General features: G+C 34.8%; 3 protein-coding genes, 1 long non-coding RNA gene and 1 pseudogene across 7 annotated transcripts; 2 read left to right on the top strand and 3 right to left on the bottom strand.

The window, feature by feature from the left end:
• Positions 1 to 5,813: 5,813 nt before the first annotated feature.
• Positions 5,814 to 7,755, bottom strand: LOC122291042 (annotated as a pseudogene).
• An 11,312-nt stretch (positions 7,756 to 19,067) lies between these two features.
• Positions 19,068 to 19,870, bottom strand: LOC122291465. Its single transcript, XM_043099189.1, has 2 exons — positions 19,763 to 19,870; positions 19,068 to 19,629 (listed from the first exon to the last, which is right to left on the bottom strand). The coding sequence occupies exons 1-2, from the start codon at positions 19,838 to 19,840 to the stop codon at positions 19,279 to 19,281; spliced, it is 429 nt and encodes a 142-aa protein (XP_042955123.1). The 5' UTR covers positions 19,841 to 19,870; the 3' UTR covers positions 19,068 to 19,278.
• A 23,471-nt stretch (positions 19,871 to 43,341) lies between these two features.
• Positions 43,342 to 45,462, top strand: LOC122291214 (probable xyloglucan endotransglucosylase/hydrolase protein 32). Its single transcript, XM_043098858.1, has 4 exons — positions 43,342 to 43,684; positions 43,793 to 43,893; positions 43,996 to 44,213; positions 44,834 to 45,462. The coding sequence occupies exons 1-4, from the start codon at positions 43,462 to 43,464 to the stop codon at positions 45,192 to 45,194; spliced, it is 903 nt and encodes a 300-aa protein (XP_042954792.1). The 5' UTR covers positions 43,342 to 43,461; the 3' UTR covers positions 45,195 to 45,462.
• A 6,013-nt stretch (positions 45,463 to 51,475) lies between these two features.
• On the top strand, positions 51,476 to 52,522 carry LOC122292946. The gene is made up of 2 exons (XR_006237066.1): positions 51,476 to 51,632; positions 52,353 to 52,522. It is a non-coding gene; the product is annotated as an uncharacterized LOC122292946 (long non-coding RNA).
• Positions 52,523 to 65,486: 12,964 nt separating this feature from the next.
• On the bottom strand, positions 65,487 to 68,018 carry LOC122292226 (probable glucuronoxylan glucuronosyltransferase IRX7). 4 transcript variants are annotated; one of them, XM_043100464.1, is made up of 4 exons: positions 67,334 to 68,018; positions 66,870 to 67,234; positions 66,497 to 66,747; positions 65,487 to 66,373 (listed from the first exon to the last, which is right to left on the bottom strand). In XM_043100464.1, exons 1-4 carry the CDS (start codon positions 67,623 to 67,625, stop codon positions 65,890 to 65,892), a joined length of 1,392 nt encoding a protein of 463 aa, XP_042956398.1. In that variant the 5' UTR covers positions 67,626 to 68,018; the 3' UTR covers positions 65,487 to 65,889. The 4 variants fall into 4 exon arrangements, with proteins under 4 accessions (XP_042956398.1, XP_042956396.1, XP_042956399.1 ...); XM_043100462.1 differs by having other exon boundaries at positions 67,325 to 68,017; XM_043100465.1 differs by having other exon boundaries at positions 66,870 to 67,231; positions 67,334 to 68,017.
• Between the last annotated feature and the right edge of the window lie 4,071 nt (positions 68,019 to 72,089).

The following is a 72,089-nucleotide window of genomic DNA, read 5'->3' as shown; positions in this document are numbered from 1 at the left end:
ATTGAGTTCTTTGGTTCCGTGGAGTTTATGAAATGGTCTATAGCGTAGTAGGTTGTAAGTTCAACAAATTTCGATGTTAGATTTTATGAAATTTTAGCAAAGTTTTAAAGTTTAGTGCCTTATAGATTTTAGGAAAATAAGTTTATGGTAATTAAGGTGTTAGGTTCGACAAGCTTTGGGGGGGAATAATTAAATTTCGAGTTTTAGATTTCGTGATTCTGATGAATAATTTGGTGGCAATTGGGGCTTTAGATTTTACAAGCTTTTAAGGTGAATGTTTTGGATTAAAGCCACCAATCTTGAGAATTTCAGAAAATGATTTATTATCTAGTAATGTTTTAGAATTTGAAAGATTTGGGAATCGATTTTTCTTTTATGGGATGTAAGTTCCTTGATCTTAGAAGTTCCGGAAGATGACTCTTATTTGATTTAAGGTTTTAGAATTATAGAGTTGAATGACTGATTTATAATAAGAATTGAGTTCTTAGTTTTACAGACTTAGTGTTGTAGCTTAATCTACTCTAGTGAGTGATTAGTTTGTAACCATTAAAATGGGGTTGATTGGAGTTGAGTTATTGATATGAGAATTTTTCTAGAGTAGATTTCTTTGAGGATTGAAGATATCGAGCTAGTTTAGAAAATAATTATTGTTAACCGAAGGTTGTAGTGGCAGATTTTGGGAAATGATTCTATCGACTCGAAAGATATAGGTCCATCAGGGTGTTGGAAATAGTAGATTTTGTGTTGGTATTGAATACGATTGAATTTGAGGCTATATGATCCGTAGACTTTTGGGAATGGATTCTTAGCAGGTTTAAGGTCATTCTCGGTACCAAATTTTAAGCAATGGCTAGTTGCTGATTTAAGGATGTAAGTTGAGTAGATTCAGGAATGATTCTTGTCAAGTTGAGGATAGAAGTCCAGGTGATGGAGATGTGATAATGGATCACTAGTACGTTTGAATGATTTTTGGTTTTGGCTAAGTGTGCATGAGATCGATGAGTAGTAATGGTAAGTGCGTATGGATTTTGGGGAGTGCTGGTCCTAGTCTCATCTATTTTTGGCTTGGTAGGAGTTGAAGAGGAATTTGTGTGGTAATATTAAATTCAAGAGATTTTGGCTTTGAGTTGTTTGGTAATTTGAACGGAATGTGCAGTCGAAGCGGGTTACCCATTAGGATAATAGTTTGAAACGACTGTTGTGTTCATCTTGAGAATTAATTGCGACTTGAAGTCATAGGAATTTAAATTTGTGAGACTATACTTTTCTTTGGAGATCAAGTATCCAGTTGGGAGAATTAGGGATATTGTTAATTTACTTGAAAAGGAGATCGTTAGGTCACCATGTGTGGTGTATGAAGTAATAAATCTTGGAAGTTGAAACTTGTGCATCAACGGTGGGTAGCATAATCATATGTATGAAGTAATAAAGCAGTAAGATCCATGAGTGTTGTTTAATAGTTTTGATGGATTGAAGATTTAAACAGTATGGCCTGTCTTGAGATTTATTTGTGAAGTGCTATTGAAGGAATTAGTTGTACTAAAACTAAAGTTTTTGAGAGTACAAGTAGGTGGGTGAGTTACCAAGAGCGTTTTTATTATGTCTAGGTGAAGTCAATGGTAGTTTATAGTGAGTTAGTTATTGCAAGATTAGGTGTTATTCAAAATATAGGTAATGAGCTTGAAGTGTGGGATATCGGATAGAAGTTATAGGTGCTCTCGTTGGTTGGCCGGGAAGGACTTGGGCCTTTTGGAGATGTTCCTTATCTTTAGAAGAGACAGGTGTATTTTGGGATGATGTTATGTGTTTTCAAATTGGGGCTTGGAGGTTGATTAGTACTGGTTTCTGTCATCAATCAATGGATGTATTTTTGCGAAATGTTGGTTTTCGTTTAGGGCAGCGATGGCCAACTGAGGAATGAGTGGAGATTTGTGGTTTTTGGAAGTATATGATTCTCTATGGAAATGTGGTAAAGGTTTTCTTGTGATTAGGTGTGGATTGAGCTTGTACTTCATGATATTAATTTTTGAGGATATATCCTTTATGTATTTTGGTGAGTTATCAGAGTGCACGCGAAAGTATGATTTTTGGAGATTCTTAGAAGTTCAAATTTTGTGTTGATTTTGAAGAATTAGTAGTGATTCGAAGTTTTAATGGGAAATTAATCATTTGGTCGTACAATTTAGTTTATGGATGGTTAACTTTAGAAGTGGCTATTAGGTTTCAAAATTGGAATGGAATGAAAGTTTGCAAGGTAAAACAAAGACATTGTTGATATTAGTAATTTATGGTGTGAAGATAATAACCATTGGACTTGTTGGGAGTTGTCAATGATATGTATCTCTCAGTTATGTTTAGAGTTGTATTCTATATCTTTTTGGCGCTGGTATTTGATCTTGCAAATTTTGATGACGAAATTTATTTTTACAGAGGGAAGATGTGATGACCCGCTTTTACGTGTATTTTCACTGAAGGGTTGTTTTTAATTTAATTAATATATTGATTTATTTATTTTAAATTATTGTATTTTAAATTGGTTTTAATTTATTTGATATGGTGTTTAATTTATTTTAATCGTTTTACGGTTTTTAATATCGTTTTCGGCGGATTGGTTTTTGGTTTCCGGAGTGAAGATTGGACCTCATTTCTTTTCTTTTCTCTTTTACTTTCTCCCTTTTTCCTTTTTCCTTTTTTCCTTTTCTTTCATTCTTCTTCTTTCTATTCCTCTTCTTCTTTTCCTCTCTTCTCTCCCGCGCAGCTCTCTTTTCTCTCCTTCCCGTCGCCGCCTATTTGACAGCCCAGTACGTCGCCGTCCGGCCGCCGTGTAGTGCACCACCCCTACCAAAATTTTTCCCTCCCTCCAGAGATCATCCCCACCAATTTTCAGGGTCATCTGACCAGCCATTAGCAGCCACGCACGGCTGGAAGTCACGGCACCAGCCCTGTTTTTCCTCTCTATCGCCAGTTGCTTTCTCAGCCCAGAACTGCTGCTCGCCGGTGGCGTGGCCTACACCACCCACCCAGTTTTCTTCCCCTTCCACCGATGAATATCTCCACCAAGTTTCACCTCCATCCGAGCCACCGTTAGCCGCCATGAGCTCCTCCAAGCCACACGATTTTTGAGCTTTTCCGTCGTCGTCGCTCCACCTCCGGCCACCACCTCTTCACAGCTTCTTCCCCTACCTCTTGCCGACCTAACCCACCCATTTCCGGCCTCGATCCGTTGCCGGAGCAGCTCCCACGAGCTCAACTCCATTCAACCCCTTTAAGCTCTTCCACCGCCATTTCCACCACCACCCAAGGCTAAAACTCACTTCCTTTAGCTTCATAAACATCTCAAAACTATTCCCTATCAATTTCATGCCTTGGTTTGTTGCCGTTCGAAAGTGGGTAATTTATTACCCACGGCCACAATGTAAATTACACTGTTACGTTACTTTTCCTCCGCTGTTTGCAACGCCGAGAGTTTTCAAAAAATATCGTATAGCGCTATAAGTATTTTTCAAACCCTACTTTTAGATTTAAATATATTTTAATCTTACAATAAATATTTATCTGCTAGTTGGTTGATTCCGGACTGAGTCCGAGGAGTTCGGGAGTCGGATGGATTGAGGACGGAGTTACTTGATGTGTTGATTGGGATTGGTTGGTTGTTTTATGCCTTGAGGTTGCATTTATATATTGCATTCATGCGCATTTTATTTAAATTGAGAAAATCATGTTTTGTTGGCGTAAATGGAATTTCAGGTGCGTGTGTCTCACGAGCCTAAGCCGGGATGAGTTATTATCTCGGTGGAGCTCCTCTGGTCACTCGGGAGTGGATAATACTGAGTGACATCCCTTGGGTTGTCGCAGGGCGACGACCGGATCGCACGATACGATAACGCTATCGTGTCGACTCCGTGGTCCCTAGAGTGGCGGGGACTAGAGGATGGCCTGGCCAGGGACACGCAGGGTGTGAGTCTGGGCATCACTCGTTTAGGTGTCACACGCGTAGTCGTTACCTACGGTGTGGCACAAAGCCAGAGTGTACGGATGATCCCTAGGGGAGATCATGGTGCATGCATAATTTGATCCTTTTTATGGTTTTGGTTCTGGGCCATTTTCTAGGAAAATGGCGAGGTTTGGTTTGAGGCTTTGTGATCCATTTCCTGGGAAAATGGTGGTTTGAGCCATTATATGGGATAATGGTGAGGCTTGGTTTTAAACGTTATGTTTTTGGGCCAAATGGGTTTTTGGCGTGCGTGGAAAAATATGGCTTTACGGGTCATGTGCATTGGCTTTTCTTTCATGCATGTTGTTTGAGTTAATATGTTTTTATCTAGTGGTGTTTGGATTTTACTTACCTGCGGTACCATTTTTGGCACCGTAGATTTTGGTGCAGAGATCGAAGAGGAGGAGGAGGCTGAGCCCGAGATTGCGGCTCCGCCGGAGTTCTGAGTGGAAGTTAATGTCTTGTTGTTGGATTTGAATAATATTTGTGTTTGTAATATTTTATTATGTATGTTTTAAACAGTTTTGTATTAAACTAAGAAAAATTCTGGTACTTAGTTATATGGCTTCGTTATCCGCTGCATGTTTCTTTTGCACATTTGTTGCTTTTACATACACTTGGCACTCGTCGTTAGGGTGGTGACCCGTGATGTTATCATCCGAAAATCTCAATTTCCCCGTGTCCGTACGTGGGGATTTGTGGGTGTCACAAGCACCGACCTAGTTGGAGTCGAAATCTCCTTAAGTCTGACTTCGATTCTAACTTTGTCGAAGTTCGAATCCAAACTACGACTTTGACTACGACCTGTATAAACTTCAATTCAACTCCAACTCCGACTTGTTGAAGTGGAGTCGAATTTGAGATTTTTTGGGCTCTTTCCTTAACTTCATATGTAGCATATTTTTAAACAAGAATTTTTTGTGAGCTTTTAAATTTCAAGTTTACTAAAATTATAACAAAAAATTCTATGAACAATATCAACAAGATGTCCCTCTTAATGGTCATTCCATGTCAGTATTTATAGTAAATATTTATTTATAAAAAGTAGTAATAGTAAATATAATAAGAGCCAGCAATGAAATAAAAAAACAAAAAATCACAAGTTTAAAACTTAGCTACTGCCATGCATGCCATGTCAGTTGCTAGTGTCTAAATAACTTATTTTTATACTGGATTTATTTCTAACTTCTAATTGCATGTTATTAAACTTTAGTAAATTAGTATTATGTATTATTAACATACTATACTGGACTTGTTTCAATACTAGTATCTAACTTATTTCTATACTTGATTGTGTATGATAGTAATACCATGATGTTTATATATACTAAACTATTATAAGCCTATTTATATTATAGTATAAGTCTATTATTTTATAATAATTATATTATTGAATTTAATTATATAAGTTCCAGTTATATAACTATATATAACTATACTAGTATATAAGATCAATATATAAATAAAAATATATTTTTATAATATATATGTACAATATCAGAATTGGAGTTGATAGGCACAGTCAGAGTCGAAGTTGGAGCAAAAAGTCGGATCGGATCAGAGTCAATTCGGAGACAACTCTGACTTCAACTCTAACTAAGAAACTAAAAAGAAAAAATTAGACTCTAATTCTATTTTATTGCAAACGAAGCGGAATGGATTCAGAGTCGAATTTTCAAATTTTTTATCAATCCTAGTATAAAGAAATTAGCATGGAGCAACAAATGAGTATTTTCGAAGTAATAATTCACATATTACACAGTAATAACTTAGCCACAACTTCATATGTTAAACTTATAAATATATATATACACATTTATCAAACTTCATCTTGGGTCCAGTTGTTCTTCATGTTGGGACCCGTAGGACCCTCCTCACCTAAGACTTCATTCGGTAGGCCTTTCACAAATCGATTGAAAGCCGATTTGAATGGCCCAGGCAAAGCTCTTTCCACCTTTCTAATCTCATTCGCAATGTCATAGCTAATTTTTGGACCCCATTTCCTACAATACTTGGGCCAAGCTGACTCAATAATAGCTGACCCCAAATATTCAGCTGCCACTACCGAGTAGCTCCCACCAATATCCATCATCATCTTGCTCTTCCTCGTATCATTCCTTATCCCTATTCCCCCACTTCCTTGCAAAACAAGTCCTGCCTTCGGATACAAAGCATGCCCGTGCAAAGATGCATAGGCCACAGTTTTATTACCATTTTGAAACTCAAGCTCATAAGCTTCTAGCCATGTCCCTCCATTGTGTTCTGAGAAGTATACCCTTTGTAGCTCCCCATTGAAATTGCTTACTCTTAGGGTCACATGCTCCCAATCACCAACATGTTCACCTATCTTCCCCAATGACACATTGACGATTCCAACCTTAGCCTTAGAAGGCCCATTAAATGGATAGAACATCCATATAGCTAAGTCAGTGAAACATGCACCTAGCATGGGTTTTACATGTACATAAACCTGGGAGTTCCCTAGATCTCCTTTCTTGACTCTCTCTTTGGCCCCTGCATCCACAGGCAAGTCCAACTAGTAGGCACCATCATTTGAACCACCTTGGGGAAGGTTCAAGCCATTGGGTTCAATTGGAACAGGCTTTGACTCTTCCCCCTTACTATATAACAATGCCCCATTCACAAAAAACCATCTCATTGAAGAAGGAAGGAACTCTTCATCTGGATGGAAATACACCCATGGAGAGTAGGCTCGCATTAATGCATCAATCTGCATTAGATTAGGCATAGAAGAAAGATTGGATTTGGCATTCTTCAAACAAGTTATAGACAATGGAGAGGCAATCCCACCAAGTTGGGCCACAAAAGTACCCACAGAGACACCGAGAGCATTGACCCCCCTAATGCTAGGTCTTACATTGTACACACTGAACCCATTGGCATAGCTGGCCTTCCCTGGACCCCAAATCCACGAGTCAGCCTCGCACTGGTCGGTGAGGTCAGCTCGAACGCATCTGATTTTATCTAGGAATGGCTTTTGAGGAGAGTTTGTGACCACGTGGCCTATGGCCTTGTAACCCTCGGCGGGAATTGGCAGCCACACATAGCCATTGCCATCTCTCTTGATCTCAGAAGACTCACTGCTCCAAATAAGAGTATAATCAAGTGGCTTCCTTAAAGCTCCACTTGAGCCATCATCTTTCCCTACAAGAACCCATCCAAAGAAGGGCTTGTTATTGGGTTGACTGTAGCAACCTAGCATAGAGAAACCATCTGGTATTCGCGATGGTTCAAAGAACGTAGCCCCGAGGTTGTCTGGACCACCTTCATTGGTTGCCCAAACTTTGTCCAAGGTTGATAGTTGACACATGTGTAGTCCTCCTCCCAGATCCATAATTCCAGTTGCAAATCCTTGCCCTATAGCAAGCTAAAAATTTAACCAATATTAAAACAGTATCACCATGACAAATTAACAATCAATATATAGCAGAAGGAAGTTAGTATATTTGTAAATGAAAAAGACTTCTCGATAGACCCTCACACTCGTATAAGCTAGTATAAAGTCCTATTTAATTAATATTATTCTCCATAAGAATATTTGAAGTAGTACTTGAAAACATAAGAGTAGATCATGTTCCTAACAATTATCATGTTGATAGTTGAGAGTATTACATACCCTTTGGCCAAACTAGTAGTGGAGAAGGAAGCCTGAACATGGTTTCAATGTGCAGAGCCTCTGATCTCTTCTTGGATAGATTATTTGCAATCGAAGAAGGGAGGATATGAGTACGATTCCCCATTGCAGAGTTATTCAAATAAAGATCGAGTACAAATCAGACCACATATTTATACACTATGGGATGGATGAGTAATAATTTTTCCACCTACTAATATATATGAACGTTCACATAATATGGGTGCAAACAGTCAGAATAATGTGGATGGGGGAAAAAGCATATCCTGCTTATGAAATGGTTGAAAATTATGTGTGGACACCAGCAGGAGTATAAAAAGTTTGAAAAGTGTTATAATCACAAAAAGATTCTAGAGACTAACATATTTTTATATGATATGTTAGATCTGGTTTATAATAAAATAGCTTTACAATCTAACATACTATATCAAAACGCGTCAGTTTATACATTTATTTTTGTAGGATCTATTTGAGTCAAAAATACTTTTCTAAAACATTTCTTTAAGATGCATTTTGTATCGTGCAAGGAAATCAGTTTTGGTTGGATATAAATGCTTCCAAGACTTGCTCAACGTCACTTTTACACCAAGTTGCTTCTTTTCGAATCATTTCATCCATTAGATTACCCTAAAAGACTAGTCTTCCTATCCACACTACTCGGTCTCCCTCAATCTCAAGATCAAACATGATTTGAGCTAGCTTTCTCAACCAACATCCTCAGTACAAATGTGTCAAACACCTTCTAAGCATTACAAGTTAACGGGGGATCATCTCTCTCGAATATCTTGTTGAGTTGAATCAAGATGAGCTCAGTGATACAAACTCAAGCATGCGAGCCCCGCCAACCCATGAAAGGACTTATGTCAAACCTTCTTTAACTACGATCATGCGTAGAGGAGTAAGAGGCCGTTTGGATTAACGAGTAACACTCTCATGATCTTATTTCATTATTATAATTTTTTTAAATTTTCACATAAAATATAATAAACAATTCAACCTTTTTAAATGTCAAAATAATAATAATATTAAAAAATAATATCATAATAATATTTTATTTAACTTTTAACTTTCATCCAAAACTATCTCATCTTACTATCCAAAGTGAGTAGTGTGTGACCAAACTTTTCTTTGAATACAAATCCCGCTTTAAGTTTTTCATGGAGTTAAATTATATGTTCAGTAACAATTCATTTAATATTCGAGTGAGTTCGAATTTATTCACGAGCTGCTATATTTTGATAAAAATATATTATTTTTATTGTGTTTTAGGAATGTTTAAAACAGGTCTTGGCAAACTCATTTTGACATTCTGCCAATTAGTATCTTTATAAAGTTTATATATACATATATCAATGATTATATTCATAAAGATTCAAGTAACTTGATCTTTAGCATTAGGAACATGATCTTCACTAATCACTTTAAATATTAAAAACATTCTCATTATAAATTTAGGGATAATACTATTAAAAATAAGAGTTAAATATTAAAGTAGTCCCTAATTTGGTCGTGTCTATTTGTTTGCTTCGGTTTTGATAATGTAGAAGTCTAGGTTGGAGTCAGCTTGAAAATGGTCTTGGAGCCTTTGTCGGGGCAATATTTTTTTAGATCTTTTTGTTATAAGTCTTTGGATCCATATAAAAATAAACAACTGAACAACTTTTTTGGGTCTATTTTTGTATTAGCACAGTTTGTAATTTGGATAGAGTGGTTTGTACTTGTATTTGAATGACCTTTAGGCATTAATAAATCTTAGGAGAGATTTGTTTTTAAATAGAGGATGCACCAGTTTCTTCACTGAAACAACAATTGGTGAGTAAACCAGGAAAAAAAATTTGGATTTGTTCCCATTCCCATCCTATGTAACAAAAGTCTTCCATTTTCCTTCTGGTTCGATTTAATAAACCAAATAGATCTAGACATTACGTGTCTAACTGCTGAAAAATTATATGGATAAAATATAGCAATTTGGATTAATCTATCCTTGTCAAAAGCAGCAAAAAGGATTAGTTGGGGTCAAATTCCTGGTTGTAACAAGCACTGCATGCATGTTGTAGTACTTTTGTTGGGAGATGTGCATGGCCGTGCAGGAAATCTACCTTTGTGTGCTGCTCCTTGATCCATGCCCACTTGCCACCTTAAACATTGAACGTAATGGGTAGGAAGTCGATTGTTGGGTAACATTAAGCTTTCAACGAAAGAAATTTATAACTTGATCAGTTAATTAATTAATGACATCATTAAGGCCCAGCTAGCACATGATTGTAAGGCTAGCTCTTGGGTATTTTCCTATGGAACCTCGTCACAGTCATGTATATATATGCTACTCAAGTTGAATGGACTAGGAGGCTGAGAGTAGTATTGAATTTGAAAGCAAATTAAGTACAATGGGGCTTTCAGCAGTTTGTTCTGTTGCTTGTGTTTTTCAAGTTCTGTATTGTTACAGTATGCTAGTTTTGCTGCACATTGAGACATTTTGTAAGTTTTAAAGTGAAAAAATACATAAAATTTAATCACATAAAACTGATGCGATGATGGTTCTTATATGAATTCCATTGTTTGAAGTGCTGATGAAATTGTTCTATTTCCTTTGTGTTTGTGGTGGGAATGACAGGAATGCTGCCTTTGCCTAGCCAACTACAAGGACAAAGGAAGAATCGAGGTCGTTACCATGTTCGGTGTTCCCATATGTTCCACCTCAAGTGTGTAGATCGATGGCTCCAAGCCTCCAAACTATATCTTGCTGCCCTCTTCGTGAATTGTACTAGAACTCAGATTGGCCCTGCTTTTTTTTTTTTTTTTTTGAAACAATAGATCACATTCTATTCATAAAAGAGGACATACAAATTTGACTTAACAACAAGCTAATTACAAATGTTAATAGCTTCTCAACACACTACTGCGATTGACATGGTCTAGTCCAAATGGCAGATCTCTAAAGACCTAAGCCTAAGAGATAGCACAATTTTGTCCATGACAGAGTTACCAAATCCCCATAGCCCAACTAAGCGAGGGTACGGAGCACCAACCCCACCATAAGCACTGCCAAGCGAAGGGGGGGACCACTCTATTCTGACTAAGGTTCGAATGTACTATTTTTTCGATTTTTATTTTTTGAAAAGTAAAGACAATACACGAAATAAACTACAATGAAAACACTGTACATAGAAAACCAGTGCACCTAGCGGCTACTGTAGCACGTGCAGAACATGCGCCACACTAGGAGGAAACCGACGGTTGATCTTGGAAGTCTCTGATTCACATGATGTAGAATCGCCACTCATGGCCTTGGCATAGGGCTTTCTGGTGACGCGTGAGAGCCATGTGCCGAAACTCCAAGAACTTTCAACCTGCACATGCTGGCCATTCGCCGCTCTATTTGGCACCATATTCAGTGGTCTTGAAGATCGGTGGTTGGGCAATACCATGGAGTGGCGCGTGCTAGTCTGTGGTAGCCAGAGTCTTTCAGATCTGCGATTCTCCCTTATTTGGCCTGAAAAATAAAAAATACAGAAAAAACACAACTCAGAGGAGGGGAGAGGGGGAGGGAGGTTGGGAGATGGAGGGAAGGGGAAGGGAGCCGAAGCTCCCACCCATTCTAGTCAAAACTGTGGAGAGTTTTTAGAGAGAATGGATGGTTTTAATTCCTAGAGAGAGAAGCGAGCCACCAATCGGATTTGTGAATCGGATTGGCCCTACTTTGTGGCATTGTAATGAATAATCATTGTAGATGGTGAAGCATCCCAACGGTCATCACCTTATCCCTTTCACTTTTCTTTTGTTAATTTTTAGTTTTTGGAACCAAAGCATTTTTCTTTGAGCAAATACAAAGCATGCAGCCAGCAAAAGAAGATGTAGCAGATTTCTTTTGTGATTTGGCACACCCCTCCAAAAAACAGAAGGAAGAAAAATGGAAGACAATATACTTAATTAGCTTGATTTGAATACATGGGCATAGATGCATGTATTGTCCTTTTCACGCCAGAAATGATATATTGAAGAGCTCAAAAAATGTAACATCTGATTAATGAAACTAAATTAATAATGCATGTAAATCTCTCAAAATAATACTAATGCATGTACAAATTAAAGCTTCCCCTCCTCTTGTCTCAATATTGGTAATATTTTTCTAAGTTGTTATTATATTGATCGTCTGGTTCTTGAACCTAAAAAAAAAGGAATTCGTGTACTCATCACATGACGTCATATTTAAGGTTAAAAAAGTCCAAATATTAAAATTACCATGCCTTTTAATGGGTCCAAGAGTGCGGTTAAGGTCAAGTTTGTGCCATTAAGAAATTATTAAGCATTGATGAGAATGATTTTTATATTTTTGTATAGAATGGTAATCAACTTTTTTCTAGTATGTTAATCTAAACAATATATGATAAAGTCAAGTCAGAAAACCATTTCTTTTTAGAAAAATTGTAGATTGGGTAATCTAGTAATCGGCCAAAATGGAAGACAGCGCTATCGGGTTGGGTTGGGTTGGAACATGTGTTTTCAAGTAGGGCCAAATGAACAATTCTTATAGCCCCCTGCCGCTTCCCCATTATTCACCCTTGGTCTGCGAGGGTGAGGTACCTTGTCCAAGTACTGGGATGTGGGGGCAAACACCCCATTCGTCCACCCCCCTCCCCCCCCAAAAAAAAAGGCTAAAAAAAATGGGTAGGAACATGTGTTTTCAACAATCCTTACAGCCCCCTGCCGCTTCCCTATCATTCACCCTCGATCTGTGGGGGTGAGGTACCTTGTCCAAGTACTAGGGTGTGGGGGCAAACATCCAATCTGCCCCCCCCCCCCCCCCCCCCCCCCCCCCCCCCCCAAAGAACAACCCAGAAGTTACTAAAAAAAATAATACAAATAACAAAAAAAATAATAATAATTTACAATAATAAAAATAATACACTACAAAGTTGCAACCAACTACAAATACTAAGTAATAGATTAATAATTACAACTAAGCTATTACAATAATACAAATTAAGAGAGAATAATTACAAAATTACAAACATATAATATTGTAGCAACATTACAAATAAGTGAATCACTGAATATAAGTATACAAATAAGTAAGATGTTTGACATTTGGGGTGGCCAAGGATGAAAAAGACATGCAATTAGTATTGCCTGCTGTAAGACTGTGCAATCATATAACCTTAAACAATAACAATTTAATATAAAATTAAATTAGAATTATAAACAAGAAATAAAACTAAAATTACAAACATATATTAAAAATGAAAAATTACAAACTAAAATCTAATTAATCAATATTTTAGGTGGTTCCCTTATCTTTTCCCTTAGGTGGTTCGGTCTTTCCCTTTGTTACAGGTTGATCATTTTTATCTCACTTTGGCCTCCAATGAGTATTAGAACCTAAAGTATTCCTTGCTATCCCCTTTTTCTTAATTGCATCTCTACTTTCATAATCATTTATACCATGTCCTCTATCTCCATATAATGTTACAACTCAACCACATTGGTCATCTCCCTAGCGGTGCTACTCGCATATGCGGGGGCGAGGGCACCCCTTTCCTACATCCTACCCCCGCATATGTGGGGGGTGGTATTTCCATCCCGCATCCCGCCCACGGGAGGTGGGTGTGGGGCAAACACCCCATCTGCCCCAACTCCCGCCCACTTCAAAAACACTATGTCTCATTGGGTTTTAAAAAAAAATTAGTCTAAAAATATTTTTTTAAGATCCAAATTATTATATAATTAAATCATAAATTAAAATTTATATATATAATAATAATTTAAAAACTAATAACATAAAAATTATATTATTAACTTTTAAATTTGTTATACATATTCACAAGAGTCACAAGAGAGTGAAACTATTAAGTCCCACATTGCTCAAGTAAGACTCTCGTATGGCTTTGGAGTTCTATATAAAGGTGGCCTAGAGTGCCCATGCCATATGCAATCTTGTGAACAAGTCTCACTCTCTTGTGACTCTTGTAATATATACTTGACCTGCCAATTGCCCCTCAACAAATCTTTCTCTTTCTTGTAATGCTTTTTAATATGATTTGCCATTGTGAGGCCAGAAGAAAGATTAAATCTAGGTTCCAAGTTTGGTAAAATGAAACCATCGAACTGTGGAAACTGTTTTCTTACGGTGTGGGCTTGGGGGCAGGGTAAGGTTCTGTCTCTATAGGCGTAGGACTAGGGTCCATAAGGTTAATGGTAGGTATAAGGTTAGCTGTTGGGGTAGGGCTAGGAAAGCTGCCACTAAAATCTAACGAAGTAGACATTCCCTAAAATAGTAAAAAATTTGTAATGAAAACATGCCAATAACACCAACAACACAACATCAATCAAAACATCACAGCAACACCACAGCAAAAGCCGATGACAATCAAAACCATGCACAAGTACATGTTTAAAGGCAGTGCACATGACATATTTTAACGAGGAGCTACAAGAATAGTTGGCATGCAATGAAATTGTGTATTGAAAAAGAAAACCAAGCCCACGTTGGTAAGCAGTTTGTTTCTCTTTTCTAAATATAAATAAAAATTAGCAAACAAGAGATCCAAGCATGACTCAACTTCTCAGTTAATATATTCAACAAACAAGTGTTATCTAGTGATCATGACAATATTCAGCAAACAACCCATACATGCATGCATCCCATTTAATATATTTTAGGGTTTCCCTAAATTAATTTTCAAATTTTCAAATCAATTGTATGGATTTAGTTAATATATTTAGCAATTTTCAAATCAATTGTATGTTCAACAAGTTTTAGCCATTTATATATTCAGCAATTTCAAATCAATTGTACGTACTCAAATCAATTTTCAATTTTCAAATCAGTTAATATATTCAGCAAACTACCCAACCAATTTTCAAATCAATTGTAATTTAGGGTTTCCCTAAATTAATTTAGCATTTCGGATTGAAACCTTAAATTTAATTAATTTAGGATTTCGAATTGGAATCTTAAATTAATGTAGATTTAATCTGAAAAACCCTAAATTAATTTAGGGGTTTCAAATCTTAAAACCCCTAATATAATTAAGAGTTTTGGATTGAAATTCTAAGCTAATTTAAGGTTCAAATCTGAAACCCTAAAATCACAAAATACATAAAAGAATAACACAAACTTCAAAACACATGCACAAATCAATTCTCCATAGCACACAATTCACAATGACCCAATCTCATCCTCTAACTACTCCATTTAATCCCATCATTCCTCCAATCTCCATAACTGAACAAAAAAATAAAAATAAAGTGAATCTATTTAAAACTTACCTATGAAAATAGAGTAGATAGCGTAAGACAAGCTGACAGCGATTGATTACAAGTAATGGCGATTTCAATATGAGAGAGAGAGAGATATATGAAAATAGACTCAGAGAGTGAAGGGGCTGGGGGGAATCGCAGGGGGGACTTACTACCCCATACCAAAACAATGTTGTTCTAGTATAGGGTGGGTTGTTTTAAAAAACTCTCTTGTTATAAAGTGACGTTGTTTTGTCTAAGAGAAAAGGACATCGTTCTATGATTAGTTTTTTTTTTTATATATATAAATATTATATGTTTATATATATAACATAGTGCGGAAGGAGAAAACCGAGTCAAAGTTGAGCCTAGCCCATCCCCGGCCTTCTTTGGGGGTGCCAGATGTAGACGGAGCCATCCACTCCCTAATCTGGCTGCACAGAGATTTATCCTGTCCATGCCAAGCCAAGGAGAAAGGGGCAGGGCAGCGGGATGCAGGGGCTCTATTGCCCACCCCTATTGGCGATGCTGGACGACTTTCATATGATGCAAGATACTATTTGTCATGAAAAAATGTTTTAAGTAAAAAAAAAATCACAAAATCAAACCTATAAACTAATGATAATAACATGCTACTTCGCGTATCAACACTGCCAAAGCCGCTTTGTCAGGCAATGACTTTCTAATGGATAAGCTTATTCTAGAAGGCGACTCTGGAGAAGTTATCACTGCCATGCCTCGTACAAATGCCGCTACATCACAATGGAGAATAGCCTCAGTTATTACAGACATCGTCATGATAATCTGGATCTTGAAAGGCACAACAAGTCTTGGAAGGTCATGAAGTTTCACAGAAGTGCCGACTTTCGTCGCGCACAGTATAGCTAAATGATCATGCTACATATACACAGGATTTTTATCGAAATCCTCCACCGATAAGTGTAAATTTGGTTTTTTTTTTTTTCTTTTTACCATTTTTAAAACTATTTAAACATTTTTTGAAATTAAAAAAATTACATATACATTTAAAAATACTTATTCAATCACCAAATAAAAAAATTAAAAAAAAATAATTCAGTAAACAATTTTCATAGAAATTATTGGCGACACTAGTGCTTTCTATTGGGCAGCTTCCAATGATTTTACTGGAAACATTCCCATCCAATCAATTTTCACCCACCACCTACTCGATCCAAGCCTAGCTTGTATTCAAACCGCCATCATGACCTTGTTTATGTTATTTTTAATATATATCATTTTTCTCTTAAAAAACACATGACTTGAAACTAGGAAATAATCATGATACACACACAAACTCAAATGAAGAAAAGTAGAAATTAAGAATAAAAGCCAAATATAATATTGAGACCTTTACTTTCTGCCAAATGCGATAAAAATAGAGGTGATAGAAATAATTAGCTGAAAATCAATGTCAAAAAAAATATTATGATAATTAAAGCAGAGTACGTAGGATATTATCGTCATAAATATATAATGAAAATGGATGAATTAAAGATATATGTGAGCTTGAGATCAAATGCGAATTTGGTCAATAGAAAATGCGGATATTTCCAAAAGAGAAAAATGAAGATAAAAATCTGAGCAAATGTAAAACGCATTTTCGACTATTTTTTGGAAATATATATATATACGCTGATAACATATTTTCAAAGCAAGACTTGAGCACATGTATCTACACAACAAGAAAATACGTCTTTTCCAGCGCCACTAATAGTCGCAAATAACCCCAAAAAATGCTGGGAATAATTATTCGCGACGTTTTTTGATACGCCGGCTGTTAGTCGCATTTATATACTCACTTATAAATTAAACTAGCGATAGACCAAAAACGCTGCAAATATTCTACTATTTGCAGCGTTTTCTCACGTTGCAAATAATCAAAAAAACGCTGGAAATATCGGTCTTCCTCTGGCCATAAAACGCTGAGAAAAAGATTCTGCAGCGTAACTTCAATGTTGCAAATAATACAAAATTCGCTGCAAATAAAGTGGATAATTTGCAGCGCTATCAAGCAACGCTGCCACTATCAGTACATTATTAATAGCGTTTGAAAATTACGCTGCAAATAAGTTTATTAACAGCGCTAAACAACGCTGTAAATGACTATTAGAACGCTGCAAATATTCGTTTAATATTGCTAGCGTTTTAATATAACGTTGAGAATATTTTTTTTAGCAGCGTTTGTAACGCTGCAAAATCTAATAACAGGGTAGACAACATACTAGTCCCAGCGGGATGTAAAACGCTGCAAATAATATTCCTAAGCCATATTTTTTTCCCAGCGCCTCACTCAACGCCGAGAATGGGGTACTTTTTAGACATACCCAGTACGTAATTGTCTACGTACTGTTTTGTACCTAATTCAATCCAACACTTTCAATATAATAAAAATTCAGAAATCCAATACAATCCAAGATAGAAGCATATTTGCCTTTTACAGCCATAACATTTTCAATATAATAAAAATTCAGAAATCCAATACAACATTGTTACAATCTTTTAGTAATCAATACATTAGCTTGGTGCATTAATGGAAGGGAATTTTAACTACTATGTTTCGGAGTCAAGCTAACAGGAAATACATGTGTAAATTTCAAGTTCTCTCCATAAATACAGCCCAATACAGCAGGTTTAGGTATCCAAGGAACTGGAGATCATGAAGCTTCTACCCCAAGAGCCGCTGGAACATCTACCAAAGCCCCCCATGTGAGACACCATAGGTTACGTAGCCCTTCAATGTTATCTTGTTGCAATCAAAGATCCAGCTGCAAATGTACAAAATTAGTGATAAAAACATTTCAGCTCTTTGGCATTCCCAGCCTCTGCATATGATAAATATCCACTTGAAACAAAGTCTGGATCTTCTGACTTCAGTACACCAATGTATTCTACATGGGTTACACATAGATCTACTTATCAGCATATAATATATATATATATATATATATCTATCAAACATAACATGAAATTCTACTTTGCATTTAAGACCAAAAATAAAAACATACAGACTCTATATATATACACATTTCAAACTCATTAATAAAAGGCCAAACAGATTGGGTTATGCTTGAACTGACAATAGAGTTTAGAGATGGAAGAATTTAATGCATGAGGTGATGGAGGATGGATTGACCAGGACATTGAGGCTTTTAAGCTGCTGCATACAGGTCATTTAAACTCGATTATTGAGTCTTCTCAGCAGCTTGTATACTAGAGATCAACAATTTCAACTACACCAAATGTGAAGATTACCTAATCACTGGCTGCATGGGCCTAATTTTGGTATCCTCATTCTCTTGTATGTCTTTTGTAGAATTTTGGTAGGTTTTACTATATGGCTGTAAAAGGGTAAAAATGTTAGATAAACTAACTTTTCTTGCCATGGAATGCTGAATCCCAACTCTTTTGATTTCTTTTTCTTGCACATGGTTATATTTAATGTTGGTAAAATCCGTTGCGCATATAAGTCCTATAAGCAAGTTCGTTAGGTTCTACACAATTCCTCAATTGTGCTTCCATAATTTTCCCCAAATTATGGAACAAGATTCTAAGATAGGTGCATAAATGCAGTAATCACAATACTAACCCTATCAATGAACCTTTGAAGGGAAATACATTTTTGTGATATACATGAAATTATCGTATATCGAAAATCCATCATACTAGTGTTTTCCACACAATTTTTGCTACTGCCAACTAAAAGCTAAGGTCAGTCAATTAAAATATAAGTCATCCAAATCTGTGCACGTGTTGGTTTTGATAATCAGTGGGTGGAAGAAAAGACGGGGAATGAAGACATCACCTGAAATTCAGCTTCCTCTTTTGATGTAGTTTGCAGTTCAGGCATCCTCTATTTTGGCACTCATCACACAGGCCCACAGCTTACCAATCTACTTTTCCAAGCATGCCAATCATAGTACAATGGCATTGCAATAAATTCCCCGTCCCATTCAGACCTTTCCATGGTTGGTCAAATGCATATCCTGTACATGAGTTTTTCAAGCCCAACAGAAATATTACCATTAGTTTTTAAAGTCTTCAATGAGTAGTATGTGACTTATTAGCTAGCAACTACAATATGTTTAAATTTATAAAGATAATGGTGGCTTAGAGGTTTACCTTTATGATATTACGACATTGCATAATCTCATGGATTGTTGGTTGCCCAAACTGAGCATATGAAAATTTAAGGATATCTCACATGGCACAAAACTGAGTTTTACCCAACCCAGCTTGCTCCCACAAAACATATACTTATATCCTTCCATTGGATATATATATCCAATCAATATATAACACCATCGGCACAACAAAAAATGCACCCAAAAAGCCACAAAAAACCTTCCCTTGTCTTCTCACATGTCCCCACTCATTGAGTCTCTCGCTGAGACTCACTGAGCGGGGTCGGGTTAGCAGCAAAGAAAGCCCTCAATAAGCGGCCAGTTTCCGCTTGTCTCTCCAACAGAAGCTGCATGTTTGCCTTCATTGCCTCCATCTCACTCTTGGATGATTCAGCCTCCTTCTTATGTTTCTCAATCAAATCTAGGTACTCTTTCTCTCGTGCCAATGTGCGTTGTCTCGTAGACTCTGGGATTATCATCTCTCCCAATCCTCTTGCATAGCCTGGTCTATGACCAAGTACTTCTCTGAAGACACCCGCTATCCTTTCGTCAGTTCGTTGCTCTGGTTCTAGAGTATCCAACTTCGAAACCATGTCCTTCTGAAATACAACATTATAAATCCATTAACTACAATGATGTGTAGTTAAGTTAGCATTTTTTTTGCACAATCAAAAAACAATAACCACAAGCAATTATGTTATTAAAATTCAGAAATTCTACGAATTTACTCACATATTTGTCTTCGGTGGCTGGTGTTAAAAAGTTATTTTTCTTCTTTGACCAGTGGGTTTCCTTGAAGAAGTCTACCATATTTGCCGATTCAGCCCTCTACCAAATGTGTGTGGAATGTGGCATGGTATAACACACAGTCAGGAAAGAGTCGTCGACATATTTCCACACCGGGATTGGTAGCTTAATCCCGGTATTTATTAGAATAACGAATAAATGCTATACGTTTCAATAGGGAGAAGATGCTTTGTCCCTTGTTGCCCAGATGACTAACACAAGAGGGGGGGTGAATTGAGTTGTATTAAAAAAAATTAACAATTATAAATCAAATATATAATATAAAATATAAACAAAATATGAAATAACAATAAATATAAGGAGTAAGGGTAAGAGAGAAGCAAACTCAGTATGTTAACGAGGTTCGGCCCCACTGCCTACGTCCTCGCCTCAAGCTACCCCTTGAGGATTCCCAAATTCACTATTCAACCTCCTTCAGGTGGAGATAGAAACCTATTACACCTTTGAACAACACCGCTACAAAGGATCCGTATAGAACACCCTCTACACTTGCAATCACCTTACACGTGGTGATTCAACTATTCCCTGTGTAGAATACTTTCTACACACACAAGGGTTATACACACCCTTTTTCTGATACAAAAGCTGATAGTGGGTAGGTTATCAGAAAACACTCCTCAACGAGTGAAATAAAAACAATACAGCGCAAGCTATATCTCTCAAAATGAACAAGGATTAAGGCTCAATGTTTAGAGAAGAGAGAATGAAAGCTTTGAATGAATGTTGTATGCTCTTGGTGTTGTGAATGTGAAGCTCTCAAATGATCTATTTATAGGCATATGAGACTTCATATTCAAATTTAAAAAGATTCACATGTCAAAGACAACATCATTCACTTTTTCAAAAAATTCAAATAAAAGGTTCTTCTTTTTCAATTGTCAAAGACAACATCATTCACTTTTTCAAAGAATTCAAATAAAAGGTTCTTCTTTCTCAATTGTCAAAGACAACATCATTCACTTTTTCAAAAAAATCAAACCTAATCTTTTACTTTTGGCATATGACAAAATGAGCACACTTTCATTTTCAAAAAATTCAAACCTAATCTTTTACTTTTTGTATAAGTCTAAAAAAGCATCAATCACTTTTGAAAATATTCAAATAAAACATGCACATGTGAAAGATGACAATCAATCATCTTTAATATTTTCAAAGTTCAACCCTTTAATCAAGGCATGCACATGCAAAAGATGACAATCAATCATCTTTCAAAATTTTCAAATTTAATTTTCAAAAATATTCATGCACATGTGGAAAATGTATTTTAATGCTTTATGATAAAATATTAATTTTGAGCATTAATCCTAATTTCGAATTTTGAAGAGATTTACAACATTACTCTATAATTTTAATGTGAACTTGTTCCCTTCTTGCTCATGCTTGTTTCCTTGATGTGCTTGACTCCATTGTGTAGACAACTTGAGCTTGAGACTTCTTTATTCTTTGAATTCATTTGTTATCATCAAAATCCATGTGTAGATTTATAATCACATGAAACTTGAAATCTTGAGTTCAACAATCTCCCCCTTTTTGATGATGACAAATATTTGATAGAACTTGAAACCTATATTAATACTTAAGCTCCCCCTGAAAATATGCGTTAGTTTTTCAAGCAAAAGTATAAATATAATTCCAAGCATATATAACAAGTTTAGCAATTTAAACAATGTTAATGTTCTAGTCTAACACTTCTCCCCCTTTTGGCATCATTAAAAAGGATTCGCAACAAGAAAATGGACTGAAGAAAACGATGCGTTTAATAGTCACTGTAGATAGTTGAAAAATGGAGCCGTCCGTGACCCGACAAGTGCTGCAAAGCCTCGAGGCCTAACTCTATGAATTTAATACGGCTGAAGATTTAAACAATCGCCTGATATTGTTGACAAACGGGATTGAAGGCTCCGAGTTTCTATAAAAAAATGATCATTTTCATCTATCGGATGCCAAAAAAATAATCACTTCTTGACCTGAGTTCTGTTTTTCCACAACGATAGAATGGCTGAGCAATTCTCTTCCACTAATGTTCCAGACTTGAATCAGGAACCCTTGATGCATCAATCATCAATCTTCTCTCCTGAGGCCGTCAATACCATGATAGGAGCAGTGAACCGTTTTTCTAGTAAGGCTGATTCTGAGATTATTGCAGAATCAAGAATGCTCAGTAATCAATATGCTGCCTCTGTTACGATCATGTCTCGAAGGTTAATGGCGAGGGTGAGTGAGATTGATCATCTTAACATGCAAATATCTGAGTTACGACAGAAGCTTGCTAATAAGGATAGTGAGAATAAAAGGCTAAAGCAAGAAAACCAAGAGTTGAAAAAATTTGCAGATTGGTATGCTCATGATCTGCAACCACGAATAGAAGAGCTGGAACGAGAAAGGGTTCAGATACAAGGTCAACATCGGCAGATAACAGCAGAGGTTCATCGTTTACTAGAAAAATAGGGACAATCTACTGTTAATCTCGCTGGCTTAGTAAGAAAACTTTTGACAATGTGTGTCCAGCATATCTTGTATTTCTTTTGACTAAATAAGATTTGAAGAGAAAATAGTTTGTCTTATTCTTTATGCTATCTCTATAAAATCAGTCCTGAAGTTCATCTAATCCGCATCAAGTTTTCATCTCATCTCTATAACTCATCTGCATTCCTTCAGCATTCTCGTTTTAAGCCTTCTATTCTTTTCTCAATGGCTCATTCTTCTAACATTTCTCTAGATCCATCCATGAGGCATTCTGCATCTCAACCTCCTGTTCTTTCTGCAGCTACCATTGGTGCCATGTTGCAGCAAGAAAATAATAATCTGACTAATAAGTCAGATTCTGATGCTATTTATGACTTGGTGAGTCTTGGGACTCGCTACTCTTCCTCTATTGTGGCTTTTTCTCAGCGGCTACAAGCCAAAAATCACGAAGTTGAAAAGCTCAAAGAACAAATTGTTGTACTTCAACAAATTGTTCAAGAGTCTCACACAAGGGAAGGAATCATTCGGCAGAAGAATAAACAGTTGAAATCTTTATTAGATTCTTCATTCCGCTTGCCGGTTCCCATGAATAAGAATGACATGATATTGTATGAAGAGAATGAGCGTCTCAAACATGAGGCTAAGAATCTCAAATTTATGTAAAAGTATTAAAAAAAAATCTATCTCTATTTTTATTGACTCTGGTCTATCTTTTAAGAGATATTCATAGCATGCATCATACCTATTTCTCTTCTGATCATACATAATCTATCTTCTGGTAAAGGTTTTGTGAAAATATCTGCTAACTGATCGTGTGTGTTTGTGAACTCTAACATTATATCACCTTTTTGCACATGATCTCGAAGAAAATGATACCTTATTTCAATATGCTTAGTTCTAGAATGTTGTATTGGGTTCTTTGAAAGATTTATAGCACTTGTATTATCACATTTGATTGGAATGTGATTATACATGAGTTTAAAATCTTCAAGTTGTTGCTTCATGTAGAGAACTTGAGCACAACAACTACCCGCAGCAACATATTCTGCCTCAGCAGTAGATAGTGCAACAGAATTTTGTTTTTTACTAAACCAGGAAACTAATGCATGACCTAAGAAATGGCATGCTCCACTAGTGCTTTTTCGATCTATTTTACAGCCAGCATAATCTGCATCTGTGTAGCTGATTAAATCGAAAGATGTGTGCTTAGGGTACCATAACCCTAGGTTAATTGTACCACTAAGATATCTAAGAATGCGCTTAACTGCAATTAAATGTGATTCTTTTGGAGATGATTGAAAACGTGCACATAAGCACACACTAAACATAATATCTGGTCTACTGGCTGTTAAATATAATAAGCTACCAATCATACCTCGATATATCTTCGAGTCAACTGGCTTACCGGATTCATCTTTATCAAGTTTAGTTGATGGGCTCATTGGTGTTCCAATTTCCTTAGCATTTTCCATCCCAAACTTCTTCAGTAATTCCTTAATATATTTTGATTGATTGATGAATGTCCCACTTTTTGCTTGCTTAATTTGCAATCCGAGAAAGAATGTAAGTTCACCCATCATGCTCATCTCAAATTCTTCCTGCATAGTCTTAGCAAAAACTTGACACATATTTTCATTAGTAGCACCGAATATTATATCATCAACATAAATCTGAATCAAAAGAATATCATCATTTTCATATTTAATGAAAAGAGTTGTGTCGATTTTTCCTCTTGAAAAACCTTTTTCAATCAAGAAACCACTGAGTCTCTCGTACCAAGCTCTAGGAGCTTGTTTAAGTCCATATAGTGCTTTTGTGAGTTTGAAAACATGATTTGGGGAAATATGATTTTCAAAACCTGGAGGTTGCTCAACATATACCTCTTCATTTATAAAACCATTTAAGAAAGCACTTTTAACATCCATTTGAAAAAGTTTGAAATCTTTATAACAAGCATATGCAAGTAGCATTCGAATAGCTTCTAATCTTGCGACAGGTGCATATGTCTCATCATAATCGATTCCTTCTTCTTGATTAAAACCTTGGGCTACAAGTCGAGCCTTATTTCTAGTAATGACTCCAGACTCATCTTTCTTGTTTCTAAAAACCCATTTTGTTCCAATAATAGTATAATTTTTGGGTCTAGGAACAAGTGTCCAAACATCATTTCTTTCAAATTGATTCAACTCTTCTTGCATAGCTAGAATCCAAGATTCATCAAGAAGTGCGTCATCAATATTTTTGGGTTCAATTTGAGATAGAAAAGCAGTATGATTACAAATATTTCTAAGAGATGATCGAGTACTTACACCTTGTGAAGGTTCTCCCAAAATTTGTTCCACTGGATGATCTTTCACAAATTTCCACTGTTTGGTTGCATCTTGTATTAAATTTTGATGATCTTTCCTGATGGCTCCATGTTGAACTTCCTCTATTGCTTTCTCTTTGTTGAGATTGAGACTTTCAATTTTACCTATTCCCACGATCTTCCCTTTCGAGTTGTCTCCAAATGTCACGTGTCCTTCTTCTTTAGATCTAAGATCAAAGAACTTAGTCTTGTCTCCCGTCATGTGTCTTGAACATCCACTATCTAAAAACCACTTATTTTTGCTTGTGGATGACTTCATGCATACCTCAATGTCATCTTTAGCCATAAGACAAAGATTTGCTGATTCTTCATTGCTTGCTTCACTATCTGAGCTACTTGAATCATCATCCCATGTAGCTTTCATTGCTTTCTTGCCCTTGTTTCGATCTTTCTTTAGCAGAGGACAATCTGGCTTGATATGACCAGGTTTATTGCATTTATAACAAATTAAAGTGTCGTTTTTACCTGAATCTTTCTTGGAAAACTTTTTGAAAGATTTCCTCGGAGGAGTTCTATTTTTCTTCAAGAACCTCTGAATTCTTCTTGTTATCATCGCAACTTCTTCATCTTTATCGTCATTTTCCTCATCTTCATCACTTTCACTTTCATGAGGAACAGCTTTAAGTGCTAAACTCTTCTTTGGCTTTCCTTCTTCTTCTCCTCTTTTCAATGTGTACTCATGGGTGATAAGTGACCCGATGAGTTCATTGACTTCGAGCTTCTTGAGGTCTCTAGCTTCAAGAATCGCTGTAACTTTTGATTCCCAACGTTTTGGTAAAGAGTTGAGAATTTTTCTTACTATCTCTACCTTGGAATAAACTTTGCCAAGAGCTGTCAAGCTGTTTATGATGTTAGTAAAACGAGTGTGCATACTAGAAATAGATTCATCATCATTCATCTTAAACATTTCATATTCATGAGTAAGAATATAAATTTTTGATTCCTTGACTTGCGAAGTTCCTTCATAAGTTACTTCCAAGTTATCCCAAATTTCTTTTGCCGTAGCGCAATTCATTATTCTATTAAACTCATTTCCATTAAGAGCATTATATAATAAATTCATAGCAGTTAAATTTAAAGTATAAAGTCTATCGTCTTCACGATCAAACTCTTCTTCTTCCTTTTTGACCTTTACTCCACCAACCACTTTTGTTGGAATATAAGGTCCATTTACAATACATTTCCATATTTCTCTACCTTGAGCTTGAAGAAATATTCTCATTCTAACTTTCCAGAATGAGTAATTATCTCCACAAAAGAGTGGAGGCCGACTACTAGATTGACCTTCACCAAATGAAGCTGCAATGTTAGCCATAAGATCTTAACTCAAAAGATAGTTAATCTTATAATAGAGCTCTTAGCTCTGATACCAATTGTTGCCCAGATGACTAACACAAGAGGGGGGGTGAATTGAGTTGTATTAAAAAAAATTAACAATTATAAATCAAATATATAATATAAAATATAAACAAAATATGAAATAACAATAAATATAAGGAGTAAGGGTAAGAGAGAAGCAAACTCAGTATGTTAACGAGGTTCGGCCCCACTGCCTACGTCCTCGCCTCAAGCTACCCCTTGAGGATTCCCAAATTCACTATTCAACCTCCTTCAGGTGGAGATAGAAACCTATTACACCTTTGAACAACACCGCTACAAAGGATCCGTATAGAACACCCTCTACACTTGCAATCACCTTACACGTGGTGATTCAACTATTCCCTGTGTAGAATACTTTCTACACACACAAGGGTTATACACACCCTTTTTCTGATACAAAAGCTGATAGTGGGTAGGTTATCAGAAAACACTCCTCAACGAGTGAAATAAAAACAATACAGCGCAAGCTATATCTCTCAAAATGAACAAGGATTAAGGCTCAATGTTTAGAGAAGAGAGAATGAAAGCTTTGAATGAATGTTGTATGCTCTTGGTGTTGTGAATGTGAAGCTCTCAAATGATCTATTTATAGGCATATGAGACTTCATATTCAAATTTAAAAAGATTCACATGTCAAAGACAACATCATTCACTTTTTCAAAAAATTCAAATAAAAGGTTCTTCTTTTTCAATTGTCAAAGACAACATCATTCACTTTTTCAAAGAATTCAAATAAAAGGTTCTTCTTTCTCAATTGTCAAAGACAACATCATTCACTTTTTCAAAAAAATCAAACCTAATCTTTTACTTTTGGCATATGACAAAATGAGCACACTTTCATTTTCAAAAAATTCAAACCTAATCTTTTACTTTTTGTATAAGTCTAAAAAAGCATCAATCACTTTTGAAAATATTCAAATAAAACATGCACATGTGAAAGATGACAATCAATCATCTTTAATATTTTCAAAGTTCAACCCTTTAATCAAGGCATGCACATGCAAAAGATGACAATCAATCATCTTTCAAAATTTTCAAATTTAATTTTCAAAAATATTCATGCACATGTGGAAAATGTATTTTAATGCTTTATGATAAAATATTAATTTTGAGCATTAATCCTAATTTCGAATTTTGAAGAGATTTACAACATTACTCTATAATTTTAATGTGAACTTGTTCCCTTCTTGCTCATGCTTGTTTCCTTGATGTGCTTGACTCCATTGTGTAGACAACTTGAGCTTGAGACTTCTTTATTCTTTGAATTCATTTGTTATCATCAAAATCCATGTGTAGATTTATAATCACATGAAACTTGAAATCTTGAGTTCAACATCCCTATATGAAAATAATTTACTACATAATAGAAAGAAAGCAAGTGTAATAGCCTAAACCGTTTACCTTCTCTTCAAGAATCCGCACAAAGGATTTGCGACCTGCTGTGTGGTTAATAACCAGCCTCTTCCTACTCTCCCGATTTTTAGTTGATAATTTCTGCCATGAAATAACCATTAAATTAAAACAATTTTCACACATATGTTGAGTAACATCCAATCAATGTCGTGATACATTAACTAACTGAACAAGTAGTTTGTATTGACCACCCTTGATGCATACCTTGAAGGCCTCGCTACCCCATCTACCACATAGCTTCACCCAAACAAGGGGGCTGACCAAAACTGTGCCATTAGCCAATGCTTCGTCATGGCTGGCATATGATAAATATATCCTATGCAATTCATGGTGGAAAGCATTAAACCGCTTCCGAAGTTGTTTCGTTACAGTCAATTGATGGTTCTCCAATTCCCAATCAAGTTCAAAATCCCCCTGCATATATAATCAAATGTATTTGGTTTAATCAATTATACTACGACCACTTGAAACCTACCATCATTAAAGTGGAAAAGTCTTACCCGAACACGATCGATTAACTCATCCTTATGTGCTTGGGGTACATCGCTCCACCTTGCATAACTCATGTCACAATGATGTTTGACTATCCATGTTAATCGTGTTGTAAACATGTTGGCATTTGAGCAACATGGTGCTGTTTCTCCATTATTTATCTTCAACAGCACCTTTCCATGCTTCCGCAATTTTTCAAATTCAGTGCACTTAGCTGGGCCACGTCCACGTCTCCTCTGAGCCTGGTTTGGTACAGGCTCCATGGGAATGTCCTCACCTATAAGTTCATAAATAACATCAAATGTATATGGTTACAATATCTGATGTGGTATAAAACTGAGCATGTGGAGCAGGATAAAATATGTCATTACAGTTAATAAAATTGGTTATGTGAGCATTACCAATCTGAACTCCTGCAGGCTCTGCCTCTATATCATGTGAGGTCACTTGAGCTGGCTCCGTGGGGACGTCCACACCTGTACAGCATAATAACAATAATGTTATACAGGTTCTGATGGAATTTACAAATATATTGTAACACCATTTTTGTGTAAATGGTTAAGAATATACATAAAAAAACAGCCAGCATATGTGGACTGTACCAATTTCAACTCTTGCAGGCTCTGCCTCTATATTGGGTGCGCTCACTCTGTTAGGCTCTGTTGTGGCATCCACACCTGTATCACATAATAGTGTTAATATGCAGTCAGGGTGAATTGGAATTTACAAATATATAGAACTGCATCATATGTATATTGAGAACTCATCAAAAAAATCATAAACATGTTAACTATACCGCTCTGAACTCTATTTGTCTCCAGCCTTATACTGGGTGAGGTGACTCTGTTAGGCTCAGCTTCCAGTGTTGTGGTCGCACATGGTGGCTCCCATGGATGGCTTGGGGGTTGGGTAGAGTCATCCGAGCTGGCCTCATCGACATTATCAGGACTATGATATGAACTAATTCGAGCACCTCGTGGCCGGCGGGCTCGGCATGAGTAAGGTGCCATTCTTCTACCACGGAATCCTCGGCCTCTGGGCCGACCTCGGCCACTATATCCCACTGGCGCGCCTGCATTGATAAGGAGATATCATTTGTGTTAGGATCATAATTTAGCGAAAATCAATATAAAGCAAAAAAAGTGTTTGCATATCAACCTGAGCCGTTCATGCTCCTCGAGTGTGAATTCCTTGAGATGGGATTGCAATGGATTGTTTTAGAACACTATGCGCATATGTGAACCCTTCTTCACCCGACCTGAGATCATAATTAAATTAGTCTCTCATCTCTAACACCATGAAAGTAGTTTACAAATATAAGTGCACACTCCAATTTGCATAATGCATTAAACTAATAAGAATTGTCGAGTATCAAAATACTGTGTATCTTTTGGTAAGATATGAGAATTCACCTAATATCATTATGTTGTCAGTTGGTTATTCTGAGTCAGACTCTTCCTCGGTGGATGGGTCATCATCATCTGAATATTCCCAATCACCATAAGCATCTCCAGAACCAGATGGAACCATAGCATCATCAATAAAATCTCCCACAATTCTGCTATTACCACCCGACTCCATCTGGTCTCGTGGCTCAATAAGGGAAGGTTCTATATCAGTCCTACTAAGTGGAGTTGACACTGGACGTGCATCACAATGCAAAAGTGGATAGTCATATGGGGACTCATTCTCTTGATAGGCATCATCGTCACTCGATTCGCCATCAATGCTTTCTAAAACCCTCTGCACTAGTGGAATATCATACACATTCCTATTATTGTACTTCTGCACAACATACCAATTCCCTTTCTCCCTTAGATCCCTAATGTAAAAGCACTGGGAAGCCTGGCATGCCAACACATATGGTTCGTCTTTATACCAAGTCCTATTCATATTGAGACTAGTTAAATGATCGTCCACTCGTACCCCCCGTTTTTTGTCACCAACATCAAACCAATCACAACTGAACAAGTACACTCTACGACCCCCCATGTAGTGTAACTCCACAACATCATTGATAATACCATAAAAGTCTACATTATGAGTATCTTGGTCACCAGTTACCAACACCCCAGAATTTTGTGAACGTCGGCGAAGTTCACGAGACTTCGTATGGAACCGTTTACCATTTATAATACAAGCAGCATATGATGCAATCCACCGATCAGGTCCACAAGCTAACGCATACAAATCTGGGGACACATCAAGTGGATTGTTGCTACGCTGGTCCAGAACCTACATTCAATCGGGCATATGACTGCATATATAAGTTTCAATGACATCGACCACCAGCGTCGGGTATAACACGTGAATTGCTTTCTAAATAGAATTCTTAACTTACACGTTGCTTGAACCAAATGGGAAACTCAGTTTGTTGCGTGCGCTCTATAGAATTCGGGTTTGACACCTTGCATTTGTCATAGTGTTCCCTGCATTTGTAGAACACAAATGGGGAAATAGATTTAGTCTGTGACGTAAATTAAATGACAAATGGTAGTAGGTTGTTTCGAGATAGCATGAAAGGAAGTAATTATTGCTTACTCTAAATAGGGTTCGATCTCAATACAATTGTTTAGCACGTACCAAATGGCTGCAGCATGGAGTTTATCTTCTAATTGCACATTATTAGCTATACCCAAGGGACGAAGTTTCTGGTTGAAAATGTTGAACCCATCTATACTCTCCTCTTCAACACCATCAATGTTGCGATCTGGTCGATTAAACTTCGTCTCCACATCTTGGAGATAGATTGAGCAAAATGTCAAACACTCGATGTGAACCCAGGCTTCTGCTATTGATCCTTCTGGACGGGCTTTATTCTTAACATACCGCTTGAATTTCCCGAGAAACCTCTCAAACGGGTACATCCACCGATATTGAACTGGACCTCCGAGAATGGCCTCACGGGGTAAGTGTACAGCTAGGTGGACCATAACATCGAAAAAAGATGGAGGGAATATCATCTCCAATTTGCATAAAATGGTGACGATATCAAGTTGAAGCTTTGATAGACGATTCACATCTAGTGTTCGGGCACACAACTCTTTGAAGAAACTACTAAGTTCAGTCAAAGCCAACGCAATATCCCTCTTTAACAACCCCCCCACAGCAATAGGAAGTAGTGTTTGCAACAAAACATGATGGTCATGGCTTTTGAGCCCAGAGATTTTGGAATCTCGTACAGATACACAATGAGTGATATTGGCAGCGAACCCATCTGGATATTTAACCTCAGCAAGCCACGCACAGAATTTATTCTTTTCATCTCCATGTAATGTGTATGCTGCATGTGGCATTGTAACACGCTCACCTTCACGTTTCAAATGTAATTCCTTTTTGAAGCCCAAGATCTCTAGATCACGCCGTGAATTAGTGTTATCTTTTGTCTTGCCAGGAATGTTCATAAGAGTGCCCAAAATGTTCTCAGAAATATTCTTCTCAATATGCATAACATCTAGATTATGTCTAAGCCGCAAAGTTGACCAATAAGGTAGTTTGAAGAAGATGCTTTTCTTAGTCCAGTTCAACTCCTCTGCAGTGCGTTTCCTCTTCCTACAAGATTTTCCAAATTGAATATCTCTAAGCATTTGTAATTGAGTTAAAAGATCCTCTCCTTCAACCATTGTTGGGGGCATGCGAAGATCTTCTTTACCGTTAAACAACCCTTTTCTCGTTCGCCAAATGTGATCTCTCGGTAAGAGACGTCGATGTCCCATGTAACAATGTTTCCTACCATACTTCAACCAGTTGGAATCTGTTTGTGCATTACAAGACGGACATGCCATCTTCCCTTTTGTTGACCACCCAGATAGATTTCCATAGGCGAGAAAGTCATTGATTGTCCACAATAAGGCAGCATGTAACATGAACATTTCCTTAGTAGATGCATCATATGTAGGTACACCATGCTCCCAGAGTTCAAGTAACTCATCAATTAACGGTTGCAAATAAACATCAATATCATTTCCTGGTGATTTTGGACCAGGGATAATGAGGGATGTCATGAAGAACATGTCTTTCATGCATAACCACGGCGGTAAGTTATACGGGACAAGAATCACTGGCCAAATGCTATAAGGTTTAGCTAGATTGTTGAATGGATTAAATCCGTCGCTTGCCAAACCGAGCCTAACATTGCGAGCATCCCTAGCAAATCTGGGGTGAGCTTGATCAAATGTCTTCCAGGACTCTGAGTCAGCAGGATGTCTCATACTAGTGTCATCGGTGACCCGCTGCTCCTTATGCCATCTCATGTCACCTGCTATCTTGCTTGACACAAAGAGACGCTGCAATCTTGGCTTCAAAGGAAAATGCCTAAGCACTTTTTGAGGTATCATTCGTGACCCGTGTGTATTTGGCATCCATCGTGAAGCCTTACAGATAGGGCACTCATTAAGATTAGCATTTTCCTTCCAAAATAAGATGCAGTCATTAGGGCATGCATGAATTTTGTGGTACGTGAATCCCAAACCTCGCTCCAAAGTCCTGGCCTCCTCATATGATTGTGGCAATTCAGCATTAGGAAAGGCTGACCGCAAAAGGCTTAGGAGCATATCAAAAGACTTGATTGACCACCCACCAAGTGTTTTAATGTGTAACAACTTCACAACGAAAGAGAGCTTTGAGAATTTTGTGCAGCCATCAAAAAGAGGACGTCGGGCATCCTCTAATAGTTGGTCAAAAGTTGGGGTTGGGGAGGACTGTGGTATTGCTGAGTGAGTTGGTGATGTAGTGTTGTCATCAGGAGCATCTCCGCATGTGGCTACTCGTATGTCATCAAACATACGGTCCATGTCATCAATGTAGCCGTCTCCACTTTCAACTTCGGGATCGTCATCATCGTCAATGATGGGGAGAGTTTCCTCCTCCCCATGAAATATCCACTGGGTGTAGTTTGGATCTATCCCTTTTATGAACAAGTGAGACTCCACCTCAAATATAGGCAAGAAGAGATTATTACAGCATATACGACACGGACACCGAATGCGATCACTTCCCATGGAATGGGTTCGTGCCATTGTTAAGAAATTTTTAACCCCTTCAGCGTAAACAGGTGATAGAAGTCTATCACCTTCACTCATCCAACTTTTGTCCATCTAATAAAAAAAAGAAGGCATGAGTGGTTTTGATATGAAGTCATAATAATAAAAGCGGTAGGTTCTAGAACACACACAATGATATACATGTTAATCTAAAAAAATTGCTAGTTGAACACACACAATGATATACATGTTAATCTAAAAAAATTTAAACTTATGTTTAAATTAAGAAGTAGTATCATGGGTTGGAGGTGATAATCAACATTGTCCATAATAAACATAATAAGAGAAATCTTCCAAGTGTATTATTAATTATAATACACTTGAAAGGTAAATTATAAAAAAAAAAAAAGAGGTAGACACAATATCAAGTCGACAACAAAAGCATAGAACAAGATATGTGTTGTATTCATAACAAGGGTACTATTTTGTTATACTGTTCATTACAGGCCATGGTAGGCGTTTGGACACAAACAGTATCATATATAGGAAGAATCGGATTTTAAGTGCACAAGAAATTACATGATGACTTGCAAACTTTATGATAGGCTAATAAGAATAACCACCGGTTTGATTCATGGTAGTAGTGTCACATTTTGAATATTTTCATGGATATTTGAAGAAGGGAGGTTTAATATATAGTTTTAGGGGGTCACAAATCTGTACATTATTATAAAAAAGAATATGATATGCTTGGAATTTAAACTGGATAAAACTCATCACAGTTTTTAAATAATAAGCGTCATACATTATTCATGGATCTTTCAGTTTTAAAAGTTGGAATTAAAACTGAAACATTGAGACTATTCCCTTAGTGATATGTCACTGACTCAAGAATGTAATATGTAGTCATGGTGTTTGTTGTATGCAATATCCTTCTTCTCACAAAAAACAATCGATTGTAACGCTGTGTGGAATGTTGAAGCTGGACTTTGAAAATGACAAAGAAGAACACAAGGGGCTGAAACTAGTTTCCAGCCTTATAGGGCAACACGCATATGTAAATGATTTTTGGCATGGAGATCATGGTTTCTGATATTGAAGAGGATATCTATTCACTTATCGTCGTGCCATGATATTTGCATATATTAATCAGTTCCAGATTAATTGCATTGGAATCTGGCTTGTATAACTCTATTTACTACTAGTGTTTTTCCAGCAAGGATCTGCTCTCAATTATCGCTATCAGGCCTATCCCAAACTAGCATTGTGTTAATCTTGAAAAAACACATAATTAATCACTTTCTACCCATAACTTATACAATTATGCTCTTATCAGTTTGAACCAAATGGTAAGGATCACTTATAAGTAGTACAACATCAGTAATATAGTGATGGGGATACACACAAAAAAAAATAGCAACTACAGGTACTATGATGCCATGATGAGCAAGACAGTATACCAACACAGTCCATATACAAAAAAGCAGAGCTGTATCCCAATAGAAAGTCATATCATTTACTAAATACTACAACTGAAAACAGAGCAGTATATATACACACAAAGAGGCCTACATGAGGCTAGTTCATTTCATCCAAGATGAGCAACACATTTGGAAAAAACGAGAAGCAAAAAAATAATCAAATATGAGCAGAAAACTGAGCGAATTACCAAGCACAGTAGATGACATCAATGATTATTAAATGGAAGAAGACACAATTACGTTAAAAAAGATACTTCTTTAACAGTACATATCTATCAATGAGAGAATATATTGATAGATTCATATTTATCCCAGATTATAAGTTAGGTTCTACACAATTATGCATATCTGATTAATAATGCATTGGAAACACGGCACTACATGAGATGGAGATCATAGGGCGTAATAGTTGTGGAATCAGGTCAAAAGAAAAGCAAGCAGCATGGTGGAAATTAATCCATCATGCATTAATTATATTGCAATATGTTTAAAGTATTCCAACAGACAAATCCAAAAAATAAATGCCGAGTACCAACAGTACTAGCATTAAAAATGTTAGTTTGCATTTTTAACTTTTATAACACGAAGACATCATAGCTTAGCACGCTAGCTAGATTAATTAGGAAAATTAGAAAAATGGAAGTACTAGACTTTTATGTGTGATTTTAATACTTTTGAAGGATAATCTAGCCAAAACAATTATTTACTAAGAATAATAGTGCCAGAAAGTACTACACCAATATATATATATATATTTATTTATATATATATTCATATCTCACAATAATCTCACCTTGGCTGATATGTCAGCATTTAATTGGATTTTTAAAACAAGGATTAACTAGTTCATTTGAAAGCTATTAAACAGCATTAAGCAATTAATAAATATGATAATGGTGGGATAATATATATTATAGTTTATAGCATTTTCTTTATATAAAGTTAATTAGGTTATCAATTTAAGAATAGCTAATGTCTGACTTAATTGGATAAATGACTAATATAGCTTAAAATTAAAGTACATAGGCCTAACGAAGACAATTCAAGAATCACAATGCAACAAACACTCTAGTTTATATATATTTGTATATATAAAATTGTGATAATTTTGTGAGTTACAACACACACAGTACTACTACTGCTCCCTTTTTTTCTCATCAGTCGATATGAGACATGATGAACAGCATAGTCATATATATTAAACATATAAAAATAGTGATACTTGATGATATAAAAAAGGAGTCCCATTGATTGTGGTAATTTAAATTAAACTTAATGCATTTTAAAGCTTATCCAGTACTAATTTATAGATGTGTGATATCCATTAACCTATCCACTAATTTACAGAAGTGCATGCTTGGTATGCACAAAAATTTTATAAAAGAAAATAATCTATCATATCTAGTTTACAATAGAAAACACAGTCAGAATCTAACATATATTAACATTAGGTTATATTGATTTAATTATAAGCTTACTTTTGAAAGACTTTTATATATTCTACTTGGCACTTCTCACCTATTTATCTCGCGTGTCCAGATCACTATGGATCTATCAACTATCACTCACAAGAAAAATGTTTATTTGTAATCAGTTATTTACTAGGAAAATGATCATTTCCTACTAAAAAGAATTATTTATTCTCGTTGCAAATAACTGGTCACATATACTACATGCATTTCTTGTATATGTAGTTTGCATGTGATCTTGTTCATGTGTAAGATTATTAATTTGTCCAAGCTTTGTAGGCTTCATATATATATATATATATAGTGCACCATGTCCCGTGTCAACGGGCAGAAGAGTTCACATAATGAATCTGACAGCAAAATATTAGACATGAGGCTTTGATATGTTCCAATTGACTATCAGCAATTAAGAAATTGACAGTACCATGAGTGATAAAAATCACGATCTTTAATTAATTCTTTCGTGCTATTGCAACGATATTTTGCTAATTATGTTCTTTAAGCACAGATTTTTTGCAAGTACTCGATGTATAGTCCATTTTATCTAGTCTTTGTTTTTTTTCCCTAGTCCTCTTTTTTTTTTTTGTTTTTCTGAAGGCCTAACCTGTATGTTGTATTCATGTATTGACACACACACAGTTTATCAAAGTTTACACATTTAAGAATCTCCTGAGGATAATCCTCCATCCAAACTCTCTGCTGTAGCCTATCTAGTCTCTTTTGAACCTATTAAATATATACATATAAATATATATATATATATATTTAAATATCATATATACACTACATATATATATGATCTAGCTCCCCCATGCACTGCCTAAAAGATAAATCATGCAATACTGGGCTTATAATCTTGGCCCTATATATTTTTCCACCAAACTAGCAGAGGTTTAATCAACTTATTGAACATAACACAATGAGATTAATTCAAACAAGTGATCAACTTAAGCGACAAAGGCGCTTTCGTCACAGCTACGCGGTCGATAATGGTACGTACTGAACTTATCTACAGAAGATGATCATGACAAATAGTTAGAAATCCATTCTCATTATATGTGTTTGTAGATATATGTATATATCTACAAACACATATATAATAATAGTGATACTTGATGGTTAATTAATATTTACATCCCATTTAAATGGAGATGAGATTTTTGTTAGTATCTTAATGGAGTTGTCAATAAAAAATCCTCATTTGGTCAAGCAAGAAACCAACAACTCTTTGGTTGATAATTATGAAAACCAAATTCTCATAAGTCGATACATATGAAAATCACGTGTAGATAATAATTAAAGCAAATCATTGATTTGATATTCAAGCTAACATACCAAAAAAAATAGCATAACAACTCTAAATCAGTTTTTCAATATTACCATTATAGTCAAGTTCTATTTACATAACTGCTTGTATGAATCATGGACGAAACTGTAAATACTTGACCTAAACTTTGGGAATAAAATGGGGAAAAAAGCAGAGGAAATTACCAGCTAATTTTTCATAGACCAACCGAGTGGAGGAAATGAAGGGGAAGAGGCTTCTACCAATAACCCTTTGCCACCAAGAAAAGGATCGTGCTGCAACAATAACAGAGGGGATTAGTATATACGTGTAAAGGAGGATTTTGAGCTTCAATCTCAGCATAATGCGTCAAACACATGGGCTGGTGTTTTCATTCCTAAGAGGAAAACCCAGAATTTCCTTCCGCAGGCACCAAATGGGTGGAGGCAGCGAGTTAGTGGCCATTAATCGGTGGAGGAACACAAAAACTATTAAGAAGTGATAGACCAAATTAGGGGGACAAGAAAACATACCTTCACAATGAGCACTATGAGCTGAAAATCAGCATCGGTCGATGCTGCAAATTGAACCCAAATCCGCGGTGAACAGCCTAATAACAAGGCACCAAAACCTAATGCTCAGCGAAGGGGGCTCTATAGTCGGAATTGATAGACCAAAAACAGAGGAATTTACATGAACTAGGGGGGAAGGGGGTGGGAAAATGGGACTCCGAAAACTGAAAGAGAGCTCCGTGAACGTGTGTGCCTTGTGAATCCTTCTAGCTTCAAGTTCGGTTCCCCCCAAACCAGTTGGTCGAACTCGCGATTTGCAGGTGGAGGTAGGGCAAATAGGTTTTGCAGATGGAAGCTTGCGGTTAGGGAGTTCTCTGAACACGAGGGAAGAAAGATACTGTGGTCTGCGAAATGTTGGGGCGGGGAGTGGGGGGAAATTAAAACATTTTTACTACTTTGGCGCCCAGCTTCATCCCGACGTAGCTCCCAGTGCCGTAACAAGTCCATTTCCTTTTACAGCGCCACTAATTGCCGCTATTACTCAAAAACTCGCTGTAACAAATAATTTCATTACACTCCTCCCGGACAGGTAACAAATGTGTTAACACATTTGTAGCGATGTGAAAAACGCTGCAAATAATCACAATTTGCAGCGTGTTTATTTGCAGCAGTTCAAAAAACGCTGGGTTAAGTGTATTTTCTTGTAGTGCTATCTCTTGCCAAGGTGGGTTATTTCAGATAATATGTAAATAATAATAATAAAAAATTAAATAATTAAATAATATTAAAAATTATGTAAAAGATAATGATAAAATATTGAGTCTATTTATCACTTGTAGACTCAAAGACTGGGTTGTAAGGTTAATTTCCTTTGATCATGAAGAACTACGGCTTGGTCGTCCTGAGTCTCTCGCCTTTTGGACCCACAACCATGGACGTGGACCCCCTTGGCTTGTGGAAATTGTCTTACAAGAGAGGGTGACATCGAGATAACTGAAATTTAAATAAATCTGGGATTTTAGCATTCGTCGCAAATATGATTTTTATCGTGAGAAACGATTGGAAACTTGAAATTAAGTTAATGACATCAGCTACAACAAATGGAAAACGACGCAAATTTTAGGATTTCCCAGCCGAAATTATCGGAACTTAATTTTGAGCCAAGTACTCCAAAACGACATTTTGTAATAAACGTAAATTATGCCAGATTTCATGGCAAAAATAAATCTATTCTGGTTGTACGTTCTTTCGTTTGATGGCTTTTGTCGCACAAGAAATCACTACTTGGTCACAAAAAGCCAACTTTCTTATTAAAGTATGCTGTTTATTTTGTTAAAATTAATATTAAATCAAGAATTTGATTTGATTTTCATAATTATCAAACCAAGTCATGTGATTTTCATTAAAAAAAAAAATCAAAATGTTTATCTTATCTTATCTCTTGCATGTAATTTTTTTATAAATAAGCCGGGCATCTCTCACTCACCCTCCTCATCTTCTCAATCCATCTCTTTTTCTATTATATTTTAATTTCTTTCATGGTATAGAACCTTCGACTAAAGCCAAGCTCAATCACCACTTTCTACCTCTTTCATATAATCTTCATCGTCATTCAAACGAATTTTATCTCAAATCAACGTACGTATTCGGAGTATATTTATTATTAGCCGTGAACTCTTTTCATTCCTTTTTTTATAAGCCCAACTGTTCCTTGATATTGTTTGAAGTCTTAGACACATTTTTGTGAAAATCTTTCACCCATCATAGGCCTCCTCATCTCCATTTTTGTTTCTATTATATTTTAATTCGTTTCATATTCCAAAGTGGAAACGTCGGACTTCGAATTCTGGGCCGCCTTTATAAGTCTTTCAATTGAAGGGTGCTATCCAAGTATTGTCGGTAGGGGAACCATCAAGCCGCCTTGACTTGAAAATGGAAGTATATATCAAATTGTAAACTAATGCATGCATGCGATATAAATATTCCATGCCGAACCCAAGAAAATTTAACGTCGCGTTTTTCCGCTGTCGAAAACCTGTCTCTGGTTTGTTTGACATGATCATGACATGAGCCGACCCTCCAGTGGACTAATTCCATTCCATTTTATCAATTTTTCAGTTGGTTAATTACCACGTACATATAATATGCATGCAGGCGGTTAGGCCGTAACAGTCAGGACGTTACGTCGAGAGAGATTGTAATCCTCCAATATCGGCCAAAATGCATGTAGCACTCACGTACGTTCATAATTAAGATAATTACGTGGAAGTAATGTCTTCAAAATGTATTAATTAATTAAGCTAGCCCCTCATTTAGCTACAGGTTTGGTTTGCATTATTGTTTTATGGGCCCTCGATCCATCGGCTCATAAATGTTTTCAAATATATTAATTAAGCTCTTGTGTGTATATATATATATATATATCTAATTAATTAATTATGAGTTATGTTATATATAATCATTTTTATATATTTTATGTGTACTTTATTAATGTGATTGACCAAAACAGTTATCTTATATTTAAAAAAGTGACGCAGTCAATTATATTAACAGAATGCACATAAAAACATAAAAATGATTGTATATAGAATCTTTTATGAATTTTTTATTAATTATTGCTTCGTGACATCGATCACGCAAACTGCATGCTCTTTTTGTTTAAAATATACTTCAAAAATCTTTTTAATAATCCCATTAGCGTGATCAGCAAGATTCTAATTTGATCATCGTCATTAAGCAGCTAGGGTAAGGTAGAAACATGCAGCTGTTTCATCTTTGTCCCCCTCAGCCCTTCATTAATAGACTTTTGTATAAGCTGAAAGGTTATCTTTTATTTTAATCGGCCAACATTATTGAATATTGAAGCTAGCATTAATTATTTTCCGGATCATTTCTGGATTTTGTTATGACAATATATAATAATTTGTGATCAACTTGTTAGCATCATTACAAACAAAATTGTCTTTGCTGGGACGTAATTGGTGATCATCATCTTGTATAATATTAATCTTTTTGTCTCCATATGATATATAATATAGGAATTAGGAGGAAAAAACAATTGGACGTACGTATTACCGGTACAATCCGATATCAATAGATTATTAATGATGCCATATAATTTATTAAGATGCACGCAGGGATCGAGCTCATGATGTAATTAAGCTATCTGGCCTTATCATGGTATATATAGGTCGAAATTAATCATATATAGATACTGATTTCATGGGTTTAGGGTTACTTCTTAAGTATATATATGTGGATTGTGGGATATACGAGGCACGCACCCGATCGATTATGCAAAGTAGTTTAAACTTTGAGTAGATATTGGGCTCGAAGGTAGTGGAATGTGGTAACTGCATGCAGTACCGATCAGGGTTTGATTTGTCGGTCAACTAGTCGATCGATCCCCATATATGCAATGATGCATTTAATCACGTAGGCCATGCCTGACCAACACCCCCAACAGACGGCCCTTTTGTCTAATCTCCGTGTTCTATTAATTCTACAAAAGAGGCTGCAGCTTATTTCTCGTGCAAGAAATATATATATATATATATATATATATATCATAACATATATTGAATGTTATCTCACCGACCAGATTGATCATGTTTGAACAACTACTGATCATGGATATACAGGATACATATATTATAATATGTATAACATTCATCGTGCATGTTGTCCTTTCTTATGAGTCTCATTTCTCACATGACACCAATCAAGGACGGAAAACTAGCTAGTTTGCTGTAGTGTTGCATGATCCAAGCTTGGTACTTAATTTGCGTGTTGTATTAATATTGTTAAGATCAAAGGACAAATGAGGTATCCAGTTTGGTTAGATTTGGGCCCATCACATGGTATTGTCTGCATGGCAACAAAAATTAGCACATCATTCCTCACATCATGCCTCACTTCTACATTCTTGAATCACATAAGTAGTTCGATTTAAACTAATGTCTGACCAGGATAACAGTACGTAGCTTACCGGCCTTCTGAGTTTTGTTTCTGCGATTCAAGAAAACAGGATCAATTAATTTGCTTTGCGTGACAAAACTTGGGGTGCCATGCCCTGTAATTAACTTAAGTTGATCATTCTTCTAAACAAGAAGGAAGTCAAGTATCTATCTAGTACTACGTGAGCCAGTCAAAGTATCCATCTATCCCAGAAAAGCAGCAGCTCCCCCCAGCTTTTCCGCCTGCATGTTTGGAACAAAAACAAGCGGCAGCTCACCCGGGAACTGAGGGTGCATTTCTTGATCACAAGTTTCCTGGTAATTCAGGCATGCTGCATCAAGGTTCCCTGGATTGAGTCATTGACCAGTTTATTTATAAGCAAGTCATTTGCTTAATAATTGTTTTGTCAAACTTGAACTTTCAGGAGTGGTTGGTCCGTACTGTTTGTGGTTAAAGTTCTCTCCACGCAAAGGACTAAACAATAGTAAGTCAACGAACAGTGAGCTAGAGAAATTGTCAGTTGTCACCAGGAGTTAATAAAAAATTAAAAAAATATGCAGTACATAGAAGGTATAGGAGGTTGAACAAATATGGATTCACATAACTTACCTCCAGATTTTAGCAACTACCTTGACTTTCTCGTGGTCCTATTTTAAAGCACAAAACAAAGTTTCGGGAGTTGTTTTGAGGCACAAAATCTGGTATGTAAAATGGCCAGTTGCAAGTAACGTCGATGATCTGGTTATTAAGAATGATCAGAGTGGAAATTTTGAGATCGAGTCATGATTCTAAAACTTCATCTCATTTAGTTAATTGTCTCAAGTGTTGAACTCACTTATTAAGAAAGTCTGATCGATACAAAAAAGAAACACTAGAATATAAATTAAATAATTAAATATATACTACTTTCAGTTTTCTCATTTATTTTCACAATTATTCTCATCTCATTTCATCTACTTTTTCAAATCTTAAAATAAAAATAATATTAAAAATATATATTCTAACAATATTTTATTCAACTTTTATATCAACTCATCTCATTTTATCTGCGAAAACAAACAAATCGGCCTAACCATGATATTATCATGATAAATATTCTCAGTTATTCCTTTATTTTGTGCTTTATGAAGAAAGTTGCTCCTTCAATTTCAAATCACATCACCTCAACATTTTTCACTCTATTCCCATTCGCAGCCCTTTCTTTGACTACAAGACATGTAATTTTATAGAAAAATTTTATATGTAGTCAGTTATGTGTACATTTTTGCGTACAAACTAATATTGGATACATTACTTTTTTTAAAGATAAAATAACTGCTGAGTTATGTCATATCAACAAAATGCGCAAGTAGTACATGTAATTGACTGAATGTAGCATAATTGAATTTTACAACGCCTATTACTGCACAGATTTAAAGCTATCATGGCCATCTTTGTCAGCTTTAATCAAGTTAGTGCCATGAAGAAAACACCCACTGATCTCTTCTTCAAACATCTTCATCGTTGCTTTCCCAAAGAGCAACAGTAACTGCCTTCAAAAAGATGTTCTCTCTCACAGTACAAAATGAAAAGAGAAGCAAAAGCCATACACACAAGTTGGAAATTTTTTTTTTCTTTCTATCAAAGATTGTATAGATTTTTGTCCCCTGGCATAACTCCCTCATCAACTAACTTATCACCTTACCTTCATTGTGGGGCCTCCAATCTGCCTATTTATACAACCTGCAAAGCCATCCTCTGCCAAAATACACCATCTACTTCTTTCAATTATCTGTCCCACCCTGCATTTAAGCAGAGTGCCAAGACTCTGTTTCCTACAATGCAATCTCATTCCTCCTTCTTCTTCATGGCTCCTCTTTTGTACCTTATTCTTTGTTTCATGTCTAGTTCAAGCAGTGCTCAGGGTCCACCATCACCTGGCTACTCCCCAAGTTCAAAAATCAATTCCATCAACTTTGATCAAGGCTTTAGAAACCTCTGGGGTCCTCAGCATCAGAGAGTAGACCAGGGCTCAATAACACTCTGGCTTGATAGTAGCACAGGTCTGTCTAATGATAATTCTAACTACATGTTTATTTTGTTCCTATTATTTGTTTTGGTGCTAATTGAGACAATTTATAACCTCACTTTCTGCAATTTGGAAAATACAGGAAGTGGGTTCAAGTCGTTGCATGCATATCGATCTGGGTATTTTGGTGCTGACATCAAGCTCCAATCTGGCTACACTGCTGGGGTCATAACATCATTCTATGTGAGGATAACCCTACATAATTCTAATTCATCAGACTATTTATTCATACAAATTAACTCTTTTTCTTATTTGTCTATTCTTCAAATGGGGAACGATACATAGCTTTCAAACAACGAAGACCACCCGGGGAACCATGATGAAATCGATATTGAGTTTCTGGGAACTACGCCCGATAAGCCATATACTCTGCAGACGAATGTATATGTCAGAGGCAGTGGGGATGGAAATATTATTGGAAGAGAGATCAAGTTTCATCTCTGGTTTGATCCCACGCAAGATTATCACAGATATGCTATACTGTGGAATCCTTCTGAGATAATGTAATTTTTCTCACTTTGGGTCACACGTTTTACTAGTTTTGCTATTCATAAGTTTCTTACACCACACAATTTTGTATTTTTTTATTTTCTAAAAATTATATTTAATTTTATTCTTCTTAAAATAATTGAATTCTTCTACTAATTATCCATATACCACACATTTGATAAGAGAAAAAAAATTTTAAAAAATAATAAAAAGTGTGATGTGTGGTATATGAGAAAATTTTTCACGTTTTACGTACTAAAAAGTCTTAACATGCTGAAAGACTTGATGGGTTTTTTCCAAAATTAGAAACTATTCATGCATAAATAATTAAATAAATTATTATTTTTCCTAACCTTTTCCTCTGTTTTTAGGCATGCGCGTCTTTCATGACTTTATCCTTTGGCAACAAATGGAATATACCGTTCACATTTTAATTAATCCTCCTGAGAGAGTTTTGGGTTTACTTATACTTCAAAGCCAACAACGTCTGAAAATATGCATAAAAAAATCTTGAAAAAAGAAATCTACTCCTTTGTCGTGCATGCAAGTTGGTTAAGATATATAAATTAATCTTGCTTGTTAGTTTCTGTTTTCTTCTTTTGTAAGTCTGTCTGATTGTATGGTAAATTTGCAGATTCCTAGTGGATGATGTGCCAATAAGGAGGTATCCAAGAAAAAGTGATGCCACATTTCCATCAAGGCCAATGTATGTGTACGGCTCGGTTTGGGATGCATCATCTTGGGCAACTGAGGATGGAAAATACAAAGCTGATTATCAATACCAGCCCTTCATCGGTAGGTACACAAATTTCAAACTAGGTGGCTGCACCGACGACGGGGCCGCATCATGCAGCCCGGCCTCTGCGTCTCCGTCTGGCTCCAGCGGCCTGAGCCAACAGCAGTACTCAGCCTTGGAATGGGTGCAGAGGACCTATTTGGTTTACAATTATTGTCAGGATGCAAAGAGAGACCACACCCTCACACCCGAGTGTTAAAAGGATATATGTCTAAGTTGTCTGAATTGAGTGTAGTTTGTTTGAGTTGTACGTGAAGAAACAGTTAATTTTCTTGTGAGGTGTTTGTTTTGGGGTTTGGGGGGGGTCTCGAGATGGGTCCCTCTTGCGAGAAATAGAAGCAAGAGCAGTTGAGCGTCCAAGCCCCCCCAATAGACTTTTAAGGTTTTGTTGTTTATGTTCCGCTATTGATGTTGCTGAATTGTACTGTGGAATAAACAAACTTATACAATGACATAAGTTGGCGTGATATGCTAAATCTACTTTAGAATCTGACTTACCGTATTGTAATATTTTTATAAGATTTCTTTATAGTCGAAATGAATAAGGCCGGCTTCACAGCATCGATCGAAACAGCAAAGCAAGGGATAGCTCACCTGTGAATCTTGATTGTCTTATCTATGGTGGACCTTCTTCCGGCGTTCACATGTGACTTAAGACCGGATGAAAAGAGTACTGATCTTTGCACATGTGAGCATACACACAGGCGATAGGCCTTTGGGAGTTTCATTGGATTCTCATCTTACATATCCACTCGCCAACATAAGCCAATTTACAAGCATCCTGTTTAATTCCTCTCCTTATGCCGGACCAAATATGGTGGTATTTACTTGGATTCAAAAATAAAATCTAAACAGCTTAAAGTTAGCATAATCTATTGAATGACATGAAAACTCCATCCTCTTTAAGTTTCAGCTGCTACAGCCTACAATACACAAATATAAAAATAAATGATTTGTAAAAGTTCTAAATAAACAAGTCTCGTGCAAGGTTTTGTAAAAAGTAGATTCCATCTAAAAAAAGTATAAATAGAAATTATTTTTGATTAATGAGATTTACTTTTTTATAAAATATTTATGCAAAACTTGTCTATTTAGATTTTATACTTAGCATTACTCAAATATAAAAATCATTACTCAAATATAGAAATATAGCATTATTATTCTTTATTTTGAATTCTATCATTTCTGGTCACATTGATATGGCATATTTTAAATAATTTTATCAATCAATAATACAAAAACAAATTAAAAAACTACTTAAAATATAACATATCAACCATCATAATTAAGAGCAAAAAAATTAATATAAAAAGTAGTATACCTCGGAAACTAATAATCAAAGAGAAGTGTTACAGATATAAAAAGATTATATAAAATAAACGTCTAAATTGACTTGAGTTTATAAAATCTATTAGATTTATTTTATAATAAAAATAATTTTATAATATAACGTACTACATCAAAATACATCAATTTATATATTTACTTTTACGCAATTCTTTTGTAATTAAAGTATTTTACATAATAAAATGATGTTTGGACCGGAGACCTGTTTTAGAGTTTTAACTTTAATGCATTGTCCAAATAGAAATATTTGGTATAAACACAATTTTTACACATGACAGTTCATATATTAATGTGATTATTATTATTATTATTAAATATCTTGAGATTCACGCTATTATTACTTCTTCTTTTTTATTTTAAAGAAGATTCACGCTATTATTTAACAGTTGACCTGAGGTGCAATCGCTTTGCTTTTCTCTTACTACCTTATCACACAAGAAGCGTATCTCCCTTGCAATTCTATAACGGGGTATAAATTATTAAATATATTCGCGGCTCTCTCTCTCTCTCTCTCTAGAGACATAACTTCTTATTTTCTTCTGTTTTACCTCCCGCCTTAAAAGGGCCAAGAGAAGTTCAGTCACATAATCTCTTATTTTCTTCTGTTTTACTTCCCGCTTTAGAAATATTAAGACAATTAGTAATATCATCACAAAAAAAAAAAATTCATACAAATAAACCTATAAACTAATATAATTTAATATGATATATTTGATATAGTTTACAATTTAACGTACCACATCAAATCATATTAGTTTATAAATTTATATGTATAAAAAATTTGTGTGGTTAAAATATTTCTCAAATGGTAAAATGTTCTCTCTCCTTTATTAATATTTCTTCACTCTCTAGTCTCTTCTCCTTCATGCAACTCTCGACAAGGGATTATTCATAGAGTTCTATCTTCTTATCTCTCTCTGTCATCCTCCTCTTTCTGCCACATCTCTTACTATTTTTCTCCTTCACTAATCTCCAGACATCACTACTCTTCTATATCCAGAGTGCACAATTTTTTATGATTTTTGAACTTAACACGAAATAATAAAAGATTAAAAATTTTATATGCAATTACTTTTATATATTTTTTTATATACTCAACTAATGTGATTAGTTACGTTATTTTTTTTAATATAAAATAATTATTTTGACCAATACATCAATAAAGTGTATAAAAAGTACTTAAAAGTTAATACAGAACTCATTGATTGAGCTTACGGTGTATCGTGATTAATAAATCTATCATCTTTGAATCAATTTAAGAAACCTTCAGTTGACCCGACTGACCTGTATATATGTTTGATACATTACCTCCAAATGGCAAATGGTAATGAAATTATATGAATACCCCTATATGTTTTATGATAATCGAGTGAATTTCAAAGTATTTACATGTGCAGAAGAGAGAAAACAAGCGAATCGTGAATACACTATAAGAAATTTGACTTTTTGCAGCGATTTTAATTTTGTTGGAAATAAAATTGCTGCAATTGATTAGCAATTCCAGCATTTTTGGCACACGCTGCAGACTTTTAGAACAAAACTATTTTTTTTAGAGAGTTGCAGCGATTTTTACTTATTGCAACGAAAAAATTCGCTGCAAAATAAATACATGCAATTTTAACTTAAATTGCAGCGGACAAAATTGCTGTAAAAAGAAAAAAATCTTGTAACAACGAAAAATTTTGCTGCAATTACATTTGATATTGAAAGGGCGCCAAAATGCCCTAAAATCACATTTTCCCCCCCTCCCCGTCACTTTGCGTACACTCCTAAATCTCGAACGTTCTTCCCCAACTTCTTCTTCTCCATTAATTTTCTCTCTACCTGCACATGAAGCAAAACCCACTTAGAATGCCACAAGCTACGTGGTTGTCTCTTCCACCGAAATCCATCACTATCAGCGGAGCTACTCCACCGATGTGGCGACCGCGGGATCAAAATCCACTCATCCTCGTGCATGACTCGCTCTTCTGCTAGTTCCAGTTCAAAAAGTGGTATTCCCAAATCTGCCGTTCGACATCAAGAAAACCCTTTTCTTGTAGTAGTGGGTTATCCAACTCGCTTCCATCCCATCGTCCCCTCCACTCAGTAAGATACTCTGTTTTTTAGATAGAATATTTTCTTAATGAAACCGTTTAGGTCAAGTAGAAACAGGGGTGGTTTGCTCTTTCAATTTATGCATAAATTGCCTATGTGTTTGTGTATGTATAATGTAACTGTGGAATTGCTTATAATGTATTTTAAAATCAATACAAACATTCTTTTGTTAGACTGACTAATAAACAAATGGTTATGATTTTGGAACCGAAAGCATGGGGGAATTCAAAGCTGGATCCCAAACAGAACAGTGGTGGCTTTTAACGAGTTGACCTACTATTACTATTAGTTGTCTGGTTCAGGCGAATGGCCTCAATTGGGGAAGAAAAACGCGGTAATTAATTTGAAACTGAGTGTCTTGCTTTATGCCATGACAAGGTAATTAAAGAATGAAAAAGTCTAGAGATTCTCAGTCTTTATAAGCTATGATATGAATGATATGTAGTATCTTTTCCAAACGGGAAGGGGGTCACAAGAATATTCATTGAGTGATATACCAATTTCCCTTTCTCCAGCCAGTCTGAAAAGTAATGCTGCCTAATACAAGAAGTAATCATTAATGGATTGATAATCAAACAAATCTAATTAAAACACCAATTTCCCTTTTCTTCTTTTATTGCAAACAATACCACTGTGAGATCATGGATGCTACTGTGAGATAATGGAGATTGAGATTAGATGGGATTCTTCCTATCAAACTCTCAAGCCTGGCTTTTGGATTTAAGTTAGTCATCTTTCTTCATCACTATTTGTTTTAACTGTTTAAGAGATTAGTTGGCTTTGTTTTAAGATGCAGGGGCATACATTTATCACATAATATTATTTCCTTTTCTAACCTCTAGCTTTGCTGTCTTATTATTACAATAATTATACCTTGCAGTACTAAGTCAATTTTGCAATTATTACAATAACCTCTAGCTTTTGCATGATCTTTTCATAGAAATATTCACTGTTAGATGGAGTTAAGCATTGTTACAAGTTGGCTGCCTTTTAAGGATATGGTGACCTTCTAATTGAAATTCATGATCTTTTTGCATCTAGGATTCCAATGTATCTATTCCCTCTACTTGCCACTGAGAACAAGGAAAGGCCTTATGAACATCTAAGGCTTACTAGCTTAGGTGCTATCGATTCCTTAGTGAAGGTAATCTTTCTTTCAACCTCTTCAATAGTCTTTAAGCACTTTGTTTTCCCATGTTCCTTGATATATATTTCTCACCCAATTTGATTGTTGAGAGTTAAAGTTTGTTTAAAAAATTGCACGAAAAATGTATGTTCCAATCAGAACCAGTGATGTTTTGGTTATGCAGAATGGATGTAATGATGCAATTGGCCAAAGGGGTTGGAGAGAATTAGCTGTTTTGGGCAATAAGATAAACAAGTTTACTGGCATGATACAAGGGTTGATTTGGTCTCCAAGGAGCAGTGATAGCAATGAACAGGTCGAGTTGTTACCTTCATTTTGAGGAGGTAGGATGAAAACCATTTAGTTTGTTGAAGATCTTGTCCTTATATACTGTCAACAGTGATATTTTTGTTCCATTTTTGTTTCCATGTTAAGTCAAAGGGTCATTCAATAAGTGAGTGGAACCTGATGATGTAAGGTTCAGGGAAACATCAGTTGGGCATGAATGTCTTTTCTAACTTGTATTGAGTCGTTGCAGCAGAATGTGCTGCCTAAATAGTTTGGGATTTATCTTGTGAGGTTTTGTGCATTATGTTCTGTATTTCCTTAGATTTTTCTTTCATATTTTTCTTTCATGCCAAGTTGATGATTGTGCCTTTATTGTTGGGTTAGTTTCACTTAGTTTCTGCTCCTGTCATTGATTGAGTTCCTGTGTTTTATTAATTTCTTTTATCTCCCATAGGATATAAATCTGAAACCATTTATATAATTTATTGGCTTGGAAACTCAATCAATACTTCAATACAAAGCCTTTACAGTATACACTACTAATGCTTTTGCATGGGCTTGAATTTCTTAGAGATAATTGGTTATAAGGTCTAACTTGCGAGATTACAATGTGATTAATGTTTGCTAATTCACTGGAATTGTAAACAATTCCAAATTTTTCTATCCTTTTCAGTGAGCTGAACCCAGAATCATCTCCTTGTAGTGATGTATAGTCTCCTTTCTATATATACATATACTAAGCTCTCACCTCTCTACCTTTCATATAAAGTTACTACATTCTAGTGCTAGTCCAAAACTGGAGACTCCCAAAGCTTGAGGTAAGCCCACCCTCAATGCTAGGGAGGTGATGTCCTACCATTTGGTGATGTCCTAGGGCAAAATTCTAAACCAGCATTCTTAATACCCCTTGTAGCTTAATTGAAGAATTGCTGCAGTAGCCGCTGCATCAATTTGTGGCTCAGTGGCTTTGGAAGGCAGATCCTGCCCATCCTTCTTAGACTTTGCAATTAGTGGCATAAACTTCTCTTTCTTGTCATAATTATATGGTATATCAAGACTAGCAGATCCTCCATAGAGAGTATCACCTTCTTTTGAAGAAGCAGTTTTCTTGTCCACCCCATGCCCCACTGAATCATGCTTCTTAGAAACAGAGGCCTTGCCGGGTAGCTTAGACTGAAAACAAAGGACCGAAAAAAGATATTAGTGAGCAAAGAAGATCAGATGAATGTACTTGAGTGTTTCTGACTTGATATCTTTTTATTTTCTTGAATTTCAAAAAGACATTAATACAATAGCAATGTTCAAAGAGAACCCCACAGACTATGGTCAGTGCTCATACGTGCCCATTACTCAATATATTGTAACGAGTGCAATAAAACTCAACAAGATTGGCAACAACAGCATTACAACAAACCTCAAAACTTACTTACAAACCAAACTTTGGCACTAAATAGAGGAAGTAACATATTTATAAGCCACCTGTTGTAACACATCATGCTTGGACTGTTCCTTTTTTATGGTGTTGCAAAAGGACAATCCACAAACTTATACTTAGCAATATAAATCTCATGTTAACAGCCTAAACCCATTACAGCCCAAGGAACAGAGAAATGCACCTAATTATGTGCAGGGGGTATGTTAATTTCCAGTCACTGCTATAAGCTACTAACATCTCCTTGTACATGCCAACATGTGAAGTTCCAAGAAGCCATTACTCTAGCTGATGGTAGCATGAAACTTGTTGAATCCATGGAGGGAATTGTGAAGAGCAGTCAACAGGTACACTATAATTCAAATCCTTTGAAGATACAGGGTTTTAGTGAGAATGTTGTTACACTTGACAGACACTAGAATTCCATAGATGCATACCATGACTGATAAAAATAGGTGGCAAAGATAAAAAGTGCAGTGAGTTTCTTTGTATTTATACATGTTTTGGGTTAGATACTCCATTTAAAAGTATCACAGAATTATATACCACAAGTGCTATCTCCAGGCTTTTGTTTTTCCTCCTAAAGCCAATTAGGAATCTTTAACATCTTAAGAGCATAACCATCTAAATTTCATTAAGAATACCATTCCCATTCTGAAATTTTCCAGTTTTGATGTCAAAAGACATGTTGGGCCATGTGACTAACCTGGAAAAGAAATTTATTATAACAATCTCAACAACTGTGTTCAATACACCAATGGATTATGAATTAAATATGCAATCTTTTTTAGGACTACTTATCATCGCAGTAGTTAGACAATATTTTAATTATGTTTATTTATTCTATCTATAATGTGAGATGATTGTAAACAATTTTATTTAATGGTTAGTCCTGCTTCTAGTTTCGCTATTTTTTGGATATCTTGGTTCTAGTTTTGCATTTTGCTTTTGTGTACCACATATTTCCAGTGAGCCTCGCATCTAAATATGTGTTAGCGTCAAGACAAATTGCTAAATCAATAAGTATCTGCAATCATATGACTGGAAATTTTATTAATTCCTGCCAGGTTGGAGTTGGAGGTGGCTTTGCTGGAACATCTTATTCATTTTTGCAAAGAATAGGTGCAATAAGGGTTGGATGATTAGAGAAATTTTAGCAGTACTTTAAAATGTATCAAGCTACCCCTCCGTCTATATAAATTATAATGTAAATGAATTTATAATTTGACTTGGGTAAGGATCCTTGAGTATTTTGTTGTTATTTTCTATGTACCATTTGTATTATTAAGTAAAGGGAATTAAATCCTAGCTGATCTACTAATTTTGCTTCTAATACAAGTGAAAAAAATTACTGAAACTGTATGTTTCAGTAGTATTTTTTTTTAATTTTGTAATTAAGTATTTGCAGCGATTTTTAGTCGATGCAAATAGGCCAAAAGTCGTTGCAAATCATCAGTTTCAGCAATTTTAGTCCTTGAAAAAAATGCAAAATGCAACAAAGGAAGCAAGCGTTGCTTTTGGCTATTTGCAGCGTTTTTTGATTTTTTGCAGCGATTTTAGTCCTTGCAAAAAATGTTAAATGCAACAAAAAAGCAAGCGTTGCTTTTGACATGGCACATTTGCAGCGTTTTTATGGAAATTTGCAGCGATAAATAGACGCTGCAAAAAGTATCAAAAGCAGCGCTAGAATGGTATGTGTTGCTTTTGCCGTACACAAATCGCAGAGCTTATAAATCAATTGCAGTGATTTTAAGTGTTGCAAAAAGTGGCAAAAGCAACGAACCAAATGTAGCGTTGCTGTTGTTGGGAGGCTATTGCAGCGAAATTTAATGATATAGTAAGGATAAATTTCGCTGCAATTGATCAAATGCAGCGCCATGGCAGTCACATGGGGTGGCCTTTTGCAGCGTGAAATTAGTGACTTTGCAGCAGTTTAAAAAGGCTACAAATGAAGTCTTTTGCAGCGTTTTTTCAATAACGTTGTTATTGATCAAAAAATCACTTTTATACTGTCGAACATGCAAGGAGGGTAATAACGCTGTAATTGATCAATTACAGCGTTTTTTGAATGTATTTGCAACGATTTTAAGCGCTACAAAAGCGCTAATTTCTTGTAGTGATAAACTAGCAACCCTTCTGTTGGAAGGGGATAGTTGAAATCCATTTTGCTCTATTTCACATGATCCATTGGCAAAGCCTGATGATCAAGTGCTATTTAGTATGCTCTATTTCCTTTTCTATTCTTATTATGAATTTGTTAATTTATCATATTTGTAAAATTGTTAACTTATTTTGAAGTCATATAAGTTTGTGAATTTATTTTTGTAAAAAAAAAGATTATTACTATTGCACTTATCTTGAATATGCGTGTAAAAGAGTAAAAACACAGGTAAAGAAATATTTTGTAAAAAATAAATGATGATATAATAGGTGATTGAAGTATGTTCATTACGCAATGTGTCTATAGTTATGCATGGTAATAAATATAAGGAAAATATTTTAGCTATAAATAAATTACACAAAAATCAACTCACAAATTGATGTGGCTTGATATAGTATGTCAAATTGTAAAGTTATTTTTATTATAAAGTAAATCTAGAAGATTGTATGAAATCATATCAATTTATGAGTTTATTTTATATAATATTTGTATCAATGTATGTCTGTAGCAGTTCTCAATATAAAGCTTACCACAATACAATTTCAAGCAACTTTGAACATGATTTATATATATACTGTTCAAATTTAATTATCACAACTCATTTATTACCCAAACCCAAACTCCAACTACCCACATCCATCCTACTCGAATTGCCACTCTTACTTTAATTATTTATCGTTTTTACGAGTAATTTTATATACAAATTTAAAGCGTGTAGACAAGCACAACTCCTTTGAAAGAAAGTGACTTATCATTCGAAAAATAATAAATTTTTATAGTGAATTTTACTTCTTTAAAAAACGCTAACATTTTCTTAGCTAATAGATGTCGAAGAAATTTCACAATTAAGCTTTATTTGTGGGTTGCATCTCAAAACCTACAACTAGTATTCTTTTCCTTGATAATGAAAACAGTACTATATATGGGAGCCTGAAAGAAAGTTAGAAACTGAAGGATCGGGACCACTGTTGTGGTCCCATTTGTCCTCATCTTACTTTTTTTTTTTTTTTTCTTTTTTTTTTTGTTGGCGGCACCTTTCATTAGTTTGGGTTATTGTTGAGCTCCGAAGTCTTCCTTTGTGTCCTGCTCAATGTTCATTGTTTTATTTGCCTAAAAAACTAAACAAAAGAAATCGTTTGCAGGTTATGTCTTGTCATCAGCAAAAAATAATAATAGTTAGAAAAAAGTAGAATTTTGTGAGAAAACAATAATTTACTTTTATGCACCAGCTTGTAAGAGAAATACTTTTTACAGTCGGGAAATGCAGTCGACGTGCAGTCGTAAAGAAAAAAGTGAATTAATACGAGACCTACATGAAAAAAAAAATTATTTTTATAACTTTATTTTATTCATATAGGTTCCCGTGAATATAAAATAATTTTTTTATAATTTTTTTTATTCATTCCGTACAGCCGACTGCACGCCGACTGCATTTGCCGACTATATCTAGCAAAGCCCAGCTTGTAAACACTTCATTACATAACAGTAAGGCTATGTTTGGTGTTGAGGATTCTCGGATAGAGTAATGTTGCATACAGTTACTTTTACGTATTCTTTGTGCACTCCACTGATATAATTGGTTGGATTAATTTTTTTTTAATACACAACCAATCATATCACTAGAATGCACAAAAGAATCCACAAAAATAACTATACATAGAATTTTTGTTCTCGGATATCCTCACCTAAATTAGAGGATTTCCATATGTGTAAAGCTTGACCCTTGATTCTAGAAGATTGCTTATTTATTTTTGTAAATAATTTCAATTCTAGTTGTAATTACCATATATGTACATTCTTTGTATACACTCTATACAACTCTATAAATGGAGAATATTCACCACCCTCAAAGGTGTGGTGGTTTACAAAATATTCTTATGGTATCAGAAGACCCTCACCTGGATTAACCTCATCTCGATCCTGATGGCCTTTGATTCCTCTTCCTCTACTCTTTCTTTCAACACTATGATTCACATGGTGACCATTAAGCTATCCTCTTCTAATTACTTCCTCTTGAAGAGTCAGCTTCCTTCCTCTTCTTGAACTACTAGGTCATGTTGATTACAACATTGTACCACCACCCCTTTTTGACTCTACAAGCTCCTCTACACCTAATGACAAACACTTGGCATAGAGATTGACAGACGAGCGTCTTCTCAGCTTGCTTCTTTCCTCCCTCACCAAAGAAGCTATGGCTGAAGCTGTTGGACTCTCTACTTCTTGTAGCTTGCCTTGAAGACTGCTTTCAGCCATCGATCCAAAGCTCGGGAGATACGCCTCAATGACCTTCAACTCGTGAAGCATAGAACTCACACGGTTGCTAAATATTCATGTGCATTTAAGGCCCTCTGTGACCAACTCCATGCCATCAGTCATCCCGTCGATGGAACAGATAAGGTACACTAGTTCCTCTGTGGTTTAGGTGCTGATTTTTCCACTTTTTCAACACCTCAAATGGCCTTTACTCCTCTCCCGATGTTTGTGGACATTGTACCCAAGGATGAAAGTTTTGAGATTTTTGAAAAATCTCTTGACTCCTCAATCCCATCTGCTGCCGTATTCACTGCCACAAAAAGCTCCTCTCAAAACCGCAAGGATGGTTCTTTTTGCAACCATTGCAATTGTGGGGGCAGTAGCACCCGCAACCACTTTGGACATGGGCATGGTAAGCATGGCCATTACACTCCCCGCTATCAAATATGTAGGAATGAAGGACATATTGTTGACAATTGCTACAATCGTTATGATCGTGCTGAGCACTCTGCTCAATTGGCCGAAGCTTTCACCAGCACATGCTCAATCTCTAGCAATTGCAACTCTGACTGGTACCCTAACACAAGTGCCTCAGCACACATGACAGCCGACTCTTCTCAATTAGACAAATCAAAAAATTATGTGGGTAAGGATTGTGTAATCGTATGGAATGGTGCCTTTCTCCCCATTAACCATACTGGTACCATTTTTCCTTCCCCAAATATCCAATTGTTAGTTTTTTTAGTTGTTCCCCATCTCACTAAAAATCTGCTCTTTATTAATAAGCTAACGTCTGATTTTCCTTTATCTATTACCTTCACTAATAATCTTTTTACTATTTAGAATCATAAAGTAGGAATGGTGGTGGCAACCGGTAAAAGAGATGGTGGTCTATATGTGTTGGAGCATGGAAGTCCAGTTTTCTTTTTCCTTTAGAAATAAATCCTTACATGCTTCATATGATTTATGGCACGCACGACTTAGGCATGTAAATCATTCTGTTATTTCTTTACTCGATAGAAAAGGGCATCTTTTTCTTACATCTTTGTTGCCTACTCCATTGCTTTGTTCTACTAGTCAACTTGCTAAGAGTCATCATTTGCCTTATTCTCATAATGAAAATAGATCTCCTCATGTGTTAGATTTTATTCATTGCAATATTTAGGGCCCTTCTCCTATTAAATCCAATTTGGGTTTTGTATATAATGTTTTATTTATTGATGATTATTCGCATTTCACTTGGCTTTACCCTATGAAAATAAATTTGATTTCTATGACATTTTTATTCAATTTCAAAAACTTGTGGAGAACCAACATTCAGCTCGAATAAAAACTTTTCAAAATAATGGAGGTGCTAAATTCATTAGCAATCGCTTCCAAACTCATTTACGTAACTCAGGTATTCACCATCGAATCTTTTGCCCATACACTCGCTCTCAAAATGGACGTGGTGTTGAATGCAACATTACATAGTAGTAAGGTTATGTTTCATTAGTCAGGTCATATGAGATTACCTTAGACTACGTCACTATTATTCATAAATTATTCACTATTTTTTTACTATTATTCATTATTTTTTCATTACTATTTTCATATCATCTCAACATCCAAACATAGCCTAAGACAACAAATAAATGATTCTAGTATAGAAAAAATGAAACGTAACTAGGAAGTGCAAAAGAGAGATGAAGAAGCATATGTGAATCTGTGACGTGGAAACACAAACACATTAGCCAAAAAAGAGGTTGTGCACAGACACAAATGATTTGATTAGGAGCTTTGCTACACATAAGCCTACACACCAAACAATACACTTTTTAATTTTTTAAAAAAATTTATTTTGGGTTTATTTTTCTTAAACTAATTGAATTCTTCTACTCATTATCCATATATTAAATATTTGGTAAAAATAATAAATAAATAAAAGTGTGATGTGTAATGTATGGGCATATGTTTAAAATTTTTCTTTGATTAGATGCATTAAAATGGCGTATTCTCTAATATCATGATATTTGTAAACGTAAATACATAATTCACGTAAGTGCATGTGTGTTTACACTATACTGAAAAAGCCTATTTATAGTTGAATAGGACTTATTTTCAAATACAATGATGACATAATTACAAATACAGTCAGCAATTACATATATTTTTAAATCACACGGCTATTTTTTTTTTTTTTTTTCAAGTCCAAGTAATTCAATGTATAATTGACTCGATACATATACTATTATCTCTCATATTCCTTATTGAGAATTTACACAGATCTATAACCTATGTAATTTCTGAAGCAGTAGCTAGCTAGCTATGCTTGAGCTTAGTGGCCACATCATCATGAATATCCATTTCTGTCTTAAATGATCAAAGATTTGGTCACTTAAAGTTTATAGAAGGTTGAAAGATTATGTCAACATACAAATATGAAGTAATTTGGAATCTTAAAGGTTTGTAACCTTTCCTCATCTTCCATGGAATTTTAAGGGAAGCGAACAGCTTGATTTGGCATTAATGCTCAAACAGTACTTTCATTTGTATGAACTCCGCCAAGTTCTAGATGTCCTGTCTACTATAAATGAAAGCTTGCCTTTATGAGAATTCATGATACGTACAGTTTACCAAGGATTTGACTGTAAAAGACAGCCATTTCGTGACATAAGTTTTGCCTAGAAATGGATCACGAGGTTGTGTCTATATGCATGCATGCACGTTGAGTTTGTATTCATACAGCTTTTCGGCAGAAGAAGACTGAAATACCACGTGAATCAAAAATCTAGCTTGCCTGCACCCTGGGCTATAGGCCGTGTCTCTGCGATTCAAAGTTCAAACCCTACGAAATACCCGTGAATGATCAGTACCATATATTATTACTCTGGAAATAATAATATTAATCCTTCCACTTGCCAACATGTTGCTCATGATCTTTTAATTAAACATATATAATATAGTTTGACCAATGATATTCTTCGTTCTTTATTCTGGCATTCTCAGTCACACTTGTTGAGATGGCACATTTTAAGTGACTGTTCATTTAGGTAATTAACATTATTAAAATATGAAATAAATAATATATAAAATCTATCTCTTTTTATCAATTAAAATTTTTAAGATAAGTAGTGATTACATATGATATTAAAGTAGAGGTCCTAAATTCGAACTCTAACTCTATACTATATCTTATTTAATTAAATATTTTACGTGTTTGCCTACTCATTAAGTGTGGGTCTGATCCACACGTGAGGGGAATGTTAAGATATAAAATAAATAATAAAATCTACTTCTTCTTATCAATTTAAATTTTTAAAACAAGTGGTGATTATATAGGCATATAAAACCACAAAAAACAGTGTGTCGATTTTCTTTACTCAAGCATAGTGATCATCAAGTGGGCACTAAACATTTTGCATTTCAAAGAAAGGAAGTAAAATTAAATTTAAAAACAAAATTACATCAATTAAGTAATAATTCAGATATAAGTTTGAAATTTTAAATTTGTGTTCCCAATTGCAGATCTATGAACTTGAAGAGACTCCATCAAATTCGCAGTAAGCTAGTCATCATCATACTTTTTTATACCTTAGGATGTAAAGTCCTAAGTTTCATGGTATCTAAGTTGAAGAATTTTGAAATGGTGTTGGTGACTTGGTGCTTCATTTTTGCATAGGAAAATGTTAGTAGCTTAGTATGACCCATGAGTTTATTTCTTCATTTTGACCACTCATATAATTAAATTTTTTTAAAAAAAATAATAAGTAATAGTTAAGGAATTGAATTTTCGTATATTGGTGTAGTTTTTTATTTTTAAAAAATATAAAAATAAAATAAAATTTATACTCATAAACACGTCCTATGATCAAAATTGGACGGTAAACTAGTACCACCCTTTTGGATAATATTCCTCTTTAATGGTACCCATAAAAAGGGTCATGAGAAAAGGGAGCAAACACTCAAAATAAAAAAGACAAATCATTGAATGCAGCCAAAAGATGACATAAACAGCAATCATGCACAGCATGATTCGTCAGAATTAGCCAAAAATGTATATAGTTTTGATTATGATTTATGCGTATATGATCACCTTTTGCTTTGTTCCCATATTAAAATCTTGTCAAGCTTTTATGATTTGATGCTTTCTTTTATCTCAAGCTTTGGGGGAATCTCTAAGATTATTGGGAACTTAAACTGCAAGGATAATTAACAAGCTTAATTTAATTTCCACGTTTGATCGAAAGCCAAAGAAACGTCATAAAAGCAAAACAAAAAGTATTCCATATACATAAATCGAGTGTGATCAAGTACTGTTTAGAGAGGCACGCATGAGAACTGTATTATAGTGTCAATCAACTCAGGAAACCATAAAATGCAAAAAAAATAAATAAACAATAAACAAATTGATTAAAAGAAACTATATATACAGTCTTATAGTATATAAGCATCGCATATTTTTTACAAAACATCCGAAAAACCTGTTACCGAACTACAAGTTAGAGACAAAAATACATAATTTCGAGTGTCATCAAATAACTGAAAATCAAACCATAACAGAGTAGCCTGTGATAGATTAATCGTCAGAATTTGAAAAATGCTCGATCGAAAGAGACTACTCAAGGATTGTACATCCAAGACTTTATCATTACCCAACCGATTAATTGGGAATGAACAAAGATGATTGATTACTTTTTCTAACGCCATAGAAAGCTCATTTGTATGGTAATTCGACTGAGGCACCAATATTTTTGAAGTGGATTTCCCCACAATACGCATGCGTTGGATTTTTATTTTTGAAGTAAGAATAATTAGTTTTTTACTTTTTCGATTGATAAAATAACAAATTGGATTTTTTTTTCTTTAAATGAAAAAAGATCTTTCCCTAAATAATTATATCGGAGTGGTTGGCCCATACCTTCATGGGCTTTGTTGTAAACTAGACTTCTTCTTTTTTTCTACTTTTTTTTTTTTTCAGATTGTTGTAAACAAACATGACTGCTTGTGCTAAATTTTTCCCAACCACGGGAACAACAACATAATGGGTCTTAAAGTACCAGGGATTGAGAAGCTAACAATAGTCAGAATAAAATATAATAGAGCTTTACTGCTCATTATTCTTACATACAATATGCTCGGTGCCTGGCTGTTTGAAGCTCATCTCATCAGCCCACATATTTTCCAAATTAAAGCAGGCCTCATTTTATGTTATTTTTCCTATATAAATATATAAAGTCTGCTGGGAAAAAGAATCAATTTATATCTATTTTACAATTTTCTTATAACTCTTATGAGAAAATCAAGATGATTTTATTAAATAAAAAAATTATTTTTAATTAAGTGACATGATTATATTAATTGCTTGTAAAATAATTATATGAGAGTTTGTAGCATGCAAGTGTATCATTTTCTTATGCATAATAAACCCACAACGATTCATTAGATTGTAGCAAAAAGAAATTAAATTTATTTAGAACAACCTCACTTGCAGCGAAAGAATAATCAAGTTATATTCTTTCAATATTTTCGAAATGCTGATGAAATGCAAAGAAATAAAAGTGAGATAAGTGCAACATGTAACATTGCTCTACAATAAAAGAACTCATCAGTGTCTTGTTAGTCACTGTTATTGCATCAAAGAGAAATGGTCAGGGAATCGGATTAAGCTATATATGCTTGCTTCTCTTCTTTAATCGTGACAAGTTTAGTGATGGAAAAAGTTGACATGGCACATATTTGTTACGTTATGATCAGTCATAAGATGACACGTGTCACATAATACATATTAGTTAGTAAAAATTAAATAAGATTAATGCTACATGTAATTTTAATTTTATGTACAAAACTCATTTTATAAGTTTTATTTTTAAATTTAAATTTTAAATTACAAATTCTATAATTTTTCAACGTACCAATAGCATTTTCCTATTTGAAAACGGTCTCTCTTTCATAATTTCCTTAGATCATTGTGACACATAATTTTCAAATCATGAAAAATCAGAAGATGACATGTATTTATTTACTATTAAAAAAAAGCACAATTAGCATATTTTATTACTATAAATATTTATTAAAACAGCAAATAAAAAATACGAACAGGGGTGCAATGAGGTGGCCAACCTCGGGCTCCCTTGGGCAGCCAAATGTGGGAAGCCCATAGCTCCCTTGCTGGGCCCCTTCTTTTTGTTTCTTTTTTCTGTTTTCTTTTAAATGCATATTTTAAACATTTTAAAGGCATATTTTTTTTTATTTGTTTTGTTAAATATTATTTAATCTTCATTTTCATAATTTCCAACAACTATACATCAAAATATATAAAATCAATCCAACAACCTAAATTAACTTCATTATCAAATACAAAGCATCAAATTATGTACAAAAAAAATAGGAATTGTGAGAATATATACAGTGAAAATGTTACTGTTTGGCTAGTGGGAAAAAGAAAATAATATAAAAAACTTAAGTGGTTAAGTTATTGTTTACTTCCCTAAGTGGGCAACTAATGTACCTCATAAACCACGTCTCAGACATATTTTAGACGAGTTTATCTTCAAACCGGACCCACATCACAAGCAGGATAATGTAAATAATGTCAAGTTGTAAATTTGATTTTAGTTACTTTCTGCTGTAGTCTTTTCCTATGAGTTAGTTAACTCTCTTGTATATAAATAGAAGGTAACTCGATGTACAGTTCAAGTTGCATGAATCAGAAGTACTTTTCCTTTTATCTTCTTCGGTCTTCTTTACTTTCTTGATTGAAGTTGTATCACAGGAAGCGAATGGCAGTGTGCTCTCAGCTTTTTCTATTACCAAAAAAATCAATTCAAAACATGCACTTAGAGCATAGCATATTTTATAGTTATCTATTTCATTTAAATTTAATTTTTACATTAAATTATCCATTCACTTTCTTTATAGTAATAAAATATTATTAATTTAATTTTTTTTAATTTAATTCGGTCTGATTTTGTATAATTTTTAAAACCGAACCAGTTATAACAGTTTTGTATTTTTAAAAACCGATTCTGTACTGATTACTTTCCTAAATCGGCACTTCTAACTTTGTCGATTTTGGTCAGATTCGGTCCAGTTTTTCAGTTTTAGTATAATTATATTATTATAAATTATAATTATTTAATATAGTATTAGTATTATTACATAAAAGTGATTTAATATAGTACTGGTATTACTATTAAAACACTAACTACAAGTATAGCATACTACTAGTATAGTATTAATATTAATATAATACTAGTATTAATATTACTATATAAAAGTAATTTAATATTAATAAGTTATAGTAATTTAATATTAGGATTATTATCACTAATATTAGCATCACTAATACTATAATGATTTAATATAGTACATTAGTATACTAATGTATACCAATTAATTAAAGCGAAATGTAATTACTATACTAATATATTATGTATTTATCAAAAGGATTCAAAGGAATGTGTTGATAATTTATTAGGCCTAAAAATATAATTAATATATATTTTTTTTATATTAATAACATATGATTAAATAAATGTTTGTGTTTAATATTATAATTTTGTGTTATAAATTATAATATAAATTTATTTCATATATAATTATATATATTATATATAAAAATTATACATAATATTTTATATAATATTAAAATTTAATTATATATATAAACACGAAATAGTCCAGTCTCAAAAATCCTAGAAATGAAACCGGACCAATTCTATTCGGTTTTTGAAATTATGGAACCGGTCCGAGACCGAACTAGTAAAAAACTTGACCAACTGGTCTTGTCTGGGCTGGCTTTCCGATTTAAGCTTTCACCCATAATCACAAAATTGTAATTCTACCAATAAAATGTTAATAATAATTATATTCTAATTAAATTAATATTAAATAATCATATTTTCAAATGTCATTTAATGCTAATAACAAAAAATATTTGATTAAACTTATCTAAATTTCTTAATTACTAACCAAATAATATTTTTGTTTAGAGTGAGAAACTAATATTTTAATATTTGATAAACCAATAGTAGTTTTCTATCTTTAACCAAGAACTGTTGCTAAAATCTAAATTATTTTATATATGCCTAACTTAATGTAGGGTCTTTTGGAACAAATTATCTAAATTTTGACCATTCTTTTTATTTGGTCAAACCAATAAGGATACTCAACAATTCACATTGATATATTTAAAAAATTTTATAAAATCTGTCCAAATCCATGAAATATCGACAATAAAATCTTCCTAAAACTAATATATTATAAAACAATGTTGAATTCATGGAAAATGGTCACATCCATGATCCACGATCCACGATTCATTTTGCGGAAGCATACATTGTACATATAGACAGAGAAGAGAGAATCATGGTGATACATTTATCACCCTCTCACTATCTCTTTCTTATTTATTATTTTAGTGTATTTGAAATTTTTATTTTTTTATTATTATTTTTAAATTTTTTCATAATATTTTATTAACATTCTTAATCATTATGAAAAAATTTAAAAATATATAATTTCACTTATAGTCATTTATTTAACTATTAAATAAAAGTAAATAACTATTAGTTAAAAAAATATAAATAATAATAATAATAATAAAATGATAGCAAATAATATCCCTATCATTAGAGCACTAGCATTGATTTTTCTATATGCATCTCCAAAAGATGTGATTTTGAAGATGCATATATCAAAATGACCAATTTATTTAATAGATATTAATATATACTAAAAAAACACTTTGTATCATCAACTTGATACAAATTTCATATATCAAAATCATTTTAATACAAATTTTATAAAGTTAATTTTAATGGATAGGAGAGAGAAAAAATAATAAAAATATTTGGAGAGTGAATGGTGCTTTTTTAAATTTGAAGAAATACTATTTATAACTATATATATATCTATTATTTTCAATTATAATAGAAAATTAAAATTACAATTATACCATTATATCTAAAAATAACATTTTTAGAATTTTAATTTCAATATGTTTATTGTTTAAATTATAATTTTGAACTTATAGTTAGTTTTATAATTTTTATAGATATTGTAATTTTAACATTTATATAAAATTATACCAAACTTAATCAGTTCAAATCAGTTAATTTTAAATCTATTCAATTCATTTACATAAATAGGTTGAAACAGATTGACACGATACAACTTATTATATTAATAAATTGTGTTAAATTTTGATATTTTGATACGATAAACTTAACGAATTAAATTCAAGTTTATCCATATAATATAATATGAAAATATTATAGTAATAAATAAATTACACAAAAATAAACTTACAAACTGATATGTCTTGATGTGATATATCTAATTGTAAAAAAATTTTATTATAAAATAAATCTAATAAATTGACTATAGGAGGGAAGCGTGGTTCTCTCTGCAGAGGCAGGGAAAATGCCTCGAAATTATTGGATACCGTATCCGTGATCGCTGACACTATATGGCCACACACACACACCCCCGCATTGACAATTTCACTAAATAAATGTAATTTAAAAGTTCTGACACATCCCCAGCTGTCACGCTGCTCCCTCTGCTATTGCTCTGCTTATCATCCTCCCTTTATTGTTACCCTCATAAACCCTCCTCTCTGCCCATCACTGTTTGCCCCCAAAACCATGTCACTCTTCACTTTTTTTATTTTTTAATTCAAACACTCCTTCAACAATATGAATTTCCTGTCAAAAGAGAGCCACGCTAGCGCCTCCAGTCCCGTCCCGATTACAACGCATCCGACAGCTGTTCACATTCTTAATAATTCAATAGATTCCTGCCATTACCAACGATACCCAATTTTTGTTTATTTATGTATTAAAAGTGTGAACCAATTTCAACCATTTCCTCAACCAGATATGCCTCCACGTTATCGACCCAATTTATATGGTCCAACGCATATATAATCTCTTATCACTATCTCTATCTATTTCTCTTCGTTTTATATCCACATTTTTTAACAGAAACTTGTACAATTCTCCGTTCCTCGCAGCCATCGCACAGCCAAATACATCACAGCCTGACCCCCAGACAGGACAGGACAGGTCCAAAGTTCCCCATTTTCTTATCTTATATTATAATATCTACGTGGGTAGTCCAAGAAAAACCCAGCTGTGCTCCATCATGTTTTGAATCCACGACGGAAAAAAAAAGCCGCTCATATAGCTGGCACTGGGGTCCAACTTTCACGTGTCGGAATCCAATTCGGCCGAAACCCCCGACCCTCGATTATAGGACTTGTCCAGCTTCTGGGCCAGCTCATGTAACACTTGCCACGTAGCGTCGCCTTTCCCGACCCGGTTGTGGAACAGCAAGGCCTGCCGGTTCTTCGGGTCCCACAGGTTGTGTTGGATTGTGCTGAGATTGGTCGCCGCCACGTGTTCCAGTATATTTCCCAGCTTGTCCACGTCCCTTTCCGCCACAGTGAGTGATATTTCCGTCCAGTTCACGGCGGACGGGAAGGGTAACCGGATGCCATCCGCTATGATTACAGGCACGCATCCCAACGCCACGGACTCGACCAGCCTCGGACTCCACGGGGCCCACCCCAGAGGGCACAAACAGAAAACCGACCGTGCAATTTCCGACTGGTAGCCGGCAAACCTATGCCTCTTCAGATAAAATCTCCGGTCGGCGCTGTATTTCCGCCATATCACCGTCCGCACACGCCTACATCAAAGAGAACCAAAAGTAAACACCAAATACCTCGAGGGTAATTCAGTAAATCCGGAGACAGAAACCATGATTAAGAGTTTGATTGGAGTGGATTAGAGGGAGTGATCGATCAATTACTTGCTGTAAAATCGGCCGCTGACGTTCTTTGGATGGACTTCCATTTTACCCCTGAAGAACACGAAAATATCACGTCGACCCTTCACCGGAAAATTTTCTACGGTTGTCTGTACAGATTCAGGCGAAATATAAGGTGGGATAAGCACATTCTCGACGTCCTGACACGGGTGCTTATAGTTGACGCCAAAAGTCTGCAATATGATGGAGGTTTTCAAGAATCCAGGTATGCCATCCGCGATCGCTGCTTCCTCCTATACATGACCCAAAAAAACACCAAAACAAAATATTTAGGAACGCAGGAACAATCTGAAAAGCCCTGAACAAGTCTGGAGAAATTCCTGGGAAAAGACTAGACTTTTGGTTTGATCAATACCATTGCGTGGAAGCAGGCTCCGTAGTCGTGGGAGGCGACGAAGACGTGGTCGGACCCCCCTGTACGATTCCAGAACGGGTACTCGGTGGAGATAAGCTGGATAGCCGAAGCTAACAGACTCCTCGCGTGCCCGATTGCTGGGAAGCCGTTGATGGTGCTGAAGTTGCAAGACACGTAGACGGGAACGAAGAAAAAATCGGCTTCATAAGGATCGAAGGTCCGCACATGACTGGTCAATAGAGCTCTGTGAATGGCGACCTCCGACGCAAACAAATGCTTGCTGCACCGCTCGTTCGAGAGCCAGTTCGTGTTGTAATTCGGCGGCAGATCATAGACGAAAATCTTCAAATTCTTCAAGAACCCTGCTGGAAAATGTATACATATGTTAAAGTTTCACTTACATGGGCGAAAGAGGTGAAAACTTTCATCAAAACTGTGAGGAAAAACAATTTAACCTGAATTACTTGTGGATTTTTGGCGGAGAGTGGCGTTGGTGGACTCGAAGAGAGCGCGAGAAGCGAGGGTGGATTCGGAGTTAGGGACATGGGTTTTGGACAGAGAGGTAGGTTTGTTCTGTGGGTTATTGTTGGTTACGAAATAGGAGCCGAATAGATAGAGCGAGAGGGAGAACCAGATGACCCATTTGTAGTACCTGTAAAACAAGCTCCTCTCTTGGGGCCTGCCATTTTTGTTGTGCAAAAGCCTCATCCTCACATAGAAACCCCGGTTCTTCGAGGGTCGCTTCGGCTCCGCCATCTCATTTAAAACCTAGATAATACCCATGACGTCGCTTTGGCAAGTGAAAAGTTTAGCAGTTGGGACAGGGCTTTCGGTTCTTGGTCTGCGAAGAAGTGGAAACGAAGGAACAGTGATTGAAGAAGAAGAAACAAGAGAGGTTGTTGGTACTTCGTTTTTGTGACCAAAACTAAACAAGTATAAAACATTAAAAAAAAATGATAAATGGATTGGTTTGGGTCCTTTGGGATGTCTATATGCGGTTGGTTCAGTTCTGGTGACTCGATAATAATATAAAAAATCACAATATTTCTGCAGGAACTGTGCACCCACGGAGAGAGAGAGAGAGTCTGTGTGTGGGGTTTCAGAGGATCACATGGTGATGCAGCAAAATTAGAAATAAAAACAACGAAGGAAACAGGGGGAGCTGGTCTCGTTTTCTATGCTTGTTTTGATCCTTTCGGAGTCCAGACGAGTTGAATGACGGAAACACCCTTATCATTTCGACAGAAAGTGTGAGCTATGAGCATAGTGTTTGGTAAAAACGGAGTAGTGACTCGTAATATCCGATGCGCTTGTCCCCTCAAACAATTCAATCAATGTGTCATGGTCTGTCTCTCTGCATTATGAATGCAAAATACAGCAGCGAGGATTACAGCTGAGCTGGGTTAAGTCGTTGAAGACCTTAAATTGCATTTGATGCGCCGTTGGTACAATTTCTACTGTTCTTAAAGACATCACTTGCACATAATAAAAATAAGCATCTGCATTTCTTTTTTAAAAATAAAATAAAATTTATTATTAAAAAATTAATTTTTTATTTAAATATTATATTTATTATTAATTTTTTAAAAATAATACACAACAACTGTAAAATATAATTTCAAATATAAAAATTTTGAATACCAATTAAAAAACTTCGATGTTCAAGAAAAAGGAGCATGTAAAAGAATCTCGAATGCTAATAAAGGAACTTCGTTCCCCAAGAAAAAAGGGCACTTATAAAGGGTGTTAGAAATGCATCAGTAAAGGCTAGCCAATAACACGTTGATTTTTACGTCCATTAAAAAGAATAATTATGAAACCTTTAATGAGCAGAACAATGTTATATATAGTCACTTTTACGTATTTTCTGCACACTTTACTGATATGATTAGCTAGATTAATTTTTTTTAATATCTAACTAATCATATCACTGAAGTGCATAAAAGAATGCACAAAAAAGACTATACATAGAATTTTTGTAATGAGCATGACATTTCTTATTTAAAAAATTTCTTTTAATACTTTTCTTTAAACTTAAAGTTTTTTTGTTTTTTTTGTACTTTGCACTAATTACTATTTTATTTTATAAATGATATATATAATATCAGTATTAATGTAATCATGTTGTTTAATTTATAAAACATGTTACTTATTATTTCACATCATATATTTTATATATTTTAATATTATTTCTTATTTATTTTATTTTATTTTTATTAAACTATTGAGTTATTTTACTTATCATCTATATACTATATATTTATTATAAAATAATAAATAAATATAAAATAATAAAATAATAAATAAAATAAGTATGATATGTAGGGATGATTAGTAAAATTATTTTTAATCTATACCACTCACTTTATTTTTTATATAATATTATTTAATTTATCTCTAATTTAGAAGTAATCCAGTATCACGTAACTTATTAAAAAAAATTAAAAATATAAAAATAAAAAGTTAGATAGAATTTAATGTTTAAGTCTTCATTTTCTTGTATTTCCAAATGTCATTTTGTTTTAGTCTTTTAGATACATATTTTTTTAAAAAATTTTAATAAATCATGTGGCACCGTATTACCAAACATTAAAACAAAATAAGTGATATAAACGAGAGATTATAACAGTATTACTTATAATTTTAATATATTAAGTTCCGTACATTTTGTTTAAAGAGAGATAAAAATGTGATTTAAAGGGAAAAAAATTTATTTTATAATTATGAAATTTAATTTTTTAAATATATATTATAACTCTAAAATTATATTTTAAAAAAAAACATATCTTTTCTTCGGTAGAATTGACTCAAATACATAAACAAATAAAGAAAGAAAAATCTACTTATAAGTGATTATGCGTAATAATGCGTGCACATATCCAATATGATTAGTCAGAAAGCAAACTTTATTAAAAACAATGTCAATTTAAATTTTGAATATGAAAACATCAATATTAATACATAGATTGATATCTAGATTCACTTATAAGCAGTAAAACTAGGCCTGTGCATAAAAGGGTCTGGCCCGATCAACCCATTAAGCCCGACATGGCCTCACCCGCCTAAAATCATGTTCAGCGGGTCAAACCCATTACCGGGTTTATTACCCATAACATCGGTCGAAACCGATCACCCGCAGTGAAGAAGAACAACGCCCATTAACCCCATTGAATCTCAGATATTGTGGTGATAGAAGTGGCACAGGCGGGCGCGAGGACCAGGGCTTGACCATTTCTAGCCATGGCGATGAGCTCAGCAACCACCACTAAGAGGAGGAAGCTCCACGCCGAGGAATGGAAGTGCTCTTCATCGTCCTCTTCATCGCCATTTTTGAAGTTGAGATGGAGACGCCTTGCGATCAGCACAGAGGCGACGGAGGAGTTCCTGTGCTCCAACCCTACTCAGATCATGATGTGGCACTGTGTTGCTAGAGTAATGGGTTGAGCTTGTTGCTCTCGGAGGAAGAAAGATTTCTTCGGCATGTCACTTGGTTGCTGCCCTCAATACGGCCTCGTTTTGTTCCATTTCACACAAACCCTAATCCCTCTCTCCTTCCCCAGTCCTCCCTCTTTCTCGTTCTCGCTAAGCTCTTTTCTGTTCTTTTTTTTTTTTTTTTTTTTTTTTCTCAGGAATATATTATTGCATTATTAGCCATTTTTTAGATTGATTAACATAGAAACTAATCTTCTTCTTCCTCTCGCTAAAGCTACAATGCAGAAAGTCATTTTGCCATCCAACATACATGGTAGAACAAACGAGGAGAAAGCGAACAGGTAGAATGGGTTTGACCTGACCTAAATTTCACGGATCCGATCAATTATGTTTTTATTTTTCCTATGGGTTGGGTCGGGTTGGACCAAAATTTGAACCGGGTGATTCGGTATGCTGTAAAAACTCAATAAAAGAATGTACCAAAACATCTTCGAAGTCTACACCCATTGTTCGGTATTTACTATGAGTTTGAATTTGAGGGGAAGCGCACTACAAATACATTACATACATTCATCACCAGTCAATAGTCAACTAACAGCTTCGTGGCCATTATTTACCCTAAAAAAGCATACGTCCGATCATGAGAAAAGAAAGAGGAAGGCAACTCTTATAAAGAAGTCTCGTGCACGGCAAGAGGGCTTCCATAGCCAGCCAGCTGGTATATACAGCACATTAGAGATAATGACTTTTCTTTCAATTATGTTGGTGTATCATATTCATATTAATTAGCCTCAAATATTATAATTATTATATTAATAAATAAGTAACGATAAATACAATCAAATATGCAAATATCGCATATTTCTTTTGAAAATAATAAAATTTACGGTTAAAAAATAAATATCTTTTTTGCAGATATTTTAAAGGAAATGTGGGAATCTTAAACATCATAGGACTAGTCCACATCAAACTTATTAACACCTAATCTCAGTTATGATATACATACATATATGTAAAATGAATCATGTGGCTAATTGGTCAAAATAAGGCTGTAGTGGTCCATTATGAGATTGCAATTTGCAACCAAGGAAAATCACTTCTGGCTTAATATTCTATATATGCATAAATGTCATTAATTGGAAGAATTGTACGAGATAAGCAATGAAAATTAGTGGTAGACGTGGGAAATCAGATTGGGGTGGAGTATTCCATGGAAAGGAATGTTTAAGAGACAATGCACCATAATAATTAAAGTATTATTTATTTATTTAAAGATGGGTGGCCCCATATATTCCATTTTGTTCGAGTAATTTGTAGGCAAAATCAACTTCAAAGTTTGTCTCCTTCTTCACTTGTACATCAAGGAAGGGCAGCTGAAAATGAATGAACATCCCAATTCCGGCAGCGGGCATGAAAACTATGAATTGTAATGTAATCATCATCGATATAACTTGACCTGGTCTTATGGACTCATCTTGTTGACCTGGTCTCTCTGTTCTTGAAAATTCCCCTCGTTTTTTATTATTATTTTTTTATATTTCTTAAATCAATAGGAGATTAAAAAAAAAAGTTTAAGATCCGCATTCCACACACTACACATTTTTTTTTCTCTTATCAAATATATGATATAGTGTTTCAAAAAAAATATGTGATATATAGATGATGAGTAGAAGAACTCAATTAATTTAAGAAGAATAAAACTAAAAATAATTTTAAAAAATAAAAAAATAAAATAAAAATAAGTATGATGTATGGTTTGTGGGGATGGTAAATAGAAAAACTCCTAAG

Source organism: Carya illinoinensis, chromosome 13, assembly GCF_018687715.1.
Source record: "Carya illinoinensis cultivar Pawnee chromosome 13, C.illinoinensisPawnee_v1, whole genome shotgun sequence".
Lineage (NCBI taxonomy): Eukaryota > Viridiplantae > Streptophyta > Magnoliopsida > Fagales > Juglandaceae > Carya > Carya illinoinensis.
This window is presented reverse-complemented; position numbering and strand designations above follow the sequence as displayed.

What these genes read in the sequence shown, in the direction of transcription:
- LOC122291465 (XM_043099189.1), bottom strand. Translation starts at nt 19,840, where the DNA reads ATGGTAGACTTCTTCAAGGAAACCCACTGGTCAAAGAAGAAAAATAAC. An exon ending in CAGCCACCGAAGACAAATAT is followed by an intron (nt 19,630 to 19,762) that starts GTGAGTAAATTC and finishes GTTGTATTTCAG; the next exon opens with AAGGACATGGTTTCGAAGTT.
- LOC122292226 (XM_043100462.1), bottom strand. Translation starts at nt 67,625, where the DNA reads ATGGCGGAGCCGAAGCGACCCTCGAAGAACCGGGGTTTCTATGTGAGG. An exon ending in AAAATCCACAAGTAATTCAG is followed by an intron (nt 67,235 to 67,324) that starts GTTAAATTGTTT and finishes TACATTTTCCAG; the next exon opens with CAGGGTTCTTGAAGAATTTG. An exon ending in GAGCCTGCTTCCACGCAATG is followed by an intron (nt 66,748 to 66,869) that starts GTATTGATCAAA and finishes GGTCATGTATAG; the next exon opens with GAGGAAGCAGCGATCGCGGA.
- LOC122291214 (XM_043098858.1), top strand. Translation starts at nt 43,462, where the DNA reads ATGCAATCTCATTCCTCCTTCTTCTTCATGGCTCCTCTTTTGTACCTT. An exon ending in GGGTCATAACATCATTCTAT is followed by an intron (nt 43,894 to 43,995) that starts GTGAGGATAACC and finishes AACGATACATAG; the next exon opens with CTTTCAAACAACGAAGACCA. An exon ending in TGGAATCCTTCTGAGATAAT is followed by an intron (nt 44,214 to 44,833) that starts GTAATTTTTCTC and finishes GTAAATTTGCAG; the next exon opens with ATTCCTAGTGGATGATGTGC.